Consider the following 72,089-nt stretch of genomic DNA (forward strand, 5'->3'; position numbering starts at 1 on the left):
CAACTGCAAAAGTGGCAAACAAGCCTGGACGAGGACGCTTTATCTTGGAAGTTTATCTTGCCACCACGCACAGTGAGGAGGATGGCAAGAGAAATAAAAAGTTCTCCAAAGCTCACTTTTAGAGAATTGCATCAAAGTGTAGCATCTTGGGGTCACAAAGTCTCCATAACAACCATCAGGCGCTATCTACATGCCAACAAGCTGTTTGGGAGGCACGGAAAAAGCCTTTCCACACTTACAAGCATAAATGTAAATGTCTGGAGTTCGCTAAGCGGTACTGGGACTTCAACTGGGACCGTGTGCTTTGGTCAAATGAGACCAAGATAGAGCTTTTTGGCAACAAAGACTCTAAGTGGGTCTGGCGTAACACAAAAGATGAGTATGCGGAAATGCACCTCATGCCCACTGTGAAGTATGGGGGAGGATCGGTGATGCTATGGGCCTGTTTCTCTTCCAAAGGCCCAGGAAAATTGTTAGGGTTCATGGCATCAAGAACTCTTTGAAATACCAGGACATTTTAAATCAAAATCTTGTGGCCTCTGCCCAAAAGCTGAAGATGGGTCGTCACTAGATCTTTCAGCAAGATAACGACCCTAAACCTGTGGCCAAATCTACACAAAAATGGTTCACCAGACACAAAATCAAGCTCCTCCCATGGCCAGCTCAGTCCCCAGACCTCAACCCAATTGAAAACCTCGGGGTGAGCTGAAGAGGAGAGTGCATAGGAGAGGACCCAGGACTCTGGACGATTTAGAGAGATTGTGCAAAGAGGAATGGTCAAAGATCCTTCTCTCTGTATTCTCCCATCTTGTGAAATGTTATAGGAGAAGATTAAGTGCCGTCTTGTCGGCAAAAGGGGGTTGTACAAAGTATTAACATCAGGGGTGCTAATAATTGTGGCACAGATGATTTCATGTAAAAGAATTATTTCTTAATGTGTGATTTTTTTCCCACTGAATAAATGCACTTGAATTAAAGGTTGGACTTTTCTCTTTTTTGCATTGTTGTCCTATATTATTAAAAAAAAATTAAAAATATTAGAAGCCAAAGAACACATCTTAACGAGGGGGGCCAATAATTGTGGAGGGCGCTGCATGTACTATGTGAGGTGGCATCTTTAGGGAAAGACTTAAATCTACCAGCAGGTCCTGTGATGGGTCAGTAGGTCTTGACTTGTGTGCTGGCGCTCTGATCCCCTGTCCCTGATTCCAAGCTGCCCTTCTCCTGGGTGCAGGCAGGCTATAAATAGTCTTGCTTCCACTCGACTGACTTAGCAATTCCCCACAGCAGCCCCCTCATCTCAGCCTCACACGCTCCTAATATGGTGAGCAGCCTGGCCCAAGCCACTGGCTTCTCGATTTCTGTGGAGAGTTAATTATCCTGTCACCGCTCAACTCTAGTTATTTGGATTGATGGCATTCATCAGAACCGGAAAAAAACACAAATAACACACTGCACTTCCAGATTACACTTAGATTTTGCCGCTTTGGGGCCTGGTCCATTAGAAAAGCAAATCTGATGCTTCACTGATACGCAGTGCTAAAATAAATTACCATTAATTATCATTAACTTCTTTATAATGTCTTCACAATGAACCCAGCTACATCATATAAACCATGTGAAACCAAATGGGCATAGATTATCCTCAAACACAAAACAGCTTTGTTTCCATGCACATAACATTTTCTATTTTGCATCAGAACATGTGAGATTTCTGCACCATGTTCGAACAAGAAACCTCACGTCACAACATTTTACACTTATGCAGGGTTAGCACAAGGTGGTATGGACACACTAATGGTGGTTGAGCTGATCCTGCTGCTGACGACAACACAAGTTATGAATGACCACCTGCTACTGCTGACCCCGGGGCACAAGCCAAGCAGTGCAAGTCTTGCAACCCTGTTCAGAAGGCACAGGTACGCATTTAAAAAAGGCACATGAATGTCCTCTCTTCTAGGAGAGTTCAGACCACCACAGCCAGGGTTGGGATAGCTACTGAAAAATTAGTAGTTAGTACTTTCCAATAATTTGTAGCAGCTACAATTTAGCTAATTTTCCAGAAAAACTACTGACTACTTTTTGGCTATGTTTTGAAAAGCAGTGCACTACTTTTTAGCTACTTTCAAAGCACGACTGTCAGAACGTTTGTGAATCTCCATCTGACACACCAAACAGGCCCAACAAAAAGATCACCAAAAAGTGAGTTTAAGTGTAACCAACAATCAAACTTATACACCCAAAGGTGCGATATACACCAAAATTTAAGACTAAATGCAAAGTCAATCATTCCAGGTTTTTCCTAACAAAAATCAACAAAAATAAAATAACTGAACACAAACTAGAGAATTTTGTGCAAAACGTTGTCAACAGAGACCGGGTAAAAGTATGCAGTATGCTAATAAAGTATGCAGAGAAACCGATGGACTACAGTCTGTAATTGTGTACCTATATAGTAAGTGGAGCTGATAAAAAATGGACAATAAGTATAGAAACAAGAAGGTGGTCTTAATGTTATGCCTGATCAGTGTGTATACAGACATTCACATTCAGAGTCTTTATTAAACATCAGCAATATTTTAACTACAAAAATCCTCATGACTCTGACTCTGTTTGGGGTGAGAATCAGGCCTGAATAATCTCTCCACTGCTGCTGCAGCTCCACAGCAGAACTAGATTTCTAGGTAAAATAACACAGTCCTCCTTTACTGTAAAATCTCTGTAACACACAGTTCTAACACAATAAATGGTCTTAAACGCCGGAGTTAACACGTAACTCGTGTGTAACGCTGAAGACTGACGCGCAGACTGCTGGACACACAGCAACGCAGATAACGAAACGGAAAAGAGAGAGACTTGAGATGAACATCGATAATTTGGAGATGAATGGATTTATTTACACTGATAATCACTCAGCTCGTTTCCTCATACGTTTAATCTGCAGCAACTCGAAAAACTCAAGCCAGCTTCTCTTTCTCCTGCTTCTCATGCGAATACTCCCGTTCCACCTTAAATGGCGCAGCAGGACAATCTGGCACCTCGGGCACTATTTAAGGTGGAACGGGACAAGTCGAACGAGGAGCTAGAGGATGAGAAGCGACTTCAGCCTCGTAAAAAGTCAAACATTGAGAGACAATTTACTAGAAACTGGAGAAAAGCAGCTACAGCTGAGCTGAAGGTTAAAGCAGAGCTAAGCAAGTCTGCGTTTGTGTTTATATTTTCTGTGTGTACTACAACATCAGCTCATACTGAGACATACTTACAGCCAAGACGGTAAAACAGACAGGAAATGTTGTGGCTCCCAAAGTGGTTTAATTTTTGTTGAAAGCACAAAACGGCTCTTCTTAACATTTCGGTTGCGACCCCTGAGTTAAGCCTGCTAGTTGGTTGTGGTCAGCGCAACTGTCCTCGGCTCAGTCAGGCTTTTGCACGGATTGTCTGAAGCCTGTAGGCCAACTGTAGCAAAACTTTCACTATAGCTACACAAAAATTTGTCAGTGCTACAGCTACTAGCTACATTTCATAAAACTGTAGCGGCTATGGCTACTAGCTACTAAAATTAGTAGCTAACTACAAAAAGTAGCACGCTAATTAGCTACTCCCCCATCCCTGACCATAGCTGTGAGGTTCACTCAATATGTGAACTTGATATATATAACTTGATATAATAATATGAACTTGAGTACATTTTCCCCATTAATTCCTGTTATTTTCTGAGCATAATTCATAAAAACTTCATAACAATTTTACATTTACTTCAGTTTAGAAACTATAACCGTTTAAAAAATTGGCCACTTTTTGAAAGGTGTTGCTTCTGTTCTCCTTTAAGTGTCTGTTAGTTAACTAGCTTAGGTAATGGTAGCTAACACTGAAGGTAAGCAAATGTTAGCTGAAGTAGATAGTTCACCTAAACTGAACCTTCATACCGTAAAGTGAATATTAACTAAAAGTAAAGTTGTTTGTTCTATGTACCACATTATTTGTAAGTCGCTTTGGATAAAAGCGTCTGCTAAATGTAATGTAATGTAAAATCAAATTTGTTTTTCAATAAACGTATTCATCAAGTAATTTCATTATTAATAACTGACTTCAACTAGTATTCTAGTGAAATATAACTACAGTGCTCTGCATAAGAGATTTCGAGCACACTTTCTTGGAAGTTGGAAAGGCGGTCAGATTCTCAAAGCTACATGGAGGTTACCAGTGACTGCTGTTGTCAGGGCCTTATGACATAGTGTACCTCCTGGGCTAAACCTTACACCTACCCGTGACAGACAGCATTTCAGTATGCACACAGACTATAGGAGGTGAGTGAGAAAGCCCACATGGTGCATCAGTGCCCTCGACCTTATTTAAACAATGGTGAGAAGGTTATTATTTCTGTTTTATATATGCATAAGTGCATATGCAATGCATATATCGCTGCTGTCTGAGCTGAACCTCGCATCTCCGAAATGGTAACTTCATAGGACAAGTAATTGTAGGCCATTTCTTTTCGCTTGCTTATCATTCAATGTACACAGTGTAAAGGGCAACTCATTCAACTCAATTCAAACTATGACAAAAACAAAAAAATGGCAAAAATAGAGCTACAAGGTTTTGTTCTGACACATCAGGGATATGTGCATGCATAATTCTTTTTACTGCTAATATGCGAAGTCAACATTATTGTAGGCTACATTTAGGTTTCGTCTTTATGATTTTCAGTGGGTTCTCTGTTGGTTTCAGTGTAGTTTACAGTAAGTTGGAGTGGTCTCGATGATGTTGAAAGGTCATAAATATTTCCATTTTATTCTGCTAGGGCTAGGCTAGGTGGTCCTAAATTTTACATGACAAAATGGGGCCCAAAATATCATAGCCGAGGCTGGGAAGATACGATGGTCCTAGTGGTTTATGATGGTGCTAAGTGTTATGAGGTTAGTAGCTTTGTGACAGAGAGACTTGGTGGGAATAGGCTATAACTCACAGTGGAAAGAAACTTGGGAAAACATTTAGTTTAAGTCTTTATAAAAAGGTTTTAACACTGGAAGTTTCACCATGTCCTGTCCTGGCTGTGCCCTCAGCAGTCTGCTGTTTACCCCAGCTCTACTACCCTGTTTAACTGCATTGTTAGTTTGTTTTGTATGGATTTACCCAGGATGATTTAAATTAAGTATACTGCTTGCAAATACATCCTACCTCAGTGAGACCAAATCAGCTTTGAGGCTGGGAAATGGCAATTTCCAAAACAGATGTAAGGTGTACAGCTAAGAATTTGCATCCTTCTTGCAACGCTTGGCTTGCAGACGCTGAGCACTGCCATATCGTTCCAGTTGGGCGGAATCTCAGAGCAGTATCAGGTGCTGTCTGACTAGGATACCTCTGGCAGTGTCCATGTTTAAACAGGGATGGGCCAGCATTAAATGGACAGGAAGCATCCATTACAGTCCTATACTCTCTGACATCCACTCTCAGAATCCTCACTCATCTGGCTTCTTAGAAAGCCCTGGTCCTGTGTGGCTAAGGGGCACCGTGCCATATGGCTGGCAGTGGGGAAGGGTACGAAATGTACTCTCTGTGTGAGATTGACAGGGGGCCCCCCAGTCCAGACAGGGGTAGTGAATCAGAGGCATAAAAGCCACAAACAGTGGAGGGGGATTTCAGTCTCGCCCACAACAAATGCCACCCGAGGTGAGAGCTGGTCACTAAATCAACTAACTAAAAAGGGCTGCAGGTCCAGGAATGTTGATAGGTCAAACACTGTGATGTCGGCTTCTTTCCTCGGTGCATCCTCAGTGCCTTACATAAAGAGCAGTCTAATATTTCATGTTTTATGAAGACAACACAATATAAATAAAACTGTCCTGAGGCAAACGAGCAATGAAGTTTAAATTGTAAAGCTTGATTATAAACAGTTGGGCAGTATTTCTCTTATATAAAATAGAGGGCTTTCACAATATATTGTATTAGTAATCTAACAATTATCCGGACGAACCAAGTTACGAGAGTTTAAAAAAAAGATCAAACAACAAAAATGGACTTCAAACAGCAGAAACGGACAATTCTTGTCCAGTTGTATGCAAATCTTTGAGCACCCCTCACCAAATTATATATGATGTTGGTTTCTGAAGTGAAAAGAAGAAAACACAACCTTTGCAGCAAACTATTTTTTTAAACACATTTTTTCCTGCAAAGTTATTTGTTATTTTATTTTTGAGTTATTTTTAAGTTAACAAACAGAAAACAATAAAACAGTAATTATGGCATGTGAAAAAGTCTGGACACCAAGTCTCATAGCTTAATTAACCCATTAGGGTTTAATTTGTTTGTTAGGACTGGTTAGGCAGGTCACAAGATGTTGATAGAAAGTGTCAGCTGATGTTAATTCCAGCATGCAATAAATTCTCTGACTCCTCAATCCTTGTGCTAACACTTAATAACCATATACTCCTATAATTGGTTGGCTGAAGATCTGAAAGTGAAGCTATTTGATGCTTACAAAGGGAAAGGTATGAAAAGATCGAAGCAGTTCCAGTTTGCATGTTTTTCTGTCTGAAATGTCATTAGGAAATGGCATTTAAGGGGAACTGTGGAAGTCGAGACAAGATCTAGAAGAATAAGAAACCTCTCAGGTAGAACCGCTGCTCTCCAGAAAGGCCAAGCGAAACCCCTACTTGACAACAAAGCACCTGCAGGAAGGTTCAGTGGACACAGGAGTGGTAGTGCACAGTTTTAATGCGCTTGCACAAATATTAGATGCATGAAAAGTCACCTGAGGGAAACTTTATTTAAGTATGCAAAACAACATCTTGATAAACCAGAGACTAACAAGCACTATAGAATGATGAAGCAAAACAGAACTCTTTGGCCACAAGCACCAAACATGTCTTTGCAGAAAAAAGTAGCAGCCTTTGCTGTAAAAAAAACACCTTGCCAACTGTTAAGCATGGAGGGTGATCTATTATACTTAGGGTTGTGTGGCAGCCAGTGTCACAGATATTTGTGCATTTCCTCTGGTGGGGCGACAGAGTGTTTGAGTCATTTGAGCATGAAATCCTACTTTTAGATGTTCATGTTAAGTGAAGTGCTTCAGATAGTTAGTAGTTTTTAAAGAAGAAATACTGGATTAGTACCAGTCAAAACTCAAGGTTTCAATGCTGTTAGAAAAAGTTGTACTGTGTCATCTCTAATGTATAGCTTTTCATCAATTCCTACATATGGAAATTGGAAAAAGATCATCAAGAAAGTTTGTGAAAAGCTTTTATGATGAAAAATATTACAAAAAACAGTATGTGGGAAAGATGGATATAAATTGATGAGGTAAACATACATGTAAGATAGACTAGTAGAAGAATTTAGAACATGTATCATCATCACGCAAATTGCCAACTAGTCATGAACGATTCAAAGAGAAGGTAAATTTCAATCAATGATTTTTTAATAACTGAATAATTCAGTTTAATTGACTAAGCCCTGAAATGAGTGGCCAGTTTCATTCTGGTGTTTCTTAGCTTGGCCCACTCCTCAAACCCTGTAGATTACAAGTATATATCCTTGCATCAAGTCCAGTAATGCCAGTGTTTCTGACAGAGAGATTTTTCTCTCGGTGTCTGACTTCAGTTATTAACTGTGTTCTGCCTAGCATTATCAAACCACTCAACGCAGATAAATTCCCTACCTAAGCTCTAGTCGTGACTGTAAATGGTTGCCTTGTGCCAGTCTCTTTCATTGGAATTGTGCCTATCATGACATAATTAGAACAATCTGGTGTTCCTTTCATTGCAGTCTGAATTTCAAGACAACTGTACTGCCAGACTCACTGTACTGCTGTACTGCTAAACAGGCTTTAGGGAGGTGAGAGAACATTTCAAATATAAGCCTTGTCATTTCAGTCTGTCAAATCGGCAACAGCACAGGCATCCATGCACTTTGAGTTAGAAGGAATTAAACACAGTGAACCCTATTTGAGTTCAAAGTCAGAACTGCTTCTACATAATTCATGATGACTATAATTTTCCACTTTAATTTTCTGAAGAGTTACTCAGCACAAAAACATAGTTTTACTATACATGTAGAGTGTATAGAAGAAAAATGCATAGAATGGGCACAAATCAAAGCCCAGGGCCAAGATTTAAAATGAAAATTCTGCTTCTACATGTTACTGTGCATTGCCTAATTCTGCTTATCACACAAGCTTGTGCAATAGTCATCATGATAAAGTTGTCGGAGAAACAAATCGTGAACGAATTCTTTGATTGTGAGTTAAAATTGATGATCCTTGAAAGCTTAACGTGACAAGATCCATCACGTGATCACTGATCTACTGGTTCTGCAACCAAACATAGCCAAAATCCAAAGCCAAAATGTGTGTGTGTGTGTGAGCGAGTGAGGGATAAGAAGGCAAAAACTTTGTTCCTCACAAGTTTAAGGGTATTAGCTGTTATTAGTCTCGCCCACCCCTCAGTTCACATATAGAGTGACCTGCAGTGAAACTGCAGAGCTAACGCAGAGTGGACGGTAAAATTATACTGACCTCAAGTTAATTTTTCAAGAATGAACATTGTATGTAGCATCCCCCAACCCCCGCAAACAAGAGCAGCTGCAGCCTCTCCTTCTTTATTATTTCATTCATAGAACATAGTTCTTTTTCAGACAATGGATCACTACGGAGCCCTGCTGGTGACATTCTGTATAAATAAAAATAATGGGTGACCACAACTTAGCAAGGCATAAGATAGTTAAGTTAGTAAGGTGTGGAAAAGAAATGGCCACGCATTAGTTAAATTTATGCAGGATGTCAATAGCAAGGCTCCATAGATCACCACTATTAGTGTGGGCCTATTTTTCGGTGATTGCAAGTGATGGCAAAATGTCATTGTTTTCTTGCATCATAAACCCACCACCAGAGCATCTATCATATAATCTGATGTGCAGTACAACTAAATTTGCACAGTCTGACATGGAGTTTGTCCAAGATTTTATTTACAGCATCCTGTGCAGTGTGAGATGCAGTATCGCATAAGACTGCATAAATGCAGCATAGTACAGGCCAGCCAATCAGTATAGAAACCATATATATATATAAAATCAGGCTTAAAGGCTCTTTTACAGGATAGCAAATAGTGAAAATGCATTATCTTTTAGACATAAACCCACATAAACATTCTAAGTGGACAGTGCATACTGACCCTTTAAGTGCACTGATTTTAGAGAGTCTGTAAACCACATTCAGGCTACATTCATAAGCTATAATCTGTAGATTTGGACATGAACCTTTTGTTTTGTTTGGGGAATACCTCTACCGCTTGTTTTCCAATCCACTCTTTCACTGCAATGTGCATTCCTCTGCATTCCAGCACAGTGACATCAGCCGCTCTGTTTGTTTACAGAGGCCTGTCACATGGGCCTGCTTCCCACAGCAGCTCAGTGAAAAATGGGCAAAAAATACTGTACAGAGAAAGAAAAGCACTTCTGCTCCTGCTTTAAATGCATGTCCAATTTGACAACTCTTAGCACAACATACAATCACTATGACTAGAGGTTATTTTGTGAGGTCTACATTTGACCTACAGTACAGTAGGTTCTGTGTACACCCTGGGATTGTGCAAGTGGATTTTTCTGATAAGGTCTTGGAAAGTACTGCTAGGCCTAAACATACTGTACATTATATGTCCAAAAGCCTGTAGATAGCTGGGGCCGGATTCATAAAAGTCTTCCTAATAAAATAACGTGCGAAGGATCTTAAGACAAACACTAAAAAGTTCATAGGAATGGACATCATACACCAATATCTCACTTTCTCACCTTTGTGCTCTTGAGTGTTTGTAGAAGCTGTTCTTACCTAAGAACAAATCCCAGACAGGAAAACATGTCAGAATCTTCATGAAAAAGGTGTTGGTTTTAAGAAGAAATTTCTTCTTAAGAATGGTTGGTGAATGAGGCCCAGTGTTCTTCTAAAAAAAAATCTCAAACATTCTCTTAAGATCCTCTTAATTATTTTCTTAAGCAAATCCTTGTTGTTTTCTTACAGGAGTAGCAAATGGAAAATGGTTGAAAAGATGGAAAAATATACATCTAATAAGAATTTCTTTCTTAAGACACTTTAGTGAATCCAGCCATCACTCATCCGCTGTTCCTTCAGAAATCAGGGGTATTAATAGGCAGTAAGTAACAGCCTCTTGGAAGGCTTAACATTAGACGTTGGAATATTGCAGCAAGGATTTGATTGCATTCAGCAATCACACAACTGATGTTGTTTAGTTCTGGATCACAAAGACTACTCCAAATCATGCCAGTATTGGTTAGAGTTCCATCACCCCAGAAAACACAGTTCCACTGCTCCAAAGCCCATTGCTGGGGGCTTTATATCCCTTTGCATTGGGCATGGTGGTCTTAGACTCATGCTTAACCACTGCTACCATTATGAGATTATACAAGCTGTGAGTGCAACTGAACGTCTGTGTCAACAATAACATTAGGCAAAACTTATAGGAACTGAATTCACTAATCAGAACTTGTCTATAAACATTAGGGCATGGTGTATCTTTACAAGTCTTCCTATCACAGTCCACATGTGATTCGTCAAGGCTTCTCGTGTGATTTTTAATTCAAAACCCTGACAGAAAAAAAATTGATTTCCACTCTTACAGTTCATGAAAAGGTAGGCTTATTTTTACCTTTGTAAAAATAGCTGAATGTGTCTATGTAATACAGCTGTATTAACGTTACCTTTAAAAGGACATTTTCTTGGAGAAACCTGGTGTTCGTTGTAAAGTAGGCTAATGTTAGTTAGCTAACCAAACATTTTCCAACGAGAGGAGGAAAAAGAGTAAGGCAGTTTCATAACTGTTAGCTTGCTAACTAGAAAAGCTAAAGTTGTTAGCTATGTTTAAACAAGGTATTCTTTTAGCGACATATCAGACTCTGCTCACAGATAGAAAACAAAAAGGTCTCTTGTTATATAGCAAAACTGTTTTAAACTATTCTATTTTCAGTGGTGGACAGTAACTAAGTAAACGTAATTCGTTACTGTACTTAAGAAGTTTTTTCGTGTGTCTGTACTTTACTTAAGTATTTTCATTTTGGGCGACTTTTTACTTTCACTCCACTACATTTCAAAGTCTAATATCTCACTTTTTACTCCACTACATTCGGAGAAATCTGTTGTTCCTTTTGGTTTCTGTGTGTATAAAAACGTAACATAACAAAACAAAAGAAGCGCAAAGCAAGAACACCAATCAGGGCACAGCGTTCACTTTGTTCTGAGCTTGTTTTCACCTGTTGGTCATACCGACACAGTGCAAGCACACAGTTCAACATCAGTGCAGCAGCGTAAAATTTTGGGAGCACATACGTCACCTAAACGATGAACTAACCTAACTTTGTGTAAATAGACCACAATATAGAAATATGTCCACATACGCGGTCGTGACTGACGCGTTTCTTTCTTTCTGAATTCATACAAACACTTTCATTTTATAGTAAATTAGTTTCTGTTAGTTCCGCCCGAAGACTGCTGGGATAGGCTCCAGCACCCCCCCGCGACCCTGACGGAGAAGCGGCTTAGAAAATGGATGGATGGATGGATAGTTTCTGTTAGTTTATGTTTATGAACCTGACAGAGGAGATGAGACCTACAGATCAATACAGTAAAGGAAAACTTATTTGTGATCCTGAGTTTAAAGCAAGTTTTTATTCAACTTGTAACTAATTTACAAAGTAATCTTAAACTGAAACTTCAGAGCCACTTGGTCCTACCTAATTGGAACTGTTTACCTTTAGTGTTTTGTGCTTATAATCATTTTAATAGACATCAGCATCACTAATTAATACCATTCTATTAAAAGACTGGTTTACCAAGAGAGACACTGGAGGATTTTCACCTGTGTTCATGAAGTGAGTCTTGTTATAAAACTGATAACAGGACATCGGAGCCATAATTAATCTTTTAGTACTTTTACTTTCAATACTTAAGTACATTTGAAGGCAAATACTTTAGTACTTTTACTCAAGTTGAGGTCTAGAGTAAGGACTTCTACTTTTACTGGAGTAATATTTTACCTTGGGTATCTCTACTTTACCTCAAGTACATGATTTGTGTACTTCATCCACCTCTGTCTATTTTACAACAGAACCAGCCCTGTTGTTTATGTACTGGACCTAGCTAGCTTATCATCTTGCCTTGCTGTTTTGTCATTTCTTCTACACAGTAGCATTAACTGACGTTAGCTAGCTAATCATAAATCTGATGAATTTCACAGCCCTCACTTGTTTTTCCGAGAGAAAAAAAAAGTTTCTTTTAGCTTTTAAGCTTACTTTTATTATCAGAGATAAAGAAGTAAATTAGTTATTAACTAATTATTGCTAGATATCAAAATTTATTTTTAACTTGTGCAAATTGTATTAGTCAAAATGTTATTAATAAAAGTAAAAGTTGTTTTTTCCCTTTGACATAAATTGGGAAAGCCATGAATTACTACGGAGAAATCTTAGTTAGCTAGGTTACATGCCAAAATATTATTCCCACTACAATTATTATCTCAGAACTTTTTACTTAATTATACTTAATTTTACTTAATTATTTTACTTACTTAAAATATATATATATATCACAAGTACTAATAACATTTTGTTTAATTTCAATTTCTGATATCAAGAGCTTGTGTACTGTAAGTTCAAACGGTTGGACATGGGGGTGGAGGGGCATGATGGAGGGATATTTTATACAATAAAGGCCGTTGATGGCAGACGACGACCTTCTGCTGTAAGAAATTCTAGAAGTGCTCTGTGTCGCCTAAATATGTGGTTTTATTCAGCTTCTACAGAAGCAGCACTGACCTGCTGAACAAGTGAACCAACCCAATCTGTCCTGTTTGGCCTGCCAGGTTTCTACAATAACATCTGCTTGGCTGAGCTGCGAGACTGTTGGCAAAATACAGATCCTCCCGTAACTGTCACTGACAGCTGCCATGTTGAAGGTAAAGATAAAGAAATGTGCAGTAAGGTGCCACAAAGCTATCAGATAAGCATAGAATATGTGGACACAGGTCCAACAAGCAACCTATTTTAATATCATAGCACTTTGCAGATTATATAGTGTAGAATTAAAAAAATAGAAAAATGTGAGCGAGCTGAACTCACAAGCTCCTATGTGCTGTACTGTTTGTGTAAAAATGTTATCCTCTCCCAATAGAGACAAAGATCAATTTAACAGTGTTGACCACACAGTAAGTCAATGATGCATCAATAATAAGTGAGCAGTCCACAAAATTGATGAATAATAATATGCTGTATTCATTGAAATTTAAGGTGATACTTTGTGCGGAAACCTGATAATGAAGCCGTAGACTTGGTTGAGAATGACTCACTTGTTTGCAGCCCTCTGTTGTGATTATGCTGGTTACTATGGGGCCCACTCATTGATGTCTTGCCCTAGGATATGAATCAACAGCAGTTGTCGAGACCAATGGTTAGTTTGAGCTTGTACCATTCATTAAATTTGTGGGAGTTCTATAACTCCTCGTCTGTAAGTAATAAACGGCATCCCACGTTTACCCAAAACGAACGTTCTGCGTAAACATACACAGTGCCCACACATCATGTTCCTGTTCATAAACAGCAACGCTGTTTAGTTGCCTTGCCTGTTACAGGCAGCACAATTGAGACTTTGCATTATGAATCTGATCCTTGGGTTGAATTCATTACGGAGTGCCTTGGGTCTTGCTTGTTCCTTGTGTGTGAAATAAGCAAAGCAGTTTGGAGGCTTGATCTAATGAAGAAGACTTAATTGTATGCATGCTGTGTCCTGCCTAAAGCAGTCTTTCTGAGATCCAAAAGTTTGTTACCATGAACGCAAACCCTGCACTACACACTTCACATGCACTGAAGACAATGAGGCTTGAAAGGAGATGACGAAAGAGTCTATAACCAAATGCTGAGTCTTTTGACCTTTAAATCTGTGCTGAGTTGCTGACAGGCATTAGCTCCCTTCCCCCAATCTGTGATGCTGTACACAAACACTTCGTGCTCACATAAGGGTTCATGATTGTCAACTTGAAATCCCCTCATGTTTAAAGGAATACTCTAACCTTTTATAGATATGGGAAGTGTAGGCTGTGATATATAAACATTTATAACGTGGAAATTTGGACTAAACCTAACTGGATCAGCAGGACGGAAAAATATAGGGTTACAAATGCAGTAAAATGAATAAAATGCAGATATTTTAGCACAGTAGTAACACAGCATGGCTTCTAAGGCTTCTGCACTTCAAGAGTACAGTAAATGCATCATCAAATACTGATGTGAAATATCAGTCAAATCAAGACTGATCTGTCTGATGCTATTTTTTTAATGAAAATTATCTGCTAATATTTATGATTGTTATATGATCAAGCACCCTTATTTTTTAATCTAATATCTATAGCATGCATACGTACCATACAGTTGATAACCATTTCCTGCCCGTAATTTTGTCAGCGATTATCAGCAGAAACAGAAGTTTTGCAAAGACTGACATTAAAACTTTTATTATTAATATTTTCCGGCCACAACAATAAAATTTAACAAATGATCACTAGAAAAAAATGTTTACTTCCATTAGCTGTACAATACATACAGTATCATAAAACTGGCCGCCAAGATTAAAATCCACTACAGAGGTGACGTAGTGTTATCAGCAGCATTTCACAAAAAGGAAAACATTATACATATGTACACATCCACATTGAATTCTTAGTAAATTTCACAAATGTACAGTATGTTTCTATGGTTGAATATAAATGTCAAAGTGTCAACTTTGTTTCCTTATTTAAAGATTCTTTCTTAAAAAAGGACTGACTTCAGTTGACAGTGGGTAGCTAGATTCAAGATCCTGGGATAACGTTTTCAACAAAAAGTAGCAAAAAGGTACACCCTTTCAAAACATAACACTCAGCCAGTTGCTTTAATCGGCCCCAAACAAGCTACCACAGTATTGCACACCAGGCTGACTATTGACTCGCTGTGGAGTTTTGGGGCGGTAGTGTTCACTGCGCTAAAGATACATCCAACCATGTCAAACAACAGACGTTTGGAGGTATGCTACATCATTCAGGCATTTTAAAAAGGTGGTTCAAGGCTCCCTCGCCTACCTTTCCTTCTTGACTGAAGATAAGCATTCTCCAGATATGGCCCTTGAGTGGCAGAAGTGGCTTGAGAGCCTCTTCCTCGACTAAATGGAGAAACTCTGGCTTTTTTCCCAGCCACAACGTAGAATGCACTTTGGTATATACCAAATGCCCTGGGTTAATAAATTACAAGTATATCACAACAGTCTGAGGTAAAATAGTAAAATGTGTTCTTTCTAGAGTAATAAAATGTAACCCTTTGAAACTGATGTTAAGACAAGATGGATGCAGTAGAAAAGACCCATTTGTCTCTCAGTAAGAGTGTAGCTTTCACTAGGTGAGACATTCTTGTTGGCGAAGGGTCTTGGTTCTTCTCTCAAATCACGGGATAGAAATTCTGCGTGTCTAAACTGCATATAAAACCTCTCAATTGTGCGGCCACATTCCTCATAGAACCCACTGCATGGGTTCCAAGAGGATCTTTGGGCAATGCTCGAACAAGTGCAAGAGGATCACCAACATAAAGAGGATCTTTATAATTCCTTAGATTTTTGTATATCTTTGAGCAAGTGAATGGTTTATAGGGGCAAGTGAATGGGTTGGGGGGGGATCATTGTTGGGACAAAAAAAATGAATGGCATTGATAACCAAAGGCACATTGTATTAAAACCTAAGGGCACAATTACTCCCCACCACTGTTAATCCACACAAACAGCAAAAATGTATAAAGTACAATGTGAATGGCCTGCAGACGTGGGCAGGTTACTGTGCATTTGCAAATGTACGGTGGGTGTCCAAAGGGGTCTGGGCAGTGTGCAGCAAACCATGTACCATGCCAACCAGTAGCAGGGGGACTCAAGACCCATGTGAGTGCCACAGCTTTGCTTTTCCACTTAGAAGCCCATTGTCCAACCTCTTTCTTTCCCCACCTCCCACATCCGCAACTGGTCGAGAGCAAAGCACGAATGCTTTTTTCTTCCTTTGAGCAGAGTCTTGAAGTAGTAGCAGACAGAATTGTTGTGCATTACATCATAAGTCACTCCACTGATATCAAGCCAACAGCACACATTCAGGCCACTGTTTCTGTTTATATTAGCTCTTCTTTGAGAAACAATAACAAGAAATAAATAAGTTAAACTTATACAAAGCTTTCAGACCCACTTCAGTTAATTTTCTTTTTACCATACTATTTCAAAAAATGCTACAAAAAATGACCAGTCTAGTGAAATATCCATTTCTAAATCAGTTTTTTTCTAGGTTTGGGTAAAAGCATGATGTCATTTCAAAAAGGGAACAAGCTTTTAAGAATTTAAACTCTGGCCGTATACTAGTGAGTCCACGCTAGGAAATTAAATATAGAAAAGGTGATATGAATTGCAGAGGGTGAGCTCTGATTACACATGACAACTGGATTAGACGACTTCAGCCCTCGCTTGAAGTGCCCCTCTGTGCCACAGTCTTTCCGTGATAGTGTTAATACTGGCTCAGATTCAAGTAAACCGCCTGTCAATAAGTGATTAGCACATACCTTTCTAACTCACTGCAAACGCGCAGTCTTTAGAAGGGAGAGTAAGTGATTCAAAAGATCTTCAACCCTATTGCTGTAACTACTTTTCACTCACTAGGATTAGTTTCACGACATCATTTTGTTCCATGAGCATAGGCCTTAAAATAGTAAAAAATACCTTTTAAAAAAAAAGGTAAAGCACCAAAGGTTTTCTCCTAGACAGTACAACAACGTGATCACAGCAGCTCTTCCAGAGTATAGCTTATAGTTATATACAGGTGAGCCAGTCAGTTACTGCCAACAGCACTTTCCTCTCAGTCAAACCACATAAATTCCTTCTTTCTTGCCATTAGTTGATTTTGGAAAGGTAGACCATCCTGAAGTCTCTCTTTTCCTCATTTCAATTTTATAAGGAATGTCAAGAGATTTTTAGGCACATACCAAGTCTATCATGTAAACATTGTTTTTCTCCCTTCTGCCTCATAACAGTCTCACACATTCACTTTTCCACTATGAACTTCAATTCTCTTCTCAAGGTCTTCAAGCGACATCTCACCCTACCCTTTTATTCATGATACCGACAACTGATAAAAATAGCTTTAAATGCTACACAACTGCAGATAGCATAGCTTTTAGTAAAAATTTTAAAATCCTCCTCCATTAATGCACTACTGATCTGTTATAGAGGTAGGAACTAAAAGCTAGTGTACGCATTAAACCCAAATTAACTTCATTTTTGAAAGTCTGGTTGCCTTTTGTGCTACAAGATCTACAAGACATAGGTAAGGAAACTGATTAGGACTTGCTTAGTAATAGACCAGATTGCATGAATGCCCTATGGGTGCAGCATTCCACACAGTCCTGAGATAAAAACTTAAAAGTATTGTTCCCTCTTTCTCGACCAATTTAGTATTTCTATAAAAGTGTTTTGAACAAAAAAAAGGTGCTACGAAGCTGAAAATAAATGGTGAATATGCATTAAAGACTCTTTTCCTAAAAACTCTTATACTTGTGAATGCTCAGCTTTCCATAATTATTTCACCATTTAAAAAAAGAAAAAATCTAAAATCTTTTAGCATTCAGCTGACTAATTTTGGCAAAACTGTCCTCTGCTGTATATTCCCATTGGCATCAGTAATTTGTGCCAGGTTAGTCCTTAATTTTGAGGCTGAGCTTGATGTGGGAGGTAACTTGGAGATAGATGTTATAGCACCTGTGCCCTCAGTGATCCGCTTTACGGTCGTTTTCTCCCCAGTGGGAGGTTTTGGCAAGCGTCTTCTTAGCCAAGGGTGGCGGAGGGCCTGACTAGGAGTCATGCGCAGAGCTGGATCCCACTCCAGACACTGCTTGAGGAAGTCCAGAAAGAGAGGGTCATCACAGCCCTTGAGCGCTGTTACCCAATCCTTGCTTCCTGGCGGACCTCGAAGCTTGCCCCTGCGCGACCGTCCACCATTTAATGCCACTGTGCCGTCAGGCAAAGACGTGACTGTGCAGTAACGTGGATATCCCTTTGAGCTGATAAAATTTTTGCCTCTCTTAGAGGAATCCAACAGCTTCTGGGAGGGCATGCCCAGTAGCTCTATGACACATGCTAGTTGGTCCCCTTCATCTTCCCCAGGCAAGAGAGGGTACCCTGTGAGTAATTCCGCTAAGATACAACCCAGGCTCCACATATCGATTGGCATCCCATAACGAGAACCCAAAATGACCTCTGGGGCCCTATAGAAGCGTGACTGGATGTAGGTGTAGACTCGCTGGTGCTCGTAGCAGCTGGAACCAAAGTCGATCACTTTAATTCCACTGCGTCCCTGCTGTTTCAGGAGGATGTTCTCAGGTTTGAGGTCACAATGAATGATCCTGTTTTTGTGTAGGAAGTCCAGACACTGCAGGATGGAGTGCGCAAACTTGCGCACCAGCGGCAGACTGAAGCCCTGAAACTTGTTTTTCTTGATGAGCTCATAGAGGTTCATGCTGAGTAGCTCGAATGTCATACAGATGTGGTTGCGGAATGTGAAGTTCTCCAGCATGTGGATGACATTCATGGTAGAGTCTTTGTCCTGCTTGCGCAAGTGCTCCAAGATCCGAATCTCTTCAGCTGCTTGGCGGTGAAACCGCTTCTCGTTACGTACCATTTTTAAGGCCACATGCTGGTGGGCCTTGTGGTCATAGGCCTTCACCACCTGTCCAAAACTGCCCTTACCAATGACCTTCAGTACCTCATACCTGTAGGCTATATGGTCATGGGGTACATGTATATAGGAGCCCTGATCATCATCATAACCTCCATTGTTGGAACCCCCGACTACACCTGGCCGTTTCTTTGCATTTGGGCCTACACAGTAGATTTCAGGGTAGCTGAAGATCTCTTGATGCTCAAATGTTGTAAGCTTGGACAGGTACTGCTTCATGGCCTGCTCAGGAGTCAATGGGGCTGGCTTGGACTTGTTGTCCGTTGATTTGATGGAGGTGGAACTGGCCTGCCGACACTGGCTGCTTTCTTGTTGCCGTTCCGGCAGGGCCAAACCTGCTCGGCTGACTGGCGTCAACCCATTCGGCTGCGTAGTCAACACTGTCCGCTTATTGCTGTTTTCCTCAAACAGCTGTTGAACATGTATCTGCTGGTGGTTCCCGACATGCAGATGGTCATTCATTGCGTGCTTATTGCCTCCAACCTAGCAAAAGCACAAGTGAGAAACATTATTAGAGGATTCCTCCAAGAACAACACAGTCAACAAATGATTTATATTTTGATAGACATGCGTTTAATATATAAATGGCAAATGTTTCCCATACCTGTCCCCGGGGGTACACTGTCCTGCACTTTTTTGTTTTCCCTGTTGCCAGTACACCAAATCTAACTAATCAAATCATTAACAACCCCTTACTGAGGTAAACAAGCTGTGTGTAAACAGAGAAAGCACTAAAAGGTGAACAGCAGTGCAGTGTGGGTTGGGAAACACTGGTCTGTGATTGAAACACAGAACGCGATTCTTTCTAAGGTGTTTCTAGATCAGGGGTCGTGTGGCTGCAGGGTTTCATTCCAAGTGAGCAGATCACACTTCATATAACTGATCAGTTTTTTGTACCCTGAGCCAAAAAGGTGGAATCAAGGGTGCTTCTGCTTGATTGGAATGAAAACCTGCAGCCACATAAGCCCTTTGTGGATAAGATCAGTGACCTTTGTTCTAGATTGCCCATCACAGCTTTGTTTTAGTAACATAGGCAACAACACCACAGTAGCTATTAAGAAGGATCCTCCTGTCGTATGCTCTGACGTATAAACCATTCAAATCTTCTTCTCAGGGCAGTGTGAGGTCACTCAGGGAAACACCTCAGAGGGGTTATGAGCAGGACTAACAGGCTTAACTTTCACCGTGTTCTGTGTGCCTTACGTTTCATTCATTTTCACTCGCCTGAGCACACTGTGAAACTGACTACTTAGTGTTTGGAATTTGATTTACTCATTAAACAATGCATACTTGTGTTGACCAAGCTTAGGACACAGATCAACTACATCCTACTGGTGTGTTTAGCAGAAACTGACACATTCTACAAATTAGAATGCAATGTATGTGTGGTAAGAAAAGATTCAGAGATAAATTACAGATAAATAAACAACAAATTACTTACAGACAGACAGTCTACAGGTTTAATTGTGACAGCAGCCTTAGCTAGCTTGACCCACAGACCACTTTCAGAGTTTGATGCAGAGATTCCTGAACACACATGAAATGTCCTGTTCATATCTTATGACTTCACGGTCATAAATACTCTTCTGATTTGTGTAAGAGGTCATGGTGTCCATGACATACAGCACTACACATTCACGTAATTAAATTTGTGTTATATAACTGGTGCAAAGGACTTGGTGTCCATGCGGTTAAAAAGGATTGGAGTCAACTTTCCTTGAACTTGGATGCCACTAGTGGACCATCTGAGTTCATGTGTGCTCCAAAGTTATACAATCCAGTTTGCTTTCTCTTGTGCGCTCTGCATTTCACATTTTTCTTCAAATTCTGAGGGACAAGCTCAGCTTTTGTTTACCAAAGACATTAGGCATGCATTTCCTGCTTTCCTGAAGCGCCCCCTCTGAAAGACGCATGCTTCCTTGATAATATGATTGTCTCTGCAAATTGTTTTCACTAAGATATCCTGTTGCCTCAGTCAGAGGTTTGTCTCTGTCCAAGTTTGTCCTGCAAAACGGGGGTGGAATTCTTTAGTCTTTTGGTACACTATGTTTTCCCTATGCAAACTGCGCCCAGGGTTGGGATAATTACTGAAAAATTAGTAGTTTTGTAGCTTTGTACCTACTTTCCCAAAATGTGTAGTTAGCTGCAATTTAGCTACTTTTCCAGAAAAAGTAGTGCATTACTTTTTAGCTACTTTCAAAGCACGACTGTCAGAACGTTTGTGAATCTCCACCTGACACACCAAACAGGCCCAACTGACAGTGTGAACAAGACACTGCATTTAATCATGTGCCAGAAAGAAACACACAATTGAAAAGCTGCAAATGTACAAAAAGATCACCAAAAAGTGTAACCAACAATCAAACTTACACACCCAAAGGTGTGATATACAACAAAACTTAAGACTAAATGCAAAGTCAATCATTCCAGGTTTTTCCTAACAAAATAACTGAATACAAACCAGAGAATTTTGTGCAAAACGTTGTCAAATGTTGAAATAAAACTGCTCCGATTTAAACATTTCAGCAAGATACACCAATCAGACATAACATTATGACCACCTCCTTGTTTCTACACTCATTGTCCATTTTATCAGTTCCACTTATTATTGAGGTGCAGTTTGTAGTTCTACAATTACAGACTGTAGTCCTTCTGTTTCTCTGATACTTTGTTAGCCTCCTTTTACCCTGTTCTTCAGTGGTCAGGACCCCCATGGAGAGCAGGTACTATTTGGGTGGTGGATCATTCTTAGTACTGCAGTAACACTGACGTGGTGGTGGTGAGGTGTGCTGGTACAAGTAGATCAGACACAGCTGGAATTTTTAAACACCTCAGTGTCACTGCTGGACTGAGAAAAGTCCACCAACCAAAAATATCCAGCCAACAGTGTCCTGTGAAGACTGATGAAGGACTAGAGGATGACCAACTCAAGCTGTGCAGCAGCATATGAGTGTTCGTCTATGACTTTAGATCTACAGGGTGGACTGACAAGTGAGGAGTGTTTAATAGAGTGGACAGTGAGTGGACACAGTGTACAAAAACTCTGATCCACTCGTACCAGCACAAACACATGAACACACCACCACCATGTCAGTGTTACTGCAGTGCTGAGAATGACCCACCACCCAAATACTACCTGCTCTGTGAGGGTTCATGGGGGTCCTGACCACTGATAAAATGGACAATGAGCGTAGAAACAAGGAGGTGGTCATAATGTTATGCTTGATCTAACACAGTTTTCACAATAAATGGTCTCTGGATTTAACACATAACTAACGCTAATTCATCAGCCTTTAAAGCTGAAGACTGACGCGCAGACTGCTGGACACACAGCAACGCAGATAACGAAACGGAAAAGAGAGAGATTTGACATGAACATCGATAATTTGGAGATGAATGGATTTATTTACACTGATAATCACTCAGCTCGTTTCCTCATACGTTTAATCTGCAGCAACTCGAAAAACTGAAGTCAGCTTCTCTTTCTCCTGCTTCTCTTTCGAATTTTCCAATTCCACCTTAAATGGCACAGCAGTACAATCTGGCACCTCAGGCACTATTTAAGGTGGAATGGGACTAATGGAACGAGAAGCTGGACAATGACTTCAGCCTCACAAAAAAAAGTCGAACATTGAGAGGCATTTTACAAGAAACTGTAAAAACTGTAGCGGCTACAGCTACTAAAATTTGTAGCTAACTACAAAAAGTAGTTAGCTACTCCCTCATCCCTGACCGTGCCCAATATCTTAATATATGTAAAGGTTTAGTGATCTGTTAGTGTGTCTTCAAGTGAATAAGATTAATGGATTTTTTGCGTTAAAGGGGAATTTGGTACATTTTTACAAATCATATATCATTCAACTGTTGAAATGTAAAAAAGGTCATTCAATGTGATATGTTGTGAAATGGTGTGTTGTACAAAAATGTACTAACAATGCATTTTTTTATAATCCAAAATAAACAGTGAACCTACATATCCCATCTTGGTAAAACATTACATGTAAATGAGCACTTATCGCATTTTAAATTAGTGTAATGTTTTAATCACAAGCACTGCCTATGTTGTCTAAAATTTCAAGTAGGGAAATTAAACCTAATAACACTGAGCTTGTAAGCTGCTTGTAGAGGCATTAGGCCAACGTTCTAGCATACTAAATACAGCATTAAACCAGAAAAGGTGCATGTGTTGTTGTTCTACAAGCCGGAAGCTTACTTTATACAATAATAATTGCAATTTAAATCGCAGTCACAATATTGGTGAGAATTGTCACAATTAAACATTTTCCCCTAAATCGTTCAACCCTAATCACCATTTTGACTCCACAGATTTTGTGATTAAATTATGCAGAAATTTGGAAATATTGGTGGAATCCCCATTTAATCTCAAGCTTTTCAAACACATGTTGAGGGACATCTTGAGGGACTTAATCATGAAGTATAAACAGAATGAGACTTCGGTTTTCTGCTGATATTTTTCATTTTTTATTATTCTTACACTCCACATAGCAACTGCAAGAGCAAATGCAAATGCTTGGCTTTCATTATAAATTGCACAGTCCTGACATAGCCTGCCCTTAAAACACAAAAACTGTAGCCACATCTTTCTATTTCACCATGTCAGAAAATAATGTCAACTCTACACATGATCTAATGTATAGGACGTATGCGTATGTAATATGTATGTGCACAGATACTACTGTTATGTGTTGTAAATGCATTTAGAACCACATCATTCTACTGACATCAGCAACAGACTAATATGGTTCACAAACAGCATATAAGTGGACCTAATAATGAATTTGAATGGAAGCTTGGACAATTTCATCTCCCTTTTGTGGTTGGCCTCTCTGAGGTTAATTCAAAATGTAGACAGGTGGGGGGGTCATTGCGAGGGCACGTGTACTGACAGCTGTAAAGGACACACAAACGGCAGCTGGACAAAGACACATAGTGTGTCTCGGTGGGGCCACAGGAGGCATGACAATCATTTTAACGCTCCCTTACCCTATTTCTGTCTTCTATGGTAGAGTTTAGCAAAAATGAAATCTCTGAACATGTCTTCAGAAATACATATCACTAAAGGTCGGATGAGGACAAAAATGCTGAAAAATACTCGAAAAAGAATTGGCAAACAATGGCACATTGGCAAACAATGAGATGAGGGGGATAATAACTGCAGAGAAGATGGCATGGTCACAAGCCTGGTGCAGCATCGCTGGTAATGCCAACCAGATGTTTTGGTGTATGTAAACAAGCACGATTGCTTGCGGCCTTAGCCAATTTACATAAAATTCTGTGTCTAATTAATGCCTGAAGATTTTTTTTTCTGGTGTCAGTATATAAATTCTATCCTATACAGCAGGTAACACAATCTTTGACACAAGCAGCAAGCAGTCTTCTGTTGTCCGTCTACGTCAGGAGCAGTACTTTAAAATACTTAAAATCTTAATCACCATCAGTAACATTATATCATAATTAGATATCTTAATAATAGCCAATTTGTTGCTCTGTAACTACAGTGTAACAGCAGACATGTTACAGCTTCATTGCTTACAGAAACAATGTGGCTCTGACAGCAGAAAAAAACTAATTACAGCCATATCTGTGCTTAATGTAATTCCTATTTTCATCTACATTCCTGGTGATTACATCACAAAAATTGATACAGTATGAAACAATCAATTTTTTTCTATTTTTTCTAAATAAACCACACCTGGGCACTAGCTTTTCTTTTGATATTTTCAACCACGGTTGGTAGATGTGCAACAAAGAATAATATTTAGCAGAAAAGCACAGTCAAGGGTGTGCATATTTCCCTAATATATGTGACATGAGTTTATTCTTGTAAGATGCAAGTCAGAGAGCAGTTAATTGAATTATTTGAGCCTCGATGCTGGCTGAGGTTTCTCAGCGCCTGTACTTACTTGAATTAGAAGGACAGCTATATAAAGAAGTCCAGACTCTGCTTCTCAGTTCATTTAAATGACATCAGTACAGTCTATCAGCACTATGCAAAATACAGCTGGGATACGGAATGATTTTTTTTTCATACAGATGCTGGTAATTCACATTTTTTACAGCATTCAGTATATTTACATTTTGGTATAGACAAAGCAGGCTTTGTCCAATTGGAGACTGCAGATTGCATTGGTTCATACGATGCATAATAATACAGGACAGAAGTATGCCGGCCTCGATTACTGTTCTAAGCATAAGCCCACAGGCAACTGGTTTTCTCCCCATCCCCCACCACTGGCAAGCTCCACAGCTCCAACACAATATGTTAGCCAATGCCTAATTGTGTCTAGCGCCTGTGTTTACCATGACAGTTAAACAGCACTACTGTTCACATCTGTACCAGTGCACAAATCAAACCAAAGGGTTTCTGCTCCCATCACTTTTCTTCTACACTTTACAGGTGCTATCAAGGCTAGTGTTAATAATCACTGTATTCGGCCTCCATCTGGCTCCTGAGGCAGGTTGTCCCCTCACTCTAACCAGAACGTCTCTAGTAGCCCTAGTGAAGACGTGGTCAAAACGAAAAGCGGCTGACTCGTGACCAAACCTGGAACCTACACCTCATATGACAGTGGTCATCCAAACTGCCTGCTTAGTGTTCAACAATTAAACATGCCAAAAGCATCTCTCTCTATAATATACTGCATGAGTAATGAAATAATGGCTTCTGCACCCAAACAGTGCATAGTGTGTCCAATAGTGAACCATAAGGGAGTCATTTTGATACAGATCTGGATTCTGGTAACAATTTGGTATTATGAAAGGTTTATTTTGTGCAAATACGTCTTAAATACATTATTTTTAAAACCTATAGTAAAACCATATGCGTTTCTACAGGGTTGCCATAAAAATTGGATACTAAATTTGGACAATTACTATAGTTACTATAGTTTACTGTACTACAGTACTAGAGGTGACATCAGTATCAATATGTAGTTCAATCCAATCCTGTAATAAATCTAGCTTAAAATAGTACACACCCAGAGTGTGTCATGTCATGTTATTGTCTATGTATTTGTCAGTAGGTTTTAAGAAAACTATAGGATCAGGATCAGTACTGGCCAATATTCAAGGTTTAAACACTGGTTTCAGGAAACATGTGGCAGTGTGCCATCTCCATACAGGACAGTACAGTAGAAATACTGTATTATTACTATATTATAGGTATTACACATAGGAATATGGCTATTATACAGCACTATAGAGATTGTATAGTGTCTTATCATCGTACAAGTGCCTGTAAAAGCTCCCTCATAGAAAGCTTTTAAAAGAAATGTCTGAGACATTGTTTTACAATAGTTTTGCGAGAGTCTTTTGGCTTAAACATATTTTTAAATACACTCATGGTGGACAAATGCATGCAGGATGTTGTGAGGCGAAATAGTCCCCAATAAAAATGCACGTCTATTTTCTGTTTACCTGTTTCACCAGCTGCATTTTACAGTGAAATACACCGAAGACTTGGTAGGCTCACTAGGGTAGAAGTGTATAAAATCATTATATTTGCACTGAAAATATCGCAACTCCTGGTTCTCTCTTCCATGAAGCTTTTCAAATCAGACCAGCCTGAATGACTTTGTTAGCATCTATACGACTGCACTATGCAGACGTTTAGAAAACATTAACGTTAGTGGAATTATTCCCCTGTAAAGTTAAAACAGTCTGTCGGGCTTACCAGGTTTAAAATCCGGTTAGACAGTGACTGTAGCCGTGTGTAGTCAGTAAGGCAGCGGCTTGTCTGAGTACTCTGTAAGTGCTCTGTAAGCTTAATGGTGTAAGGTGGAGTGTTTTCCGTACCGTGAGCGAGTTGGTGTTCCTGAGAGGCGGTAATGTGACGGGCGATGCCGGCTCAGTCCCTGCCCGGAGAGCCCCGACGCTGATACCGGGGGAAGACTGCGGCTGGCAAATTTCACCCCCTTTGCCTAGGGTTAAAGAAAACGACATGTAAGAGAGATGAGCCTTTCATAGCTGCACACATCTGACGAGAACGTAAGAAGCGTCCAAATATCATTTAACGTTACTCGACGGAGGCGCTGGCTCTGTGGCAGCCACAGGCATCCACAAAGCCACCAAGTCCATTAGCTACGGCTTAAGGTTACTCGTTCAGATGGCTTTATCTGCTTTACATTAGCTTAGTGTGCTATTCAAGACATGTCCTGGAAATAAAATGAAATAAAACATCCCGAGACCGCTCGAAACGGAGCGTGGCTATAGCTAAGCTACCGCAGCCTAACGTTACCTCAGTCTCCAACAGAGGCAGATCAAACGTGAAACCGCCTGGCTAAGCCTCGCCTTATGGACGGAGCATTATAAATCCGGATAAGCAGTCCTGCGTCCAGCGCGGCGAGTTCAACGGGCCCGATTTTTTACTACAGCATTCCTGAATCCGGATTTTAGCTTCCTTACCAGTTGGGTAGACAGCAGCGCAGGGTTTCTTGGTTAACATGGCCGCTGGAGAGTCACACACAGGGAAAAAAGCCCACTTCAGAATATCCCCTCCTCCCCCTCCTCCGCTGGGCGATCACCACCAACTCTGCTACTCCAATCAGCTACATCCAGACTCGCATTCTCGGCAAAGGCTGCTTCCTCAAACACAAGCCCGAGTTGGCTTACCATCGCTGGGAAGCGCCCGACGGAAGACGCGCCCTGTTAGAGGCACAGCTCCACACTGCACACGCACAAAGCCTCAAACTTCCTAGCTGCATGTTAACACCAACCCTCTCCCGGACTCTAGAGGAAAGCTTTGTAAGGCACTATGGGTGTTGCCTGGCTTATCTAGCGTCCCTGTTCGCCTCCACCTCTTTCAGCCCACCCCCCCCCTCCTCCCCATCCCCCCAGAGCAGAGGGACGTGGTTGGTACAGTTTGTAAAAGTGGCCCACATCTAACTTCACCCTCTTATAATGTCAGTTTAAAAAGGCACTGTCTATCTATGAACTATCATCAACAAAGTAACCATGACTTAGTGAGGGTGCAGTCGTCTCAATCTCATGTGTACACTCTTTTAAAAGATGGTTCTTTAAGGGTTCTTTGGTAAAGGGAACTATATAGAATCGTTTGATGCTTAAACAGTTCTTTGCATGGGGTAATGGTTCATCAGACTGACGGGAAAAAAAAAAAAAAAAAAAAAAAAAAAAAAAATATATATATATATATATATATATATATATGTTTGTGTGTGTGTGTTATATGTGGTTCTATGCAGAAGCTTTTTGAAAGTGACTCTATATAGCACCAAAAGGGGTCCTCTATTATTATGATGTCAAGCTTGAATCAGTAGAAGAACCTTTTTTTGAGAAAACAAATGTTCCCAGATTATAAGTTTGTATAAGACAGAAGCATTTATCTCTAGATGTGGCATTTACTGGTACATATTCCCCTGTGCATGTTAGTTATAACATGCACTTTCAAGCCTTCGCACTTGGAATCATTGTCCACTAGAGGGAGGAGAGCAGCTTATCTCTAGACTTTAGGCCTGCTCTCTCTTTCCTTGCATGTCATGGACAGTACATGAGGATCCCAGCAGAGTACAGTGTGTACATGAGCTGTACAAGTTAACTTCTAACAGATCTCAACAATCCTTACTCTGGTGGAAGTTGTCTGAATGTGATGGGTTGTATATGGACTACAGCAATAGTATTAGGACTATAATGTAATTTTACAGCACATACATTACATTAGCAGATGCGGCACATATTAGTGAGGTAAAAGATGCTTTAGGCTACCAACCAATACATAATAAAGGACATGCAGGGACAAGCAATGTCATGACATTAATTATTTTGGGTCACAGTACCCAGTCGTCCCCTTGTCATAGCCTAAAATACATTATCATAACTGTCCAGATTTATGTAACATAAAACAAATTGCATTAAACTGCGAATGCTGAAACTGCATACTTTGGAAATGTTTGTTGACAAGCCATAGATGTAATGTAAAAAAGGAAAACCTCTGTATCAAAGGCTGGGAGACTGATGAATGATGATTGATTACTAGGCAGAGCCCACATGGTGAAACATACCAATTAACTACCTCAGAGAGGTTGTTCCTGGTACAGGATGGAATAAATATGTATCTTATCATTTAAAATTAGCATGCGAAATTTCAAACAGTTGCCATTCACTGCCTCAATCAAACTCACTGAATTCCGCCTAAGAGGACTTAATATTTGGTGTTATTGCTCATATTTGCTGTAAAGCTAAATTAAGTCAAGATGAATTGACAACATACTATACTACACATACATAACATACATCAATTTTTAATTAAATTTGTGTGTATCGCAGTAGTAAACTCCACTAAGGAATAGTAAATAGGTATCTAAAGTGAGTAATCTGAATGCTTAAGCCTAGCTTACAGTTGTATGCAAAAGTTTGGGCACCCCTCGGCAAATTGCATGTCTTGTTGATTAAGTGAAAATAAGTATCTGCTACAAGAGCAAGCACACTTGTGCATATGACTGTATGTGCTCTTGTTAAAAGGTAATATCTATATATATTAATGATATCAGTAGGCAATTTTTATGTTATGGAACCAATTACAGATATGTCAATTTGGACACTGTATTGTAAATTATATTACGGTCTAGATGGGAATGTGATTGTCATGCACAGCAACTCAGATTTAAAGCAGTCATACATGGAGCCACGTGTCAGGCTGAGCTCAGCAGGAAGTAGAGCATGCTGGGACGGTTTGGTTGGGCATTTGTCATTGCAGTTACTAGGAAGCCTTGTCAGGAACTATGTGAAGGACCGCCACCGTTAGCAGTGTTGGGTTAGCTAAGCGAGAGCCCATGTCAGTCTTACATTTTTGCCTTGTAACTTGTGATAATGGGTTATCAGAGAGGGCTGACAGAAACCCATTCACTTAAGCACACCAGTGTGAAACTGCCCCAGAGAGTAAAAGCTGTGAATGGGCATACAGGGTTGTAGTAGGCATGCAGTGGTAGGTGTTAGGTGCTGCTGAGTCTCCTGCTAGAAACTGAGATGATGTAAAACACGAGCGTTCAAATTATATAGTGATTTAGTACATTACTAGACTGACATAGTTTTGCATCTCAACAAATGAAACCAGTGGGATTGTTGGACTTACAGACTAGCAATATATCAACATTAACTGCAATTGCATTCTGTGTTGGAGTAAATCCATATTGTCATATAAAGACCTCATAATGCAAATTTTTAAGGTTTTTAATAATTAACCGTATCTGCTCTTTACATTGTGTAGACCAGGGCTGCTTATACCGCTCACCTTATAAAAGAACATATTTTATACTATATAAAACCTTTTTATTTTTCATGTTCCTTTTAACCCCAGGCTAATAGTAATACTAATACTACATACTAATGCCTATTATTCATTAACTATAGGGAGTTCAATGCAAACTAATGAATCTATTCTTAGGTTATAGAATTGTGTTATAAAACTTTGGGCAAAATTACTTGTAATTGTCACCAAAACTACTTGTAATAAAATCTCATTATATTAAGACACTGAATTTATGAATGCTTTCTTTCTCTTATGACGTTTCCATGTGAGGTTTTGTTGTGACAGTTATGAATTACTGCCTCTCCTGTATCTGATTGAGCAGAAATCTATTTTTTGAGTGTAGGTGAATGCTGCACATGCTTTGCTCTCAAGGCAATGGCCTACAAGGAAAACTCCTTGCTGTTTGTTCCCTCACCCTGGCCTCTCTCTGAGGGAACATTTGATCTTTAGGGGATGAGTCAGTGGTGCTGTCTGAGAAGCTCCAAACACAGGCTGTGTTGTTTTTCCTTTGCCTTCTGCTGACACTTCCGCTCAGCATCGTTCTGGGGAGGCCTAAAAACGTGAGCTCTGCAGACATATGGCTGTTGGGTCCCATCCATTACAGTCCAATTCAGGTTCTGCTTCTGGTTCCATGTGATGTAAGGTACATCTAATTTGTTAGGGCTTTATAGTGATGGCAAAAAGATCATACAGTGTGTGGGTTGTATGGTCCCAAAACGAGGCCAACAATAATTAGTCTATAAGCTGATTGCCACTCACTACCAGCCTCAAACCCATTAATTGTGGGTAGCCTGCAAAGATAAATCGGGTCTAGCTGAATTGATGGATCACACTTGTAAAGGTATCGTATCTCAGTAATAATCACCTTTAAGTAATGGTATACTGCTGCTGCCATGTGACATGAACAACATTTCATGTTTTCAAGCTGTGATGCAGAGAAGACCGTATACTAATCCCTGGTCTTCTTTGCTCTCCTGTAACAAAGCCATCAGCTTAGAGGAGCGTGCAAGCCTTGGCCTATATTTAGCTGCAGTGTTTTCTGAGATGCTGGAGCTTCCAGACATCAGGAGCGGAAGTGGCAATGCTCAGTGGTCCCAGTCTAGAGTCAGAGTAGCATCTCTCTGCTTAGCAACATGCCCACTGAGGCATAAGTACATGCTGGAAGGCTTCAAGTCAAGTCAAGAGGCTTTTTTTGTCATTCCATCTATGTACAAGTACACAGTGGAGTGAAATCACATTCCTCCACGAACAACACGATGCAACAAGGAACAGAAAGTACAAAGTGCAAACGTGTTAGAGAAACATGCAACAAACATGTGAACGTTTCTGTCATCTCTTCACCCATTTTGGATTTATATGTCTGTGTAATAGGTCGAATATCAGGATTTTTGTTTTTGATTATGCAGTGCATATTCTTATTCCATGGCTTATATTCCTGCTAGAACTCCACCATGGGACCCAAGTAGTTTTGCATCCATATAAATCTTTGCTTCCTCTTAAAAAGAGATCATTTCAGCACATTTAATCCAAGATTTCTTTACAAAGGAGATGTATTTTGGTCAAATTCATGACGCAAAATGCAGAATGTTTTTACAAGTTGTTTGCGAGTTATGATATATATTTAAAGGGTTTGGCCAAAAATGAAATATATATGTTTTTCCCCAAATATAGATTAGCCAAGACATGTTTGGTGTCTAAAGTTTGCTTTTGTCATTTTTATAGATAACAGCATGACAGTCAGTGTAAGACGCCACATGTTAGAAGCAAATCTATTTGACATTGCTAACCATAATTATGTGTTAAATTAGTGTTGTAGCTCCAGTGAAAACCTGAGAAACCTCAGGCACCAAATATGCCTTGGGTGACCAACTGCATTTGGAGTAAAGGGGAAATTCTGTAGATTAAGCATGTCATGATGATGATGATGATGATGATGATGATGATGACATTTTAGCTACAAATTAATTCATGAATAAAGAATGTGTTTTCTGCAATCTTTTATTGCCTCGATCCATCTGATGAAAATACATTTTATTCAAATTATGTGTGTTATGATATAAACATATGATTGGGAAAACTAACAACTGTGGACAATTATTATGATAAGCTCCGATAATTACAGTCATAGTGTTATACGTGACAGGCCTACTGGAGATTAAATCATTGGCCAAACCAGTTTAAATCCCTTGAAGTGAGAAGGGTTTTATACAGAAACATCTCTGTCTCTGTCTCTACTCAAAGTTTTCAGAACAGAATGAAAGCACCCCAGGCTCACACACATACACAACGCTTCATCCCTCCAACTACCGCGCCCTTCAGAAAATTGACTTGCAGAAAGTGTAAAAGCTTGAGTGAACTCTGATGATCCCTGTAGCACGTTCCCTACCCATAACCCCTGATGATTAATTAGACTGTGTGTAACGTTACCTGTTCTGCTACAACAATAAAGAAGCCAAGCGACAAATCACCTCATGATGATCTCCAGCCCTAGAGACCATGGGAGAGACGCTACACCGGAGAGTATTTACCACACACACCTGAGCCTTGACAGTCAGGCAGTTCTTCCACTCTGCACATCCTGTTGCACAGTCATAAGCGTTCCTCTGCCCTTCCCTGTTACATAATAGTGTAATTATGTATCGCTGAATCCAAAAAAGGAATTAACCTCAAAGAGAAAATCCATTTGAGTCAGAGACCAACAAGGTTAATGAAAACTGTCTGAATAGTATGAAACTGAAAAGACAGCAATTACCTCTTTCCAACTACAGTACTGAGTCAGAGACCATCCTACATTTATTTCATTTCTAGCTGAAATGGCCATTAAGTAAGTTGTTTAATCAATTGGTTCTTTCTGAGGAGACTAGATATAAGATGATCTCCCTTTGTACGGAGAAACTTAAAAGAAAATATGTTTAAAAAGACAACAAAAAACAACAGTTTCAAAAAATGGAGTTTCAAAAAATACAGAGAAAATGGGACTCATTAGTTTATCGTTGCTGTCCAGAGAAAAACAAGCATCAAACTTTACAGGAGAGGGCAAAAATGTTCTTTACTTTCAATGTAAGTAAATGTGACGATACTTTATTCCAGGCATTTTTGGAGCATTTCTATTGGTTCAATCTTCATGAATCTTTTACACAATGTAAATGACAGCTGCTGCACGCACATGATGTAGAAAAACAAAAATGGAAAAAAAAAATGGAGTTACATGTTTTTCTTTAGACAGCGACAAAACCCTAATGGGTAGGTGTAAAAAAAAACCTGTTCTGAATGGCCATTTTGACTGGAAATTGAATTAATGAAGGGTGGTCATTTGCACAATGCAGCCATGCACAATGGCAGTTTATACGACAAAAGACAACAGGTCAGCTCTGTGAAGCATTGTGTCCATATGGGTTCATAAGGCAGTCAGGTTGTTCAAGAGAGTATTTGTGCCACTTGGTCATTTGATCCCTGCCCCATTGATGAGGGCACAAAAATAATCTTTATCCATCTGGTGAGGCATCTTGTAAATCAAACCAGGAGACACCCAGCAATGTCTGATGACCAAATTAAAGAAATGGTGGCAGGTTACATAACAGCTGATTCATTTGCTGGAGGGTATTTACATGCACACACGTTGCCTACACAACCGACCAGAGTAAACGTAAACACACATATATAAGCACATACAAGCATGCAAAAGAAATGATTCCTAGAGGGAAAGGCTGTGCCTTTGAGGAACAGTGGGAGGAAGGAGTTTCTCAGTAGCAATCATGTTTCCTTATGCAAAATCAACATGTGTAGGAACTGCGTACTTGTGATTTACGTAGAGTGCTGGTATTCTTGCCATCTGCCATAATTAGTAGATATTTTGTTTAGCTTAGAGTTAAAAATAATTGTACAAATTTAGTGGAAATTTAATATAAACAGTGATGTAGTGCAGTACTGCGTACTAGTTTTTTAAAGTACTGAGTATGTGTGCAGCATGCACGTGCCAATCAACCCCATCCATCAGTCAGCATTAATTATAGCTGGCTATTGAATGAAGGTATCTATACCAAGATATAGATTATTTCCATTTCTATGAACTGAAATGTATATATTTTCAAAATTCTTCATTAAAGTGTGTCTATAACACATTTACTCAGGGACTCATTTTTATTTTAACATAGAGAAATCATTATCCCTAACTTAATGTCAAGAGCTCATTTTTACCTTATTATCAGCTATTTTCTATATTACTGTGACTAGTAATATCACATTGTTGGCTGTTTAAGAAGTGTTTTTTTTTTGATGTGCTGGTAAAAAGTGAATGGCTTCTATCTGTGTCATGCTCATCACATTGCCCTTTTTTCCCATAGCACCTTGCCTGGGGCTGGCAGGCATATTTTTGCAAGCTCCTCTGGCATTCATTCACCCACACGCTACATATTTAGCAGGGTTTATTTTTGTAGCCATCTGGTGGGAGCTGGTGGAAACGTTCAGAAACTCCTCTGGAATCATTATCATTGACTATTTATGGTAGCGGCGGTGGTGACTCAAGCTCACTGTAGCGACGCATGCATGTGTGTATGCGAGAGGCAGTGGCACACTGACTCTAAGAGCAACATCATCTGTGCCACTGAGGTTGCTCACATTAGCATGTATGTTGGTCTTTTACGCGTTCATGGTGTGAGACAACATCTGCTATTATATATTATAACTGACATTTCCTCTGTAAAAACATCATAATCTTTTGATATTAGGTCATTTCGGAAGCTTGTGGGGCCTTTTAGATTCTAGATAGGATTTTACATGCTGGGTCGCAGTGTGCTGGGGGTTGATGTGTCTTCATTTGAGAAGAGTACCCAGAGCTCACAGACAGCAGCGTTGGTTACACCCGAGTGACTCAGAGCCTGAGGCTGAGGGGCTATATTCTTTCTATCTCTCTCTCTCTCTCTCTCTCTCTCTCTCTCTCTCTCTCTCTCTCTCTCTCTCTCTCTCTCTCTCTCTCTCTCTCTCTCTCGCTGTCCCTTTCTTTGCTTCTCTCCCTCTCGCATCTTCCAACATCTTATACAGCCACATCCCTAACCACAAGCATCTCCAGTCAAGTGACCAGAGGCCAGTGGTGTCTGGCAGCTCTCCATGCAGGGAAACCCTCGAGCCCACAGGCATGAAGCTGAATACTCACAGTAGGGTGATCACAGCTTAAGGAAAGACACATGTGGACAGGCAACCTGTGCATAAGGTTTCTTGTTCTCTTGGTTGTTATTTTCCCCTTTAGTTTGCATACAGTTTATTATATGTTTTTTTTTTTAATTTCTAATTCAACTGCACAGAATAAACTTAAACATGACATATTTCTACAAATTCTAATACACAATTACCATTTATTTGCTGAACTTAATATGCACTTAATAAGAAACAAATAAATAAATAAATAAAATGTCCAATTAGAAATCTAGTGTAATGTCTTAATAATAATAGTAATACATTATGACTCTTTAAACCTTTAAAACTTGTTGGGCATATAATCATCAGCTATGGGATCATCAGAACAGCTGACCCAGGATCTAAAACTGAAGATAATGAAGATAGATAGATAGATAGATAGATAGATAGATAGATAGATAGATAGATAGATAGATAGATAGATAAATAGATAGATAGATAGATAGATAGATAGATAGATAGATAGATAGATAGATAGATAGATAGATAGATAGATAGATAGATTACACTTTGACTTCCAATGGGTGGACCAACTTAATTAGAATAAACGTTACTCTTGGCCTTCTAGAATTTCTAGATTTGTCACTGATTGTGCATACGAATGCCTTTCAGTGAGTTCAAAATGGAAAACAGAGCTCTTTAAGACGACCCCTTGCTGAAAGTCATTGTAAACTGCTAAAAGGAAGGTACAACTTATGTTAATGTCTGTTACAAGACTTAATAAATTAAATGTCTGTGTTTAATCCAGAACAGCCAATAATGTTCCAGTAGCAGAAATTAGCACTATTGTACAGGTTTTTCCATGTTTTTCCAGAGTTTTGACATTTCTGGCTTGGTCTGAAGGTCTAGCTCTAATAATCAGGGTTTGCCACTCAGTATAAGTAGCATTATATGAGTCAAAGAAAGATATTAGAGTGTGTGCAAGTTGCCAGTGAAATCCCTGTGCTACACATCAATAAATCTTAAGATTAATAAATTGATAATAGGCCCAAACTTTATGGCATTAAAACTCTTACATTTCTGATACTTTGTATTGTTGTGGTGGCAACATCTATAACAGGCTTGCATTTGCAGTCTAAATGGATTGAGTGCAAGTGCGTTTCCAAGAATAGACACCATGTACCAATGCTGATGCTTTTTCTGGAATAAAGTGAAAAGCAGTTTACATAATTTCAATAATCAGTAAAAGACCAACCCAAGACTGTGTTGCACAAATAATCCGTTGCTCGGCAACACTGAATCTCCTTTATCAGTTGAGACGGACTCAGATGGAGTGCAGCTGAGGGATTGTTTGGATGGAACTGCAGTGTTTGTTCACAAAATAAAGAGGGATTATTTAAATGTTCATTTGTTTTTAGAAATGAATCCCTTAAACTGCAGGATCATTATTTAGTCTTATCCTGTAACTTCAGATTACAGAGTCAGATTATTCAGTAACAAGTACAAATTAAGGGTGGGCAACATGGCAGAAATATAATATCATAATACTTGAGAACATTTTCACAATACTTGAGAAGTCTCACAATATTTAGATTTCTGAGGCTTGTGTAACGTATGGAGATATAAACTGGTAAAAATAAAATGGTATAATAGGCTGACATCCAATCAGCTACTTGTTATAATGCAGTGAATTATTAAGTAGCTACCATGACACGAGTACGGTATGGGTCAATATATGGACATTTAGAATTCAAGGGAGGTTCACACTGCATGCATCTTTTGCCTACCATGGTGCCTTTTTTCTTATTGTTTTCTATGGGAGAGATGCTTCCCATGCTATCTTTCCTTGCCTATCTGCCTGTGACCTTATGTGTACAGCGCTCTGGATGCCCCAGTTTAAAAATTCAACGCAAAGCAGTGAAGTTTCCAGCATCATAAGTGTTTTGTTTCTCTACTAACCAGTCAGATCAAAGTAATGGCAGTATTCCTAGAACTAGTGCAGCAAACACTACACAAAGAACTACAGTAGCCCATCTGTTTGACTGATAAGATCCAGCGTTCAATTACCCAGAGAGATTTGCTTTGCACACATTTAACTACACAGTAATCAACCAATTAACTTATTAGCGGAATGATAGAAACAATGTGTTATTCAACCAGGTGATGTAAGAGAAGGCTCTGACAGCAGGAGAGCTTCCATTCCACTCATGTAAAAGACACTGGACCCCCAGTGGTTGATACAGGATCACTTTTGAGCATTCTCCAGCACTGACCACCTGTCACTCTTCAGTTACAAACACCATACCCCCGTGTCTGAATGCATTTCTGAAGCGGACACAAGAGAACCTTCCGAAAACAATGTTCAAGGTCCAGTGGCACACTGAAATAACTGTCTGTCTGCTCTGTTCTACATCCTCTTTCCAGCTGTGGACTGGAGTGATAAGAAATTCTAAACATTAACATTAATAATATTACTTTAACATGCTTTATTTACATTGCCTTTATAACCAGTGTCACACTTTACCATGATTCTCTGTGTATTCCATTACCATCATCTCTGTGAAAAGTAGTGGCCGACACCTTCCAGAACAGTTTTTTTACAGTTATATTTCTTATTATTAAGAAAGTTTGTAAGCACAAAGTGAAGCTGAAGTTGCTGCTACTCTGCACAACATGTCATGCTCACTTGTTAACTACAGATTGTTAACTACTGTTCTAACGTCATGAATATTAGTTATATTAGTATAAGAATATTCTGTAGCTTTTTTTCTGTATCCTTTCATTAACATGTGTTTGTTTACTGGAATAGAAAAGATTCAGACTATTTTATGAAGTATGAAAATGTATTGCCCCACAATTATTTAATTAATTATTAATTTATTTATTAGAGACGTACTGAAAAAGTTGTCATGGAAAAATGTCCAGGGGTAACATATATTGACACAAATACCAACCTATGTAATAAAAATTAACCAGCTAAGAGGAGCTAACCTTTTTTGTTTTCCAGTGCAGGGGGTCTTTAACAGTACAGTTTCCTGAATGTGTGAGAATGTTCATCTTTGTTGTGTCACTTTAAGCTTAGCACTTACTAATCATTTACCGTACTTTAACAGTTTGGACTAAAGTTCAACATAAAGCGGATATTGTCAGTAAGCATTACTGGGAATGAATGGCTATACTTCTGTGAAAATAAAGTACCTTGAAGATGTTATGCTTCCATTTCCTTTACTGATATCTTATCTTATATTATCTGTTCTTTATCCTTTTATGATTTATTCCAGTATGTCAGGTCATTGAAAACAAATTGTCTTGGCTATTTAGAGGCCAGCCACTAAAATTCTGCATAAATACATGATTATGACATAAACAAGATCATTCTGAAGGGTTTAATGTGAAAATTGTTCTAGAGAATCTTACCGAGACAGAGTTGTTCACAATGGTGGTGATAGGAATCAGAAGATTTTAATGCCACTGAAAGCTCCCTCACAGAAAGCTATGGCATAAAATGGTAATGCACTGCCTAATGCACTTAGACATTGTTTTACAATAGTTTTATGTAAAGCTTTTGGCCTAAAACAGTTTTAAAAATATATTAGGCAGATCGATATCTAGGCAGAGGAATATGTTCTGGGAGTTGTAAGGCAAGGTCGTTCCTAAGAAAATCTTTTTGTTTGTTTTTTTTGCTTTATCAACATTCATAAAACCCAGAAGACATGGTTAAGTTCACCACTTGTTTTGGACAGCAAATAAAATTGATATATTTGTGTTATAAACATTGTGACACCTGGTTCCTATCATCACCACTGTTGGTTACTGTAGAAAGAACCCTTTGACATCAAACCACTCTGAATGACTTTGTTTATGTCTCAGTAATTTAGAAAATTGGTAGAATTCCCCTTTAATGACTTCAAAGGACAGAGGCAGCATGTACAGTTGTTAAGCAGTGTCTATACTCGTGATCATAAATTCTCAAAAATACTTTCATCGTGCCATTTCCGTGTTTGCTCAGCACAGTGAGGATCTGTTCAAAACAGGCTCAGGAGCAAATGAGAGATGATGTCCAGCCCACCAACTTACAATCAACACTAGAAAAACAGTCTGCTCAGTCGTCAGCTTAGCCTGACAACCTCAGGTGGAAACGTTTCATTGAACTGAGGGCATCTAAATATAATAGAATATGAAGCAACAGAGCAAAATGTTCCTTGGGTGAAAAATCTCACTTCCTCTGCAGCTGTGTTTACTTTCTCATCTCCAACACTGCGGCCTGCATGAAGGCGCTGAATAAGGTATATTTTTGGTCACAGCTGAGAAATGATCACCGTGAATCATGTAATCAGCTGGAGATAAAGAGGGGGTGTGGTGTCCCTCTGGCTGCGCATGTGTTTACTTGGAGGGTGGTGTCTATCTCAGAGGATTAACATTTACACCAGCCAGTGTTCTTTTCTTCACTTTTGCTACACTCATATCTGTCTTTTCTGCAAATTAGTAGGTGATATTTGCACTCTGAGGTTCTTTAGTGGTTTCTTCAGTGAAGGCAATAGTTATTATATGATAGTTATTATATTATAAATACCAACTCAGAGAACTATTTGAATGCTTAGATGTGTCTTTGCCATTCAAAAAAATTGTTCTTTTTATGTGTGCCATTCTGATTATGCTATAGTTGCTTCCACACAGTTATAATACCCAGTTATTATATTCAGCTTATTTTGTTATCTTATTCCTTTATCATATTATCATTTGTTGTTGTAGTAGTAGTTTCAATGATGAATGATAAACCTGTAGTGTATAGCATTTTATGTACAAAAATAACTTATACAATGTAGATTTGAATGTTATAAAATAGACAGCAAAATATATTTATTTTATTTTATTTTATATTACAAGTATTTTGGTGGGCGGCAGGGTGGCGCGGTGGGTAGCGCTGTTGCCTCACGGCGAGGAGGGCCCCCCTCCGCGACTCTGACGCAGAAGCATCTTTCAAAGATGTTTCAAATCAGTAATATGGTAATGTAATTGTTTAAAATAATGTTTTGTCACCTCAAAAAACACTATTTCCAAAGGTATTCACTGACCCATGCAAATCATTGGATTCAGCTGTTCCAATCACTTTCTTGGTCGCAGGTGTATAAAACCAGCGCCTAGGAATGCAGACTGCCTCTACAAACATTGGTACTGTGATAGGATGGCACCTGGGCAACAAGTCTTGTCGTGAAATTTCCTTGCTACTAAATATTCCACAGTCAACTGTCAGTGGTGTTATAACAAAGTGGAAGTGATTGGGAATGACAGCAACTCAAGCACAAAGTGCTAGGCCACATAAAATGACAGAGCAGGGTAAGCAGATGCTGAGGTCACCAACTTTCTGCAGAGTCAATCACTACAGACCTCCAAACTTCATGTGGCCTTCAGATTAACTCAAGAACAGCGTAGAGAGTTTCATGGAATGGGTTTCCATGGCCAAGCAGCTGCATCCAAGCCTTACATCACCAAGCGCAATGCGAATCGTTGAATACAGTGGTGTAAAGGGCTGCCACTGGACTCTAAAGCAGTGGAGATGTGCTCTGTAGAGTGATGAATCACGCTTCTCCATCTGGCAATCCAATAGACGAGTCTGGGTTTGGCAGTTGCCAGGAGAACAGTACTTGTCTGACTGCATTATGCCAAGTGTAAAGTTTGGTGTGGGGTTGTTTTTCAGGAGTTGGGCTCAGCCACTTAGTTCCAGTGAAAAGACTTCTTCATGCTTCAGCAGACCAAGAGATTTTGGACAATTTCATGCTCCCAACTTTGTGGGAACAGTTTGGGGATGGCCTTTTTTTGTTCCAACATGACTGCACATCAATGCACAAAGCAAGGTCCATAAAGACATGGATGAGCAAGTTAGGTGTGGAAGGACTCAACTGGGCTGCACAGAGTCCTGACCTCAAAATGACACCTTTGGGATGAATTAGAGCGGAGAATGCGAGCCAGGCCTTCTCGTCCAACATCAGTGTCTGACCTCACAAATGCGCTTCTGGAAGAACGGTCAAAAATTCCCATAAACACACTCCTAACCCTTGTGTAAAGCCTTGCCAGAAAAGTTGAAGGTGTTATAGCTGCAATGGGTGGGCCAACATCATATTAAACCCTATAGATAAAGAATGGGATGTCACTCAATTTCATATGCGTGTGAAGGCAGACGAGCGAATGTTTTTGGCAATATAGTGTATCAACACTTTTAAAATATGAATAATTATGAATAATTTACAAAAAATTCATTCTGATGCTTTTCAGCTTTTACAGTAATTTATGAATCATTTACAATGTTCATTATCCTGGACACATCTAATATTTCTTAATTTTTTCAAACACCCATGTTTTTATATATATTTGTACATGCTTTGCTGATTTTGTGAAGATTTTGATAAGTGAAAATTATTTAGCACATTTCTACATCTCTACCTCTATAAACCTAAATATGACATTTGCTGACTTTAACATACTGGGGAAAAATAAACCATTATATGTGGCTTGTGCAAAAGCTATCGCATATTTTATATGTAATGTTTGATTTTTTCCCATTCTTTAAACTCAGCAAACAGAAATTGTGCACTAAAATTTGCAGAACAATGCCATATGAATATATATATATATATATATATATATATATATATATATATATATATATATATATATATATATATTCATATGTAAATGTTTAGGCGCCTCATATATACACATAGTGTATTTCAGTGTATTGTAATAGCTGATGTGTAAATCAATGAATGAGTATTATTATAGTAATTTTATGATGTAGTCCACGTGAAGTAACATAACAAAATAAATTAGAAATCTAAATAAAAAGTCGAACAAACAAACAGAAAACATGGTACTTTACAGAGTCCAAAAGATTCTTAGTTATATTCTATAGTTATATATAGTTATTTGAAGAACATTTTAAATGTTTCTTGTCAGCACCAAAATAGGTTTCCCTACTGCCAGAGTTCATAGAACACCTTTTGGAACTTTAGAGAAGCTCTTTAGCTGAGAGTGGAAGTGTGAATTTGAGACGGATCTTGTACTTGGACTTCATTCACATATGATGGCAAAAACAAGAGGAAATATTGCTGTTAAAAGGGATCAAACCATGAGTGTTAATTAATTCAGCAGAAGTGGCTGAGATGGAGGGTCACACCCAGAATTAATTATTCAGCCAACTGTAAGTCATTGTGGAACATTTTCTCATTCTCTCGTTGCTCTTTCCTTTCCCCAAGAGATACATATTGATTTCACTCTCCTTGTAATGCAATTTAGAAACTTGCAGCTGACATCCCATCTCTACACTCAAGCAATGTGTTTAAATGTAACAGGCAGTAGAATGAGATCTTTTAAATCTTACCTTGGATGAGATCTGTGACCCTTGATGACCTCTCTTGTAGATATTAGTGACAAAGAATCTGAAGGCAGTTAATGAAGCAGTCCATCAATATCCATTGGCAGTTTCAATGCAGACTAACAGTCTGCGTGGTTTATGTTTTTTGTTCTGGCTTTGCCTCTTCAGATGTCTTGTCATGGTAAGTGTAGATATTAGGAACGGACACCAACAACATCCATACTTGCAGTCTATCCAGTGTGTGAGTGAACATCCACACACGTCTGTCCCATTGGCTGTAATTACAATGAGCTGACAACCCACAACCTTCTGTGCAGCTCAAGTCACCTGCTTACTGTTTGCTACGTCCACGGGAGATAGCTCAAGGCATCAATACAGAGTAAATGTGTGACCAAGCAACACGTAATATTGCACCGTTTAATAATTGATGGGGTTGAAAGGGTGCGGGTGTGTGTGCATGTGTTGGTTTTCATACATTTTCAGTGTAGAAATGGCCTGATGTTATAGTAAAACCAAGAAAAACAGGCTTAACCTGCATGGTTCTGACAAATCTGAAAAGCAAAGTGTTTCATTTTTAAAAGCTGGAGAAAAAAAGCCATTTATTTTTGCTTATTGATCCTGGTTTTATATATATATATATATATATATATATATATATATATATATATATATATATATATATATATATATAGAGAGAGAGAGAGAGAGAGAGAGAGAGAGAGAGACACACACATATTGCTACTTATATATATTAATATTGTATATAATATATAATATTGTATATATAATACATATGGGATGACATATAATACATATGTATGACCTCCATGTCCTAACATTGTATAAAAACAAACCTCTGTGTGGTTGTGTGTATGTGTGACTCATCATAGGAGTAAGTCACTCTGTAATGGATCTGCTTAGTGGATTACCAGTTTCAGGCACCCACCTTTTACTGTTTACAATGTTATTTTCACCACCACTCCTTTGCTAAGAGACTGTGCCTGTTTGCATATGTTAAACAGCAGTATTACCTTCCTGTCACTGCTCTAAAAGTCTGAAACAACTTCAGAACATATCAGCCTTATTAGCTAATGGAATCATGGTTTTGGGCGTGAAAACACTAGAGGTCTTCAGTGTTGGTAGCATATTCTTTTGATGGCCCTATACATTTAAAAATAAAGGTTCCTAATTGACAAACTGTAATTGATCTTAAAAAAATCATCAATGCTAAGTGGAACCACAACTGACTGACAAATGATAAATTTCCTTCATTGACAAAAGACAACTGGGCCACTGACTAATTAACTAAAACTAACATTAAATCTATTCATACACAGTGTTAGTTTTACATGTGAGTTCACTGGCTTTCACCAACATCTTTACATTGTAAAGGAGGAGCAGACATTTCACTGGTTAAAAAAATAAAGCTCATACCGTTTGTGGGAATGCTCATAGTGCTCAACTTTCCATGTGTTCAAAGAGAAAGTAAATAGGACACCTTTTGGAGCCCTATGAGACTCTTCAAAAGAAGAGCTGGTCACCTTGTTGGTAAAGTCCCAAGCGGGAACATCTCCACCCCCATCCTCACTGTAGACGCATGCACATGTGCAGTAGCTAGAACAACCCAAAATAACATGTTTTTAGTGTGTTATATGAGTTAAAGACTGCGTGATTTTTGCATTTATAGGTTTATAGGTCTCTGTGGGTTCATCTCCTGGCCTGGGCTTCTGGAGCTATGGCCCCGAATACTTTTTAACCCAAGCCTGTGTGCACATCCATCTTATCATCCATGGTTTCATTCAGTGGTGCATTCACCCACACCTCAAATTCAATTGAAAGATCTGATTGTCTGTTAGTAGACATTAGAGAGGGTATGTGGTAAAAAGATGGTTGATGTGTGAAGAGATGTGAAGATAACAATGACCTTATTGGGAAAACATCTCTTTTTTCTATTACAAGCAGTGCTTTCGCTTGTCTTTTCATGTTTTTTTATGATTTTGTTTAAAAGAGACATTCCTGAGAGATTTGTGGATGTCTAGATCTTCACATTAAATTAAAAAAATTTAGAAACATTGAGGAAGATATACAAAATCATTCCTACAGTATAGTGGGTTTTACAGATCTGTTCATGCCTAGCCCGCACCCCTTGGTCTCTCCTCAGTCAAAGAGGTTGGAGTATGAGTGCAAATAACTGCCTTAACTGTGGATGCAGTTGCAGTTGATCAAGTGCATTAGTTTGCTGTTTGCAGTAAAAACATTTTTACCAAGTAAGTGAGCTGCAGCTTCTGTCACTGATCACAAAATCACAAAGGTGTCACGCTGCCCGCCCAGCTGAAATGGAGATTTTAATTGGCTCTGTGGAGTTTGACTCTGTCTGTTTGTGTCTATAGGCCAGGGGTCTGTGCTGTTTAGGGACTGAAGATCTGTTATCAATGTAAACATGGTGAACTCAAACAAATATTGGTGGGCCATCAACCCAGTTCTTTGAAAAGTGGTGAGTCACATGTCTGCTTGCCCCCATGGTTTCAGTGATCATGCTTGGATATACAGTTTTAGAAAACATTTTAAGGGCAGGATCTTTACATGAGGTGGATGTCCTTCACATTCACTGTTCACACAACTCAGTTACATAAATGTCTTTTTTATGAACCATTGAAAGGTTCTTTATTGAACCAAAAGTACTGACATTGCTCAAAATAACCCTTTTTGGGACCCTTATTTTCAAGAGTGTTTAAAAATGAAAGATTAAAAAAGTCAGAATAACTGGTGCTACAGTTGAAAACAACCACCTGATAGCTTGTCTGGCATTGTGCCACCTTTTCTCACTCTCTAACACTTAATATAGGTATATTGTAGTGACCATGCCTTTTATTTTGGCAGCTGCTGATAGCATTGCCATTGACAACCACTGGCGACTGCTGCTGGTCACTGCTTATCACTGAAGCCATGAAACAGTCTATGCAGCTATCCCATATTGTTGTTTTCAGCTTCCCACAGGCTGTCATGTCCTACTTCATCATCCTTGCTATCAGGCACGGGTATGTTTTAACTGGTCAGCCTTTGAACAATGGACATTGATTAGTGAGTGGCATGAAAACTTTGATGTCTTTCCAGTCCTGTTGCTTTTGTGAAAGAAGTAGAATCATTTTATACTGTTTTATACTTTAATACCCCAGATCTGACTGATGGAACAAAAGACCAAAAACCATTGTTAAAGCATTTGAAGCACCTGATTGAAATCATTGCATCTTTTCACTGTGGACCCTAAAGAAGACCATTAGCATACTTTAAAGAAATAAAAAGCCCAATATGGTCAATACATGTGTAATCACAAAAGACTTCCCAAACATTCTCAGGCCAAAGTTGCCTTTATGCTCAAAGAAACATACATACCACAAAATTTTGCAATATGTAGTTAAAACTTACTAAAGAATGATCTCTGACAGTTTACAGCAAAAGTTCTGACCTGAATTTGTACCTTTTTTCATCAGTGGTGTGCCTGGACCAGTTATTGAGAGGGGCCTAGTTGAGCACAGGATCTGACTGGGGGTTATGGAGTTAATCTGACTTTTATTACTTAAACATGTTTGGTTATAGAACAAAACATCTTTATAGAATTTAATAGAAACAATACAAATCTATACAAAGTTATAAGTACGATATTTTATTTTATGTATTGGGAGGTTGAGATGTGACAGTACTGTGCTAGTGAGTTTTAGGCTCTTAAGCATTTTTCTAAAAACAAGTTATCTTGGAAATAAGTGTTTTTTTGTAAAACCACTATATGACATTAGGATTCATACAAATAAACACAGTTTCATTAAAAAGTTATTTTTACTTTTTACAAAAATTCTTTCAAAAAAGTATTTCATATATTGTGAACTGATTAGAGGAACATAGGTTTGGTTCCAGATTATTCCTCAATGACATCACATAGATTTGTTCAAGTGCACCACAAGTGCACATTCCTTAATATAATGAAGGACTGATTAAACCAGGTATTGGATGGGTTCTCATAAGAGGGATTTAGTAATGTTTAAGTGATCGCACTGACATACATAAAATCACTACTGATTGTGTTATTGTTGTTTGTATTTACAGTAATATTAGTGTATTTTCAGCAAATTCTGAGCAAGTGTTTTTTTCTGACTTCTACAACTCAGAGAAACAGCTGTTTTAAACATCATTTTTTAGGTTGTCAAAAAGTTTTACACAGTACTGTATTTATTTAGTTAACCAACAAAATGGCATTTTATGTTCGAGAGTTAAATTTTAGGACTCAACCAGGGTGCAGTGGGTGTAGTCTTTGATTTCTAGCTGTACAAGTCTGTCATCTAGCACTTGTCGCAAACATCATGCCGCTAAAAGCTCCTGGATTATTTTCATTCTCAGCCTCAGAAAAATGTTTTGGTGGCACTTCTGGTAGATGTAACTGAATCACTAGTATACTACAATCACTAGTATAATACAATCACTAGTATAATACAATTTTTGAAAAAAAGGCAACTATCCAGGTTTGACAGCCTAGCAACCAATCAGCTACTAGATTCAGAGGTGGTGGCCAGTCAGATTTCTCTTGACATGCCACAGACTTATCTTAATGCAAAGCCACACCCATTTTTTAAAGCCTTCATATCTCAGATACAAATCATAGAAGCCTACTATTTTACACACTATACACTCAGCGGAATGACATTATATTTTGCTTAGTCATGAGCTGTATTCTGGTGAATGTACCAGAACACAGGTACATTTACCAGAATTCAGTCTTAAAGTATTAAACATACTTCAAGTTCAGTAGCACATCTGGTCATCCAGTGGCAGATCCAGAAATGGCTGTAAGGTTGAATGAAAATAAGCGGCACTTCATCGCACTCATTAATTTGCATGACACTTTCCCTGACTTGCACTCCAAGAAAAACAGTAAAAGTCCAGGAGGAGGTGACTGGTAAACGTCTGGATGTCTGCGCGATGTGTCTGAAAGGCTGTAGTGTTCAACACAGAGCAACAACACCTCACGCAAACAGGTCATTAATCCCCTCTATGTACTAGGCAGCCATTTTGTGGCTTGTTGTTTTCACCCTGTAGACACTTTGTTAACCAAAGCAAATACAACGACTCCAGAAAACCTGAGAGAAAGCCAGGGTGGAGGTCTTGCGTGGACTTCACTAGAGCCAAATACACACTCTTTTTGCTTTCAAACATGTGAAGGTTGGTATTCTTACTGTAAATTCTTCTTAAAAAATGAGCATCTGTTCTCTAATAGTAGAAGCTGATTGACTGCATAATCCAAAGCCTGGAGAATGTTCATGTCCTTGTTGCATGGTCCTGATTGCCTACTCCCAAACCACACCAATCAGTTGACAGTATGCTGTTATTATTGGTCCAGTAAAAAGATCTGGTATTTTGGCTTTGTCTTTTTACTTGGCCAACAATAACAGCATATTGTCAGCTGATGGACTATGTAGTCCATGTTACTTCTTGTCATCCCTGCATGGTCCTGCATGCCCACTCCTATTCCACATCAATCAGTTAACAATATGCTGTAATTGTCAGTCAGGTAGAAAGACCAAGTCAGAAAACCAGATCTTTTTATTTTATTTTTCTATTACTCTGGGTGTGGTGCACAGTATTTAACAATGACATGGACAGTGACAAAGGAAATAATTTGTTTAGGTGATCATATCCCTAAATGCTCTGTGGTGTCCTTTGTAGTGCACTACTAGTGCACTACTAAGCCTCTTTCTCTATTCTTTATTGCAACAAAGCATGGGAGAATAAACATGTGGTCTAAAGACTTTTTTTAAAGAGACACATTCAGTTTGATACTTAAGGAGTAGAACACAAGAGTACATGTTATCATGAATAACATCACAAGATAACTCACAATAGAATTCAACAGAAGAATAAGACCTTCAGCTCACACCTGCAACCAAGTCACGTTATTACACAACTTTGAGTGTTCTATTGCTTTTATACAATAGTTCTGCAAAATAAACGTAAAAAGTAAAGCAAGGAAGCCTTGAATGTTGTAATATCGGCAGTTCCTTCCACCAAAACATGGTAGCCTTTTGCCTTACAGACAGCCATAAAGCAGTCACAATATCAGGTTCAGCTCAGTTTTTTTTTATACTTTCCAAATTAACCTGTCCTTTTGTTCCAGTTAGTTTGTAAAGCATTTCACAGCCCATCTTGTTTGCTAAATTGTATTCTGTTCATTTCTGGATAATTCCATTTTGTTTAGTTGTACCACTTTCATAGCTGCCAACTGAAAAGCTTGTTCAGGGGTAATGACAAGTTTTCCTCAGAATCTGACCAAACAGGCTGCAGATTAAATATTATCTTAGAGATGTTATCTAATGCATCCTTCCAACAGCTAAAGGAGGGGTCATTACTTGTCAACCAGTGCGCAGCAGAATGATACAACTTACTGTAGAACGCTTTTCAACAAGTTTGTCATCAGAACAGTTGAATGACACTAGTTATAGTTATTTAAGATTTTTATATATATATAAAAAAATATATATATATTTATGTGACATTAATGTGTTTGGTATAGTGCTGCCTATAGAAATGGACAAAAGTGCCTTGCATTGCTACAAACAGTAGTAATAACCATTTGGAGGCCGATTTTATTCTGTGATTCATCCATGTATGTATGTCATACAGTGTCAGAAACCAGATAAGCAAATCTGTTTGAGATCTTTAAACAACCAAATACGGTTTGAGACAAAGGATGTGATGATTTAGGCATGCAGTTCTCACTATGCTAATCAGCCGAGTGTAAACTTCCATTACTTGTTAGCTACGCTGGGCTCCAAGGTAAAACTAAAGAAGATAAAGTTTAGCTTACCTTCCAGACATCATCAAGCTGAGCGTGATCTTGCATAAAGTTTATTCTGAAATTTTTCCAGTTTCAGGAATAAAATAAAATCTGAATTACAAGTTACGTCCTTAGCCTAGTAATTCACACTAATGTCCTACCAGTGCCTTTCTCACTTTCTTCTGAGACGTTTTGTTGGAGCTTTTCTTTTGCATGACAGAGGATATAATGTATAGAGATGGCTGTGACTGGCTGAGAGGTGTGTCAATCATTCTTTTGCAAAAAACAGACAAACTGTAATGTTTGTGAGTATACACTTTGGCTATACTTCCAGGTGGATCTCAACAAGTCCGACAAATGTACCTATGTGCATAATGGATTTTTGGTTTCTGTTTTGTGTTCGAATGTTCATTGTAAAGAAACTCTTATAAAATTAATGTTTTTTTCATTGTGCACTGTGATGAAATATGTGGCTAGTGAATGTTCATCTCTATATTTGAAAAAAGAATGAACCACAAAGTTGTGAAGTAATCGACCTGGAAAGATTGCTTTATAATATCAGTTGGACCATGAACCGTTTAGTAGCACACATGCTTACTAATATCAACAACTACATAGTTGTCTTTAAAACTTTAACTACAACTAGTCTTTAAAACTGTGATGTACACAGTAACTGGGTGTTTTGATATTTCATCACAAAATTACTGAAAGTTTTCTATTTTTCTAATATCTCAGTTAAATAACTTCTCAATAATTCTCAGGATTACTACAAAATCCTGCAGCACTACCAGTGTTATCCACTGAGAAGTAAATTCTTTGCTGTTTGACATAATGCCAATTTGTTCAATTAGCTTTCATTACTACTTTAGTCTCATAGCTCCAATACAAAACTTAAGAAATAAACCTCAGACCCCAAACATTTATGGTAAAGATAAAATTGCGTGAAATAGATTTGTTGCAACCTGTACTCTTAACCTGAAGCATGTCTACTGACTCATAGATGTTGCACTACAAGTGTTTCTGAAGAGTCCATATAACTCAGTCATAAAAAGTCATAGAAGATTTTTTTGTTTGCTGATAATGCAGTGTATGCAATATATATGAAGTGGCTTCAATACGATGAGAAGTGGCTTTCCTTTTTTAGTTTTGAGCCAGGTTTCTGCATCAGTGCTCTTCAGTTTGATACCACTTTCAAGCGCCCACTTTTGTGTTACTTGGTTGCTGTCACACCTCCCCTCCCTCTTACCCCAATAAATGTGTATGAGTCACATTGTGGTGTTTTGAAACTGTTATCATTGTGTAGAAGTTCGGAGTGCAGCTAGAGGGTCCTTGACTGACAGGCTGGCTTGACAGTCCTGAAGGTCAGAGTTCGTAAACGTGACACTGTACTGACCCCTTTTTCAGTCAGTAAAGTTCAGCTGGGAAATAGTCTCTATTGCCCTCAAATACATTTCGAGCCCCAGCCTCGTGTGCTGGCCTGTCTCACCCCACAAATATACGCACAGTTCCCAGAAACCTATTCCCCCATCCCCAGTGGAAGTCTTTTGGTTGGAGATGGAGCCGAGCACAGGTGATCCAATTTTAAAAAAAGAAGACAATTTTCACCTGCTGTTTTAGCCGGAGGACCCTCCTTCACCCACACTCCCCCCAGCACACATCTATTAACAGCCACGAAGGAGTGAGCAGGCCGACTTAACCTCCAGAAACAAATCACTTTATTTTTGGCAGCCGTTCTGCAGCATGGCTAGACGAGCACTAAAGCCGTCCAGCTGTCCTCAAACCCCCACCCCCACCCTCACCCCGCACACACCAGGTCTTTTATTCTGGGTGCAGGGCTGTCTTTAGGGCTGGATTAGCTTACCTCTGCAGGGGCAATCTGCCTTTTGCCTGCCTAACACACACACACACATGTTTGTATTCCTGCCATTGAGGGGTATTTCCATTCATCTCTATATTACACTTAAATAATCATGTGCCTATATCTAAACCCTAGGTGTAAGGAAACTATTTTGTCTGTTGTACTTTTTCAAATGAACTTTGCATTGTTGGTGTATTTTTTTCATCCAAATGTCCCCACAACATCACAATGTTCATGTTTTCCATCATCCTAAAAACGTATGGGCCCCACAAAGAGCAAAGTACATGACTAGAGACGTACACACAAGGCCTTTTCAAAGCTGCCTCACCGGTGCAGGTGAACCAAAAGCACTGCCGATGTCAGCAGCACACGTTCCAAGTTTGAAAATAGCACAGGGGGCCAAGCACCTTTTGTTGTTGACGTAACAGCTCAGAGCTTTTATTGCTGGGCTATAAGGACAGACTAAACACAGTCATCACAGTTTAGTAGTCTGAAAGCCATAGAATGAGAAACATTTCCTTTTATAGATAAATTAAATAATTATAATTGCATCTTGGGATTTCTCACTAACTCACTCAACTTTGGAGGTTTTCACACTGATGTCTTCCATGAGGGGGACTGTTTGTTTCATCTAAAATATTATCTTAATATTCAACCCTCAATCTTATTCCTTCCTGTCAAGTATATTGGAGCAGTTTAGCTCCCCCAAGATTATCCTTTCAACTGACAAAGACTCAGGTTTACTTTGAAGGTACAAGTTTTGCCCAGTAGAAGTGCAGTTTGTATTTCACACTATCTCTGTGTTTCCCAGCCCCCCTTTAATGTGTGTTTATCCTGAGGCATGGAGAATAATCCCATTAGCAATGCTGCTTCCCAAGCTAGTTATGAGATTTCAGTGCAATGACTGTACACATGAACTGGTGAAATGTATACATGACATGTGCAGCCCTATAACATGTGTGAGATGTTTTGTCACCAAGATCTGATTTAGAATAGAATACTGTGATGTGTTTAAAAAGTTGACCTATATAATCGAATTATAATCTATAGAGAAGTACAGGGCTGCTGAGGATGGATAGATGGAACCTGCGCTTTTCAGTACCACAAAAGTCTTTCTGGATTTGGATGTTTCAGAAATCTTTTATTTTTCTCTTAATACTTGTTTTGCAAGTCACTAAAAGTGAAAATTACCAGAAGAAAATGAATCAGGATAGGACATATTTGATGTCAGAATGTATAAAGGATGCCAATTCCATTCTTTTTTTTCCATTTGGACATTCCAGCTCTTGCTCCATGTGTCATCAGCTGATAACACATGCAAAACAAAATAAATAAAATCCTTTTTTTACCTATAATTACTTCCTTGTAAATTCTTCAATGTACCCTGATTGTCAACTGCTGTTGACAGACTCATATAGGTCATGGAAACTCATACTGCCTGCAGTCTGACAGCACACACAATTAATATGATTTAATATGAATAATATGAGCTATGGTATGTTGTTCTTCAAGGGTGCCAAAATCCATGCCCCATAAATCAACACGTCTTTAAAGCCAGGCCAAGAAACACCTTTAAGTTGACTGTGTAACTCAAACAACAAAAGAAATAAACAAAATCAAACTACTGCCTGAAACACACTGTTCTGAATATACTTCAAAAGAACTATATGTGTCAGCACAGCTAGAAGCCTGCTTAACACCTGAACCAATCCACTGGGGGGGGTGTGTATCTGAAAAAAATAAGGCAGTAATTAGGACCAATCACAGTCAGCTTGAGGTCTTACAGTAAATAAGGTGGTTACTAGCACCAATCACAATCAAGGGGAGGTCTCAGAACATACAACATAGTGATTAGGACTAATCACAGTCAGGGAAGGTCTTGGATCCCACAACATGGTGAATGGGACCAATCACAGTCACAGGGAGGTCTCAAACTTGATGACTAGGACCAAACACAGTCTGAGAGAGGTCTCAGAACAAACGATGTGGGGATTAAAACCAGTCACAGTCAGGTTTAAGGCTAGGAACAAATAACATGGCGATTAGGACCAATCACAATTAGAGGGAAGTCTAGGAACAACACAGTAATTCTGACTGACCACAGTCATTGGGTGGTATCAGAACAAATGACATGATGACTAGGACGAATCACAGTCAGAGAGAGATCTCAGAACAAACAATGTGGTGATTAGAAACAGTCACAGTCAGAGGGAGGTCTCTGAACAAACAACATGGTGGTTAAGACCGATCACAATAATGGGGAGATCTCAGAACAAATAAGCCAGTGTTTAAAACCAGTCATAGTCAGGGGGAGATGTCACAACAAATGACACAGTGATTAGGACCACTTACAGTCAGGGGGACATCTCAAAACAAATTAAGCAGTGAATAGGACCAGTCACATTCAAGGGAAGGTATCAGAATAAACAATGCAATGATTAGGACCAGTCACAGTTAGTACAAAGTCTCAAAAGAAAGACATGGTGACAAGGACCAATCACAGTCATGGAGAGGTTTTAGAGCAAATAATGCAATGATTTACAGCAATCACAGTTAGGGGGAGGGCTCAGAATGAGAAGGTCTATTCAGCAAGCAGCACACACTGCTCTGAACTCAAACCAGGTCTTTTTGGCCAAAAATGTTTTGCTTTGAAACACCATTTGCGTTTGAAGTTCACTGCAATCTTTAGTTGATAGTGAAGCCGGGTCATTCTGTGGTTGTGTGCAAAGGTTGTGTGTACAAAACATCAGTCATAAAAAAGTTATATCTCCTTTAACAGCTGACAAGGAAGCTCAACATTATCTTTAGCTAATGATGTCTCTGTTGACCTTTAGAGACAGTCGGATTATTCCTGCACAGTCAGTTATGTACATAAAAATCAAATTGCTCCTTTATGAGAGGCCGCTAAGGACGTCTATTTTGCTGATGCACGTCTAGCCAGGTCCATGTGATCCTGCACCTCCTGCTGTCACTAATTAAGCCAGGACACCTCAATCAAATCAAAATACGCCCGGTTATTTAAGAGGGGTATTTCGGAGCAGCGTAAAGCCAAATTTGTGGAGTGGAAATTAACTAGCCTGCATGCTTAGAGAAGCCTTCAAATTGGAGGGCCAGAAATAAATAGCTTTGTCAGCTCACGCTGGCCTTGGGTGCATCGCACTGCTGCGGAAGTGGCGGAGGACGTTTTAAGACAAGCTTCTGGCATCTGCTGACAGAGGCAGGGCCACTGGAGCTCGAGCTGTCTTGGCAAAGGCTATTATGAAACGGCCCGAATGACACAGGTTCCAAATGTGGATCCCAGAGAACCAAAGCCAAGTGAACTCTCTCACCCGGCCTACTCAGAAGAGCCAGTGTTTCAACACAACAGAGTGGAATTAATTGTGTGTTTTTGTAAGGCTTTTCACACCCATAACTCCATAATCCATGAGCGACAGAGGCACGCAGGGAAATGTCTGCATTTTTGTGATGCTATCACTTATGACTCCTCTTGAGTACCCATTTAACCCAAGATTCCAGAGTGTAGTCCATGGCCGTACTGTCTGGATCACAATGGTTTCAGCACGTATCCTACACACCATCTCTATCCATGCAATGCAATGTAGGTGCCAACAGCTGATGTGTTCACACTAATTTATTAGTGCTTGCTTGATGTCTATGTGTGAGAGAAATTAACAGAACTCTCACTAATAACCCTAATGGAATCATGATGTTGTAAAAATAACTTTTATTTCCATATTTTATTTCCAGTAACATTGCCAATGTTAAATGAACTATAGTGTTTATTTGCTGGCGTGCACTGTATAGACTGCAGAAATACTGTAGCTGGGTGCAAACTCAGGCTTTGAATATTCAATATATATGCACAAAAGTATTGGGAGACACCTCTTAATCATTGAATTCAGGTGTTGCAGTCAATATCATTATTACAGCTGTATATAATTAAGCAAAATGAGTCATTTTAAGAGCTCATTGTATTTGTTAATAGAATGCCATTATTGCAACAATGCAGTTTGAGAAATTTCTTCCCTCCTAGACATTCCAAAGATAGATATCAACTGTAAGTGGTATAATTGAAAAGTGGAATTCTTTAGGAACCAGAGCAACTCAGCCATGATGTGACAGATCACATAAAGTTTCAGAGCGGTAGAAATGTACTGGCGGTGGAAATGTTGAGGTATCACGCTTCTCTATCTGGCAGTCTGATGGACAAGTGTGGGTTTGGCGAATGCGAGGAGAACGTTATCTGCCTGACTGCTTTGTGCGAACTGTAAAGTTTGATGGATCGGGGATTTCTTTTTCAGGTGTTGGCCTAGACCCCTTAGTTCCAGTGAAAGGAAATCTTAATTTTTCAATATACCAAGACATTTTGGTCACTTGTTTGCTTCCAACATTGTGGGAACAGTTTGGCAAAGGCTCTTTTTTGTTCCAGCACGCAAGGTCCAGAAAGGCATGATTGGGTGAGTTTGGTGTGGAACACTTGACTGGCCCTCACAGAGGCTTGACCTCAACCCCATTAAACACCTTTGTGATGAACTAGAATGGTGATTGTGAGCCAGGCCCTTTTGTCCAACAACAGTATCTGACCTCACAAATGCTCTTCTGGATGAATATTCTCAAATTCTCACAGACACAAAATCCTGTAGAAAGCTTCACAGAAGAGTAGACGGACCAACTCCATATCACTGCCTATGGATTTAGAATTTGGTGTCATAAAATCACCTGCAGATGTAATGTGTAGGTGTCCCAATACTTTATTCCATATAGTGTATGTACGAACACATATCGAAATGAAAAAGTTAAAACAGTTTTGAAATTGCATTTAAATTGCACCATAAATGCACTTTAAAAAGTCAAAAACAGGCTTACAGACTCCTCTAATTTCATTAATAGTTAGACATTAAGTTGAAGCACTAAAGTATTCACTGAACAACTGCAAAATACAAAATAAATTGTTACAAGCTCAGTGCGGGAAATTACACCACCATTAGCTTTGTGCTAGCATTACACTGCAAATCCCATAGAGACTGTATCTCACAGCTTGCTGATACCAGCATTATTGTTACAGTGGTAAAATGAGAGAAAAAGGATACTTACAAAAAAAGAATACTTCTGCTCAACTCTGTTCATGAGCTCACTTGAGTAAGTCGCACTTTGTTTTATGTTCACCATTAGTTAAGTTTGCATATGAACTTGTTACGTTTACCTTGGTTAACAGATATCAAGCTCAGTTCAGCTTTGCTTTATACATTTAAATAATGGAAAACAGAAAAACAAAGTAAATTAGTTCTTTACAGTGTATGTTATTCCCAATGAAATAAGTTTCTTAATCAATTGTTCCTTTCAAACTGCTTAACAACTTAAACAAAGTGTTTGTAACTAGTGACATGAAGATACTGACATGGTAAAGCATCTATTTAGCTCATGGTTACAGTAGTAGTCCTGTAGTCCACATGCCTGAACTCTCTGGATCACAGGGGTTTTGGCACAGTGCCGATGTATAGTCTCTACCTATGCAACACCCTGTGGAATTGTGTGCATCAGTGCCAACAGCTGTCTGGGTTTGTGCACTCTGTCTGGACTCTCCAGAGGATGGACAGGCCAGACAGTCTGTGTAGCAGTTAATACTTGACCGATTCATAGTGCGCTGGCAAGCCACTGGCAACAGCCAAGCCACGGTCATCAAGTCCACATTCTATTTTATGGAGCTGCATTAGCAAGAGAGGCTACAGCCTTATTAGGTCTAAGAATTAGCTAGTTTGCATATCATCACTGTGATTTTAGCTCTGCTTGCACAGGCTGATTCCAACCATCTTGCCCAGGCGTGGCTTAAATTTTAACTGGTGGTAAACTTTAACCAGTGGCTGCAGTCTGGTGCACATTACATGGCTAATATTACAATGGAAAACTAGGCATGGGGTCAGGAGTGAACATTCAGGGACTTCATTGTGGATTTAGAAGAATATCCCTGCTATAAAAAACAGCATGGACCATAGATGGTCAATGGCTAAACCAGCATATTTTGTTTTGGATGTGTGCTGGTCAGCCATCATGACCATGCTGGGTGACTGGCTAAACCAGCACCAGAACAGCAAAAACCAGTTCAGACCAACATGCAGGCTAGTTTTTCTTCTTTACTAGAAGATACACTTTCATTTAACTCAGGAAACTTACAAATCTAACCATCCTCAGAATGGTGGTCTTCGTACACTATGTACCTAAGCCTAAGCTTTTACCACTGGATTATCATGGAGTGAATCATGTATCTAAATCTTCATACACTTGCCTTAGTGGGCATCCAGATTATACGTTTTCAAACTTGTCTCTATGGAGCAACACACACTGCAACTCAAAACCGTCCCGTTAGCCTGTGTGGCGCACTTCAACTTTTTACAACATGCATTTAGGGTTGAAAAACCATAATCTTTTGCGTTGAGCACCACAAAAAAGCATCTTCCATAGCTGACCAATGAATATCGAGGATACCTTCTCATGTCAACCACCAAACATGCTAGCTAGCTAGTTTTGGGTGTTTTTGAGCACAATTAATGGTACTAATGCTTTTTTTTTATTTGTGTTTTGTTACAGAAGTATTACCTACTTATAGTAATATTACAGTTGATCTATCATCTTTCACCTTTCATCATTTCATTTTCATCACAGTTTAACACAGTTTGTGGCCAGTGTGTGACGATGTAGGCATGCAGAAGATTATTATTTTGCATTCTTTGTTAGCTTAGCCTCTTAGTTGGAGGGCAAATTGAAGGAGCAAACTTGTATTGGTTGAAATTTATATGGTGTAGATCTGATTTCTGGCAGAACCATTGCTTTAAAAAGAAGGTCAAAAAGAAAGAGAAGATGCTTGTGCAGAAGTGGAGGTAGCCAAAGAGAACTGCTCTTCTATGCTTTTTCAGTGTGCTCTACAGGCATCGCTGATGTGAAGTCTTCTAGTAATAGAATTGACACTGACGTTTGGATTGATTCTGAGAAGTGAGGTGGTCATTAGTGGTGCTGCTGTGCTTGCAGTTATATATAGAAAATTTGTTTGCCATATTGACACGCTGCAAAATCTTAGCATGTGCAAATAGAAGTTGCTGCTCCCTCAGAGAGAAGCGTGTCCATATGATGTAGCATCTTTTGAACAGGTGTTCTGTGCTATGTCTGTGTGTGTGTGTTCTTTAGATTGAAACAGAGAAGGTGATGTTACTATACATGCAGCAGAACAAACTAGACTAATGATGAAAGCCCTGCTGAAAGGTTTCACACACACACCCTGAGGTCCCTAGACGGACTCGTATGACACCAGGGCTAGAGTTCACACACATGCACAGACACACACACGGGATCAACACATTATCGTGAGTAGTGTGTCATACACTAATGGCCTCTCAGGCTGTGAGTCAGGCTGATTCAGAAGCATTCTGCTGTTGTAATAGCATTATTTTGCTCTCTATGCAGAGAAAAATGTGAGTTTTACAGATAATATATAGCTGTGGTCTCAGCCTGTAGATTTCTCTGTGCTACTTTTAGACTGCTCTGTTGGGCAGGGCAGGGTCACATGCAGAGCAGAGCTTTAAAACACAGTTTTGAGTGGGTAGGATGGCCCTCCCTCTCCACCCATCACTCACAGTGCAATGCTAGTCAATGCAGGCATCTGTTAGCTAACAGAATAAGCAGAGTATCCTTCTCCAAGAATGTTGATCTGTACATTGACATTGCATTAGTTGCAGTTCAGAAAGATGTGGTGGCGCTTTACATCTCTCTGAGGGACTTTACATCTCTCCTAGCTTGGTGGCATCATATTATAGGAGGAGACCTAAACAGCAATATATACAGTATATAAAACAAGAAATTGCTAACCGTGGTCACATTTCATCATATTTGACCGTAAAGACCGGTGCAGTCCATTATGTTATGTTATAGCCATATGAGTGGACAAAATCAGCTTCATTACAATGTATTAATTACTTTCAATCATTCAATAACATTACTTTCACCATGTGAAGGCACCTCTCACTCTTATTCTTGTTCATACAGCTTGTGGATTCTTGTTACAGCAGAGGGTCTCAAGAGAAACTGGATCTTTCCACGTTGTCATTGCTGTTGGTTTCCTGAGAGCAGCATAGTCTGCATAGTCTTTTTAGAAAAAAAAATTATTTTTTTTTTTTTCTAAAATAATTTTGATGGAAAGTATTTCAATGGAAATGTGTATGATTTACAAAACCAAAAGCAAACTGAATTCCCTCCATCTTCTTTATGTTGTTGGGGTCATCTTTGTGGAGAAATGTGAGTTGTTTTCACAGCAGGGGGTTCTCACCCTCCCCATTCACCCTCATTGCTTGACCAGCAGCTCAACATAGAGAAACAGCATTTCTCAGAAATCCAAGAATGGACAACTCTGAAAGCTATAGAACGATCCTAGTTAATCTGACAACAGAGTCATGGGGAAAATGCTTAATTTGATTATATTGTTTAAAAATATCTAAATATGTCCATTGTGTGAGCAAAATGGCTGCATTTTAACCAGGAGGCTACAGTTCTCTCATAGCAACACAGGACACCAGCAGGTGGGCTTCAATCTGGACTACTGCAGATAGACTAAAGGAAAATGCATTAATGGTGCCAAAAATAGTAATGTTAACACGTTAGGTTTAACAGCCCAGTTAAGGAACCTCTTTAATCAGGAATTACAAGTATATTGTTCTGTGCGAATCAGTTAGTCATTTAATCTTTTTCTCTGAATAGTTTTAAGTTGCCCACGACTACAGTAATATGTCTGTACAGTGCACAGTTGCTTCGAATGCACACTGTAAACATTCATTTAACATTACCAGTATTACTAATTCGGTTGCATCTCCATCACTATAGCAAAAGAATCCTATAAAAATTGGCATTGAAATTCATTGTTTTTACTGCATCATGGTTCTGTCATCATTTGTTAGGGTTCAGAATTTCCCATTTTCACTTAGAGTACAAAAAGGCACTGGATAATTAGTTTCACATGTTACTTAAAGCATGCCATGGTGTGGATTGTCACCACAATTATCCCTGTCCCATGAAGCAAGCTACTGCAGTTTGTAGTTTAAAGCACGAGATCATGTGTAGCTCACTGACACTGGTACTCAGTATTGTATGCATTATTAACAGCATCCAAATCCTTGGTAGCGTTACTAGTAATGATGCTGCCACCTTGTGGTAAAAGGCGCAACGTAGTATAATCTGTGCAGATCAAAAGCACAAAAAGACTAGTGGCGCTGTCTAGTGGTGAGTTGGTTTAGGTGCATCTTCACCTTTGAAGCAAAATAATCCCATCATATGAGAACAAAATCTGTAAACATAAATGTTTAAATACAATTTCAAGGCATTGTTTGTAGTAGAAATAACTGCATGCTGTGTCAGTCTATGGAAATACTGGCCTACTTTCTACTGCAATATATATGGTGCAGCTTTATGCTGGCCTCCATTTATAAATTTATATAATTAATATAATGTTGTGCTAGAATTATGTTAAGAAACATGAACTGGGCTGTTGCTAGATCATGGCCAGTTCTATAATGTCTAGTTTCTTTTGAGTTTTCTAAACATTATTATTATTATTCAATCATAGGCCTGTGATATTTGACTGCAGGGTCCCTCTGTTAGCCATGGTCCCTCTGAAAGATTGAAAGGAATGCCTTGCTGTGGCCAGAGATGGGTGGTTTAGGGCCCGCTGGAGGGCGCAGCCTCAGGTAATGCCTCACCAGATAATCAGAGCGTGAAACCAGCCTCTTACACAGACGTACAATCCAGGGGAGAGGAATGGCTGGAAAATACACCGCATTGTGACTCAGGGCCCCCCTGTGAAAGGCCAAAGGCCGCTCTGCTGACAGCTCTCATTGTATCGTATTTGCCTGACATAATCTGTGCTTGGAAAGTTAGCATTCTAGGAGGAAACCTAGTAAGACTGCACGCTTGCAACTTCGCCTCACTGCCTCCTATTTATTTCAATGGCGAGATATGCCCCTTCCCCTAGTGCATGATGGGTTGTGGTGTGGTGAAATCTGCCTCACCACATGCAGATTTAAACTTCATGCAAGTGACTGCAACTGCTGCATTGCATTTTTCCAGTGAGACAAGTGTAGACTTTGTCACGAATGGCAGACATGACTTTGAGAAAGTCACACAAAAAGTCACTGCAAAATACAGCTCTGTTTCTGTTCTCTGAGTCTCTGAGTCCATGATGCTTTTACGTAATAAAAAATATCTGGTTTCATAAATAACTGTTGAGAGCAAAGATTTATATAGAAGATGTTCTTTTGGATGTTTTCATGGTTTGAGCAGGAAGGCAAAGTTTAAATTATATGGAGCTTGTATGTGACTTGCTATCTTGCTAGTGAGATTAAGTGAACTAATTGTTTAGCTTGTGGGGATGACTAATGCATTCTGAAAGAATCATATAGGCAAAAAAAATGCATAAGTCTCGTTACTTGCCTTTATGCAACGGCGTATCAGATTGTAAACTGCCCCACATACGTTCAATACACTTCCTTCTTTTCTGTAACAGAATAGAAATGCCCACCAGGGGCAGTGAGACCAACTGAACTGCGGAGTGTAAAGGTACAAGTGGACACATAGCATTAATGTGATGCTTCAGCCCAAAAACAGATTTGCTTCTGTAATTTTGCGCTGGAGTTATGAGGCTAGTATAGCTAACGAGTAACGGAAGCTTATAACACCTGTTAGCATTGTGCAAACAGCATGTCTCAGTCAACACACGTCGGCTTTGACCTGCATGAAAGTATTAAGTGAACAAATAAATGAGCAACAGTATGGGCAAAATTTAGGCTTCAGGTTACTTCTGTTTTTATGTATCTAACATCCTTTTGTTTGTTTTTATTGATAACTGAATGTGCTTTTGCAAAATCTGAGGGAATGATGCCCCACTTTTTAAAATTATTCAGTATAATTTGAGGGGGGTCACAGCAGCAATATTGTATGTAAAGTATGTAGCTTGTATTACTAATAACACTTTTGAGAATGAAAATTACCAATGACTAATTATACTGTGTTGTAATTTCAAGCTGGCTGTTTGAGTGAAGTGCTGCATACATGCTAAGTCTTGGCTAAAATCGTCACTGGCATTGTGCAACAGCACTTAGCCAAGCAGCTCACCTATCAGCTAATTTCACTGCCTTTTATTGCCTGTCTACACTACAAAGTGTCCACATATGCAGTGTTAGCTTCTCAGCAAACGTTTGTTGTCTAAAGTAGATCCTTCTGTTAACTCACATGAGAACATATTTCTGTCTATTCACAATATTCAGTTAATAAATATATCACTTCAGATCTCAGATAACACAATATTTCCCATACATTTTAAAACTCTAATTAAACCCAGAATTGATTGTTGATTTGTTTTGTTCCCCACTGAAAAAATAAAGGACTAGTAGCTGGTCATCCAGCATGGTCATGCTGCTTGATCAATACATCAACAATCAAAAACTCAGTAAATGCTGGTTTTGCTGGTGACCATTTATGCTGGACTGCTGTTTTTTAGCATAACATATGCCACAACAGTAATTAATAGTCCTTTGTTTTCCTGCTTAATTGATATCACACTCATTATTATTAAAAATATTCTCCCAAAATATTAGTAGTAACGTTTAGTTCAGACTATGGATTTCAGTGACAAGTGACAAGGAAAAATACCATTGTAGTAGGCTATAAAAATAAATCTCTATACTGCATAAGAAAATGCAAGACATTATTGTTGCTGTTAAAAATAGTTTGTTTTTGTATTGTAATAGTTACATATAAAGCATTAGATATCATGGCAATATGATGACTCTAATTTTAGGTCACTCTGGTTTACCTATGACAACTATAGTTATCATATGAATTGCTGTATGTAGGTCGTCTTCCAGACCAAATTTTTACCCCGATAATATGTTTATACAGCATCCGAAACCACATAAGCAAGTCTATTTGAAAGTTACTTCTCGGCTCTGCAATTTTAGGCAAATATGTAGAGATTTAGGCATGAATTGCAAAAGACTAACAGCTTCCATTAGCATTCCTTTAATTGTGTAAGGGTTCCACTGCTTTTTAGCTGCATTAGCCTACAGCGCAAAACTAAAGAAGCAGACTATAGACACCAAATATGTCTTGCCTGATCATCTATGTTTGGAGTAATGGGAAAATTTAGTAAATTTGATTTTAGGTTCAACTGTAACTGTATCGGACTGCACTGAGCATCACAGACAATAGACCTTAATGAGAACAAGCATTCTGTAGCCCCCTTGGAAGAGTTTCCTTCCTTCCTGCGTGTGGGCATTGTGAACTTCCTTGTTTGCTTTGCTTGGCTCGTAGAAGCGCCAGCGGAGCACGCAGGCGTCCTTTACGTTTCACTGTTGTGACAGATTTGCCTCATTGTCTTGAGTCTGTGTATCAGAGGGCAAACTTACAGCATTGCGTGTCAGTGTGCATTAGCTTTCCCAGCTGCCTTTGACCTGAAACAATGATTAAAAGGCAAGTCTTTAACCAGCATACTGCACCCCAGGGGAGAGAGCATGTCACTAGAATGTAATGCTAATTTTTATCTTGCAAGACCACAAACACTGTTTGCCTTATGTGTACAAGTAATATTTGAGGATTTTGAACATCTGAACATTGAATACACTACACAGATTGCAAAAGAGAAAAACCTTCATGCATTAAATTTGCAGACAAGTTATTAAATACAAGTTATACATTTTTCAGTTTCAGAAAGAAAGCAGAAAACACAACAGAAAATGACATAGAAGCCTCAACAATGTAATATAATGTCATTTTACTGATGTATGTAGTGTGTCTACACTACATTTATCACAGCTTCCATTCTTTTCAGGAGACTCACTTTCATTTTTTTCAAAGAAATCTGCAGGGATATTTTTCCTCATCTTCAAAGTTCAGCCTTAGAATTTGGTTGCATTTTCTGCTTCTCATAATCCACGTTCTCTCAAACACACTGAGGTCTGGACTCTGGGGTGGTCAGTCCATTGTTCTGAGAACACAATCCGTTTCTTTGTTTGATTTGCAATTCTATTTACTTATGTCAATATAAGGGCTTCTTGACAGCTCTTCATACCTCATATCCTTACAAGAGTGGAGTTTGATTTTCTCCTCTCTTTCAAAGATGAAAGTACTGTTTATCTGATGTGTCGCAGCCTATTTTTTTAATTAACACCAGTTTTGGAAAAACATGTTTTTTTCACTGATTTTCATTGACTTTCTCCTTTCTTATACAAGTGGATTTACAACCACATTTCCAAAAAAGGAAACACTGTGCAAAATATACATGAAAACAAGATGCAATGATGTGGAAATCATATAAAACAAGATATCATGAAACAGAAATTCTATTGTTTACTGAAAAATATTTGCCCATTTTGAATTTGATGCCAACACATTCCAAAAGTTGGGACGGGGGTAACAAAAGGCTGGTAAAGTTGTGTAATGCCTAAAAAAAGAAACACCTGGTATTTGATTGGAAAAAACATGTTACTGTCATTGGGTATAAAAAGCTTCCCTGAGAGGCTGAGTCTTTTAAAAGTAAAATGAGGAGGGGTTCTCCACTCTATGAAAGACTGCACAGGCAAATAGAGCAACAGTTCAAGAATAACTTTTTCCCCAACATAAAATAGCAAAGAACTTTTTGCTTTTCTCTCTATACAAGGGATAAGGCCAAAAACCAGTATATTCTGGCCGTTATCTTTGGGCCTTCAGGCAGCACTGCATTAAAAACAGACATGATTCTTTAGAGAAAATCACTGCATGGGCTCAGGAACACTTCTGAATCCAATGTCTGTGAACACAGTTTGTCGATGCATTCACAAATGCAAGTTAAAACTCAAAAATGCAAAGAAGACAAAATATATTTAGGCAGGATCCAGAAATGATGCCACATTATCAGGGCCCAAACTCATTTAAAATGGACTGAGGACAAGTGGAAAAGTGTCCTGTGGTCCGACTAATCAATATTTGAAATTCTTTTTGGAAATCATGGACACACTTGTCCTCCGGGCTAAAGACCACTCAGCTTGTTATCAGTGCACAGTTCAAAAACCAATGTTCATGATGGTAAAAGATTAGTGCACATGGTATGAGTGACGTGCACAACTACGAAGGCACCATTAATGCTGAACGATAAGTATTGTTTTGGCAACATATGCTTCCATCCACATGACGTGTTTTTCAGGGAAGACCTTGATTATTTCAGCCTGATGATGTTAAACCACATTCTGCATGTATAAAAACAGCATTGCTCCATATTAAAAGAGTTCGGGTGCTAAACTGGCCTGCCTGGAGGCCAGACATGTCACCCTTTGAAAACACTGTTGAGCATCTGAAATCCTTTGTCAAACAAGAATGGGAAAACATTTTAACGTCAAAACTACAGCAATTGGTCTCCAAACTTCCCAAATGCTTACAGAGTGTTGTTAATAGAAAAGGTGATGAAACACAGTGGTAACATGGCCCTGTCCCAACATTTTGGAACGTGTTGTATCAAATTAAAAATGGGCATATATTTAATAATAATAAAAAAGTGGCAGTTTCAGCATTTGATATGTTGTCTTTGTAGCCTTTTCCTTTTAAAAATATGGTTTACATGATTTACATATCATTGCATCCTTTTTTTTTTACATTCTGCACAGCATCTGAGCTTTTGGGGAAATGGGGTTATATTTATATCTAGCATCCTCAGAAATATCTAATAAAATGAAATAAAAATGAATGAACTAGTACTTAATCACTGTTTAATCCAACCTTTCTTCTGAAATCAAGGATATTCATAGGGAGATTGCTGCCCCCACCCCACCCCCCTTTGCTGCTGTAACAGTATCTGCTTTTCTGGAAGACTATGCACTAGATGTAAGAACATTGCTGTGAAGATGTGTGATTTGATTGCATTTAGCCACAAGAACATTATTGAGGTCACATACTGATGTTGGATGATTGGCTCTGGATCACAAATACCACTCCAACTTATTCCAGGGGTACTGGATGGAGCTCCATCACTCCAGACAATACAGTTCCAATGATCCACAGTCCCACGCTGACACTTGGCATCTGACATGGTGATCTTAGGCTCAGGTACAGCTACTCCAGAGTTAATCCAGCTTAAAGAAGCAGAGCTACTGGAAATTCTTTCCACATTCTGTGTAGTATTTAACTTGGTGCTGATATGACCCCCATATAATGTTTGAAGTAGCAGCATTTTATCAATGTATAGTCAACACAGAGAAAGAATATAGCCATTGGTTAGGTATTTTTTATTTACTCATAGAGAACTGGTTAATGAATGTCTGTCATGTCTTACATTGTGTAAACAGTAACAAAAGAAACCACCAAGTCCCATTTTATCAAATTTAAGTAATACAAGTCACATTGTTGTATTCACCAGATGTATGAGCAGTAATGTACTGTATGTGTAACTAGTCATTGTTTTAAAGTAAGCACCTGGATCATTACAAAGTCATAATGAAAATCAACCAGCTGATGACATCAACAGTCATACACTGTATTCAGCGTTCAATAGAACAGCAGGCCCTGATCAAGAGCTACTAACAGTGCAAGACTCAGCAAGCAGCATTGATTTTACTGGGAGAAAGTAGGGAAAAACAATTATAGACTTTTTAAGTGAAACAGATGAAGAATCTCCACTGCAGGGTCCAAAGGCCCACACACCCTTTTAGACAGCGTGATGTAACACTCCTATCCCCCCACGTCCTGTATCTCTCATTGACTTCCTTTTGCACACTACAGTCTCAAAGGCTCTTGTACTCATATGGCTAAAAGATGTCCTGGGGGCTGAATTAAAGATGAGCTTTTCCACAGTAATCGCTCGGACATGTTAGCCGGCTGTAGTTATGGACTCTCTTTTTTGTTTTAGGCTAGGTCAGTATAGGTCAGCTTTATTGACTAAACAACAATTGGGTAATGATGTTCATTGCTTTGTCTGTTTACTTAATTAGACAAAATGCTATGCTGTTCAGCTCTTTGTAGCACCAGATAAGTGACCTGAATTCAGATAAACAGTTTCAGTGCTTTAGTGCATTTAAATATTAGCATTTTCACAAGTATTTTCTCCACATCGTCGATGCTCAACACAATGTCTGGAATACTGGACAGAGGAAGCATTGATTTTTGTTAAAATAAGGAATGGTTTAGAAAAAAAACAATAATTTAACCCCAATGTAATTGATCAGCAAATTTGACATCTGACATGCTGTAGTTGAACAGCATCAGAAACCATATAAGCAAGTCTACTTTTTACTTGCTTAAAGATTTAGACAGTTTAAGGCAAGTGTGTAAGGATTTAGGCATGCGGTTTGCACCATGCTAATTGATGCTCTTATCTCCATTAGTTCTGTAGCTCCAGGGCCCTTGTATCAAACCCAAACCCTGCAGGCCAAGTCAGACCTGTGGCACAACCCTTTTAGGCCTTGAAAATAATTTTCATTTTCTATAATTATCAGCACGTTTCACTCTGAGCTGCACGGCAGGCCCCAGCCTGCACTGCAATGTAATGTGCATTCTAACCCCCTTTCTCCAACGACAATCTGTGAAAAGATGTCTGGTGTCCAGTTCAAGCAAATAGGCAGTTTAAAAAAAAAAAAAAGGTTAATGTGGCCCTTTTAGTAGTCGAGTTTGACGCTTTTGCTTTAAGGTAAAATGAAAAAAAGGAAACTTTAGACACCAAACTTGTCTTGGCTGATGTGGGACATTTATGATGCAGATTTTTCATTTTTATTTGTGAGTACAGAACAGAAGGGAGGCAGTACTATCTTATAGCCAAATACTTAAATAACACAGTATTCCCATAGCCATGTGTCTACATAGCTGTCCATGTAGCTAGCAGATAGCTATGATGCTAATATAGCCAACAAGTTAGGGAAGCTTTTACCTCCAAAGTGTTTGCTTGCCTTGAGTCGACGTACTACTATTGAAAAAAAGGACAAAAGTATGGACAAAATGCAGGCTTCTTGGTGACTTCTACAGCTTTTTATAGGTCATACAGTGTCAGGAACCATATAAGTAAGTACGAGATTATTTAGCAGCTTGAAGCAGTTTGTGGCAAGTGTGTGATGATTTATATATGTAGTTTTACACAGTATTAACTGTTGTACATAAGTTTCCATTACTTGTTAGCTAGATTAGCCTTGTCGCTCCAGTAAAAAACTAAAGAAGATGACTATGGACATGGAAAATGATCTGGGATAATAAACCACATTTTGGGTTAAGGGGAAAATGAAGTAATCAAGCCACGTGCCTCTTTTCTGTGTGGTGTATGTGTTTGGGAGTAGGTGTTGGACAGGTCATGGTGATTTTGGGTAGTCGTTTACCCTTTGAGTTGCAGAGCTCCACAGTGCGTCCAACTGTGGAGTTGTACAGACCCGGGTGTGGACAGTCCCTCTGGTGCAAGTGGAAATGGGAGTGGACTTGTGGCAGTGTTGTGTGGCAGGGCAGGGGGGAGTTGAGGATCTGGCGACACAGGTGCTCCTGAAAATCAGACAGCGGCTCCAACAGGTGTGGCTCACCTGGACAGGGGATGTAGCTGTCTTCCAACAGGAAGTGAAAAGCTCTTCTGTTGGTCACCTGGGCCTTTTTCAGCACAGGCCTCAGAGGCTGGTGAGTTCTTGTGGTTTGCCTTGTCTGTTTTGCAGTGTCAGGAGTGATGGGATGTATGGCCTGTACCACTGGACTGTGGAAGGTGATGTGGGGTCCAGGCTGCACCTCAGGGAGAGAGCCTCCTCTTATGTTCAGTGTCTTTTCAGAAAAATGGCTTTCACCTATAGGTGCATTCTGAGGGTGGTCCATTGTGTGGACCTGCTGAGTTGCACAACTTTCTGGTTTATCTGGCCTTCAAAGACATGAAAATAGACAGCTCTAGCAAAGAAACAAGAGCACATACATCACTGTGCAAAAGTCAGAGATCACCCTTCATTTATTTAATTTCCAGTAATAATAACCATTTGATAGAAGCTATTCATTTTTCAGGAGATATTACAAAAATTGAATATAAAAAATTGGAAGAAAAAGACAATTGGACCCCAAGAACCATCCAACACCTGGTAGACCACCAAAACTGCCCCCATCAGATAAATGCTTTTTATCTGTATTGGTTTTAATCTGACAAAATCCAAAGGTGTTTCTGTCCATCTTTCCACTCTGAGAAGTTAACTTGGCACTATAATAATGATAACAATCATAACTTTATTTATAGAGCACTTTTTATACCAGTGGCAGCTCAAAGTGCTTCACACACAGGTGATAATGGTAATTATTAATAGTAATAGAAGAAATTCAAGGTGAGCTTGCTTTTCTTTTATTAGTGCTAATGTTTGTTAACAGCAACATATGAAAAAAAATCTTTAATGATGCTGTTACTGAGAAACGGAAAAGGCAACAAAGAAGATTAGAAAATCAAAGTAAATGCTGATGTTTTCAGAACAATGAAGTGACCACCCCAGAGTTCAGATCTCAGCATCACTGAATGTGGGATTACTTGGATCATGAGAAGCAGAAAATGTAAAAAGACTGAATGTAGAGGTATAAAAAAATATTCCTGAAGATTTCTTTGAATAACTGAAATCAAATCTCCTAAAGAATAGAATCTGTAATAAGGGCAAAGTACTAAATACAAAGACACACTAAATACAAAAAACCCATCATATTATATTTAGTTATCAAGGCCACACTGTTTTTTTGTGACTTTTGCACAGTACTGTAACTTGCATTGGCATAGTTAAATATGAGCAGTCTTTATAATAGATGAAACACTGTCTTAAAACAAGATAGTGTAAGAAAAAACCTATAACATATTGTACAATGTACTAATTTCCCTTATCAGCTGCTGTAGTGCCTAACAGAAGTACAGTATCTAAAATGTGGGCAACCAAATGAATCCCTGTTATTCTTTATACTTTATTTCAACTTTGCAAAGCCCAATTACGTTCTAAGAGCTTGACTGAATTTAGTTTTCAACTCAATTTAACAGTTACTGTTGCTTGCAGTTATGTTCATAAATGAAAGTTCTGAGAGCAGCTAATGTAAATGAGCCCTTAACAAGCACTTCTGTTCCTAGTGTCCCACTTCAAGTGACTCGCCTTTTGCCTTTCAGGGAAACAGGACCTATTTCAAAGCCATTTCAGAGTTCAACCTCATCTCACACTTTACTAGCTCACCGTCTCAAGCAAACATTCCTTTTGCTTCGATTAATTTCATTTCATTGAGCCACTTTAATTCCGTTTTATTAGCATGGCTGAGGGAGCTGATAGCTATGGAAATCTGCACGCTCCGCTCTCATTCTCTCACTCTTTCTTTCTCTCCTCTCCCTCTCACTTCTGAGCGCTTAACCCCACTCCCTGCGTCTCTCTAGCACCTCCTGCTTCTGATAAAGCCGCTCTCCCACATGGTGGCGAGACTAACCAGGCTTTAAATCATCAATAAGCAGAAAATGACTCTGCGTGCGTCTGCTGCGCAAGATATCGACTGTACTTTTTGCAAAATTACACTTGGGGGAATTTAATGAACAAGTTCTTTACCGCAAAGTGAAGTTCAGTCCTTGGGGAAAATGAAAAAAAGAAAACCACATCACTGTGGATGCAAGACTGGGGGTTATTTCTGTTTAAAATGAGCAGACAAATTTTACTTTCTTCTGGCCACATGAGAAGGCTACTGAATATTAGTGAAGCACAGACGTTCATTATGGCTCATAATGAGGAGTGAAGCCTGTTGAGGGTTGATTTGATCTTTAAACGGGTTTGTTGGAGGGTAAAATAGCTTTGTGTGTACAGTGGTGCTTGAAAGTTTGTGACCCCTTTAGAAATGTCTATGTCTCTGCAAAAATTTGACCTAAAACTTCAGATTTCCACACATGTCCTAATAGTAGATAAAGAGAAACAAATGAGACAAAAATATTAGACCTTGTCATTTCTTGATTGAGGAAAATATTACAGATCTTTGAGTAGCAAGAGTATTTGAACCTTTAGGATTAGCAGATCATTTGAAGGTGAAATTAGATTCAAGTGTTTTCAATCAATGGGGTGGTCATCAGGTGAGTGAGCACCCTGTTTTATTTAAAGAACTGGGATCTATCACAGTCTGATCTTCACAACACATGTTTGTGGATCAAAGGAGATTTCTGAGGACCTCAGAAGAAGAGTTGTTGATGCTCATCAGGCTGGAAAAGGTTATAAAACCATCTCTAAAAAATTTGGGCTCCATCAACCCACAGTCAGACAGATGGAGGAAATTCAGGACCATTGATATGCACCCCAGGAGTGGTCGACCCACCAAGATTAAGATGTGTAATAGTCTGCAAGGTCAAAAAGGAATCCAGGGTAACTTCTAAGCAACTAAAGGCTTTATGAGTCCACCATCATGATAAAACTGAACAACGTTGTGCATGGCAAGGTTGCAGTGAGAAAGCCACGGCTCTCCAAAAAGAACATCACTGCCTGTCTGTAGCCTGTTTGCTGAAGATCACATGGACAAGCCAGAAGGCCATTGAAACAATGTTTTGTGTACAGATGAGACCTTAATCCTACAGAAATGTTGTGGAAGGACCTGAAGCAATCAGTTCATGAGAAGAAACCCACCAACAAATCAGAGTGGAAGCTATTTTGTATGGAGGAATGAGCTAAAATTCCACCAAGCCCAATGTGCAGGACTAATCAACAGTCACCGGAAACATTTAATAGCAGTTATTGCTGCACAAGGTATTTGCCATTCACAGGTATGTAATACTGGATCACTTCCTTGAATACATGACCAAGTCTAATATTTTTTTCTTAATTGTTTAATATGATTCTCTTTAT

General features: G+C 39.0%; 2 protein-coding genes across 6 annotated transcripts in view; both read right to left on the reverse strand.

The window, feature by feature from the left end:
- Nucleotides 1–14,491: 14,491 nt before the first annotated feature.
- On the reverse strand, nt 14,492–42,878 carry dyrk2 (dual-specificity tyrosine-(Y)-phosphorylation regulated kinase 2). Of its 2 annotated transcripts, none has more exons than XM_017716863.2 (3): nt 42,578–42,878; nt 26,598–26,722; nt 14,492–19,265 (listed from the first exon to the last, which is right to left on the reverse strand). In XM_017716863.2, exon 3 carries the CDS (start codon nt 19,242–19,244, stop codon nt 17,673–17,675), a length of 1,572 nt encoding a protein of 523 aa, XP_017572352.1. In that variant the 5' UTR covers nt 19,245–19,265; nt 26,598–26,722; nt 42,578–42,878; the 3' UTR covers nt 14,492–17,672. The 2 variants fall into 2 exon arrangements, with proteins under 2 accessions (XP_017572352.1, XP_017572351.1); XM_017716862.2 differs by lacking the exon at nt 42,578–42,878 and adding an exon at nt 27,207–27,580.
- A 23,640-nt stretch (nt 42,879–66,518) lies between these two features.
- Nucleotides 66,519–72,089, reverse strand: part of si:dkey-39a18.1 (uncharacterized protein LOC557637 homolog) — a 9,920-nt gene continuing 4,349 nt past the window's right edge. For all 4 annotated transcript variants that reach the window (XM_017716865.2, XM_017716867.2, XM_017716866.2 and 1 more), the window contains one exon: nt 66,519–69,130. In XM_017716865.2, coding sequence (XP_017572354.1) covers nt 68,527–69,130 — 604 coding nt within the window. In that variant the 3' untranslated portion in view covers nt 66,519–68,526. The remainder of the gene's footprint in view (nt 69,131–72,089) is intronic.

This window comes from Pygocentrus nattereri, chromosome 1 (genome assembly GCF_015220715.1).
Source record: "Pygocentrus nattereri isolate fPygNat1 chromosome 1, fPygNat1.pri, whole genome shotgun sequence".
Lineage (NCBI taxonomy): Eukaryota > Metazoa > Chordata > Actinopteri > Characiformes > Serrasalmidae > Pygocentrus > Pygocentrus nattereri.

What these genes read in the sequence shown, in the direction of transcription:
- dyrk2 (XM_017716862.2), bottom strand. Translation starts at nt 27,246, where the DNA reads ATGTTAACCAAGAAACCCTGCGCTGCTGTCTACCCAACTG. An exon ending in CGCTGCTGTCTACCCAACTG is followed by an intron (nt 26,723 to 27,206) that starts GTAAGGAAGCTA and finishes CTTTAACCCTAG; the next exon opens with GCAAAGGGGGTGAAATTTGC. An exon ending in GGAACACCAACTCGCTCACG is followed by an intron (nt 19,266 to 26,597) that starts GTACGGAAAACA and finishes TGCTTTTGCTAG; the next exon opens with GTTGGAGGCAATAAGCACGC.